The sequence below is a fragment of the Coenobita brevimanus genome, chromosome 71 (assembly GCF_032717465.1).
Source record: "Coenobita brevimanus isolate Jiangsu-jjx chromosome 71, ASM3271746v2, whole genome shotgun sequence".
Lineage (NCBI taxonomy): Eukaryota > Metazoa > Arthropoda > Malacostraca > Decapoda > Coenobitidae > Coenobita > Coenobita brevimanus.
The window spans coordinates 13,008,062-13,080,150 of NC_137024.1; positions in this window are offsets into that span (position 1 = coordinate 13,008,062).

A 72,089-nucleotide genomic window follows, 5' to 3' on the forward strand; every position below is an offset into this window, starting at 1 on the left:
CTACAAAGGAACAGAGTCAGAAGATTAAAACATAAATATAATAAAAAGGAATTACGAGAGCAAGTTAAAAAAAAAAAAATTGAGATATTCATTATCTTATTTTTTTTTCTATCTGTCTGACGTCCATCTCTCCACAGTTTATCTATCTGTGTTTCTTCCCCTACGCCCTCAAGCGACCCTTTAGAATCCCGCCAGGCTGTCCTTTCCTCTCCGGTGGCTCGGAGAGAGAGAGAGAGAGAGAGAGAGAGAGAGAGAGACAGAGAGAGAGAGAGAGAGAGAGAAAAAAAAATTTGTCCGTCCTGGTGCGTGTGAAGTCGCGAGAGGAGGATGACTTGGGGAGCTTAGTGGCATGATTAATATGTTAGTTGTGTTCGGCGATATTACTATGTCTGAGGCTGTTAACTAACAAATTACAAGAACCATTACCGAATCTAGAACTGTACAACTTGAACAGATCATAACAGCATTCAACCTAATACAGTGTTACCATGACAAAAGCTTGTTATTAGTAATGGTAGAACCGGCCAAGGAAATAACCTTAAGACACACGGTGGCATTCACTCTTCAGCTGGATGACAAATTTGTTAATACAGTATGTATATTCTAGCGATGCGGCTTCATTAAACTTAAAAATGATTTTCTGTAGTGAAGGGGCTATATCTAACCTCCTCAGGTGAAAAATCTCTTCTAAGTCGAATAGAGACCGTAGAGATAAATGGTCATTGGACAGTATTAGAAAAGGACACCGAGATGTAATACTTTTAATCCCAACTCTCACATTACAAATTATGTTTTTCCCTCCCTAATGTTGGTACCGTACTTCACTTACAGTTTTAGGCTCCATTCAGTTCCACAATGGAACAAATATCAGAACTTTCGTCATAGTTTTAAATAGTGTCTGTCTATTACAAAGCTTCTATAATGACGTTGTCTGGATGGTGTTATTATAATATAAATGAAATTCAGGTTGGACTCACAGAGGGAAATTGAGTGGAGAATAGGTAGGCTGGTTGCTGGGGGGGTTTATTGCCCTTCTCCGCACCGAAGGGGCTCGGGGACGGGTATTGTTTTCATTCGGTTTGTCTCTTTGTTTGTTTGTCTGTTTGTCTTTCCGTCTGTTTGTCTGTCTGTTAACAACTTTTCAGAAAAAACTACTTGTGCGATTTTGACTAAAATTACAGTGATAATGGGCTATGACCTTCTGATCACCTGATTAAATTTTTGGCCAAATTTGGCCAAGGCCCAGGCTGTAGGCCCCAAAAATGTACAAAAATGTTTTTTTTTTTTTTTCCGCCATAACTCCTTTCAAATTCGTCATAACGACATGAAGCCAAAACCTAAAGGTGCATCTTTCAACGCTGCATCCTACAACATGGCTCATTACATCAGGGAGGTCGCCCTCAGTTAGCGGTATGGGGGTCAGTGTCAGGTGGGTCGGGCCTAAAATTTCAAATGGGCATAAAATCGCCAATTTTCACCCAATTTACTCCAAATCTGAATGTGATATTTTTGACTGGATATCCTGTCGCGTTTATACGTCAGCACTAAAATGACTGTCGGGAACAGGTTTGCTGTGCCTTGGCACCGCTTTTTGTTGTTACTGATTCCTGCGATTTACTTAGTGTTTATTGTACTAGTAAAGGGATGAAAGAAGGTTATACCTGTCCCAATCGTCAAAAAATAATCTTTCGAGCAGATTAACTTCGACCAAAGGAAACAAGAAAATACATTGAACACTATTCCAATATCATTCTTATCACCAGCCTTACTGAAGGAAATAGCAATCCTTGTTATTACTTAAAAAGTAACCAGACGTCTTTACTTTACTCGTATCCTCTTAGCCATACCAACACCCACACCCACACCCACACCTACACCCAAATCCACATTCACCCTGTTTGTGCATTCTTTCACAAAAACTCATAATGATGATCCCATTTTATCCCTCTTAAGCTTTACCCTCCCCCTCTCCCTGTCCAGATTGCCTCCAGTGTGAGCCTTTATTACATTAACCTCCACTGCATTCTTACCACGCTACACATTTCATTTAATTACACTTCTTTTCATTAACAGCTGATGTATTTTACCCACACCAGACAACCTTCCTCCACAGTTATCTTGATGTGACGCTTGATTTGTGACTCTTACCCATCTCTGTTAATGTACTGTAGCTGCAAACTGTTAAATCTCTCTCTCTTTCTCTCTCTCTCTCTCTCTCTCTCTCAGCTAAACTGTCATTGTTTTATTCATATGTTACTGTACTGTATGGTTAGCCGCCAGACGGAACTGAGAATGGGTGAAGGGAACAGGGGGGGGAGGGAGGTTCTGCTTTGCTACTGTGTTCTTAAATTTCTTTATTACGAGTGAACGAGCGATGTTTACTCTCAGTTAAGTTTGGGAAATGAGCGACCCGGCTCGACCCGGCTGTCAGGCTAAGCAGAAGCTAATAACTTCACCCCTATGAACCAGAGTCGAAATTCTTTTTGCATGTGATACATTCATTCAATACATTTTGTTATCAACTGAAAACTCACCCATAAAGCCATAGAAACCCCACGGGATCTCGAGTTTTGTAAGTGCTAAGTACTTTCCTATTCAACACTTTCGGGCATGAGGTAGCCATTTTGATTTTCCTCTGTATCTAAAAATGAATATGTTGGATCTCAATATCAATTCCCAGGTGCACTAGTATATGTTGACCACTACATACTGGAACATTTGCAAACCAATCTATTCAGTAGTTATTGCTGCACAGGAGGGCAAAATTGAAAAAAAAAAATAAATAACAGACGGCGCTAGTGCTAGGATTGTGTGTGTGTGTGTGTGTGTGTGTGTGTGTGTGTGTGTGTGTGTGTGTGTGTGTGTGTGTGTGTGTGTGTGTGTGTGTGTGTGTGTGTGTGTGTGTGAGTTTGTGCCAAAAGAAACCTGCAACCAAGGTACATCACTTCTGAAAATTTCAAGGCTATCTCGAAAGGTCTTGGAATGCCAGCCTTTTAGATCTTCTTCCTCCCCCCCCCCCGAAAAACAAAAACAAATATTATCTACAGTATCAATAAGAACTCCACAGAATGTGGAGTTCTTTATAATACTAATTCTAATACTAATACTAACAATAATAGTAAGCGGTAGCTGGGGGCGCTCACCATCCACTCACTCGATGTAGTGCTGCTCTCGGGTGACTGCCCTTTCCTCTCATCTTTCTAACTTTTCATCCTTCCTCTTCTGTCTTTCTTCTCTTCTTTCTCTCCTCTTCCTTCTGTTTATGGGTGACTGTATATTGAGTGACAAATCAAATGGTTTCTTGTACACCAGGAAACCATTTATGCTGGGTGGTAACCATATAACCGAACTATGGCGTCTAGTGGTTTAGTGGGTAATTAAGGCGTTCCAGCCGGATTGAGCCTGTGTAGATTTATATCCAAGGGGTGGTTGGGTTTATTGCTCAAGTAACGCCACTTAGGGATGAGTGAAGCTGGTCACTCTCATCTTAAATATCAAGACCTTGTTGCATAGCCCCGGGCTCCTACGCTTCTCATGGGGCAACGCACTATTAGATGATGTATGTATGTATAATAATAATGAAAATAATAGCAATAATAAACGAAAAAATCTACAACAAGCAATCTCATACTAACCCCTGAGCAAGGTAAAGCCATAAGACTAAACTACCAGAGGCCAGGTTTTCTAATGGTTCGTGACCCATCTACAGTCTGGGTAGCACTGCATGATCCAGAAACTTCTTATTGCCTCTGACAGATCCAAATTGACAAGACCGACACTCTGGTTACTAAACTGACATGAAATAAAATCAATAAACAAACAAATACAAAAATAAACAGCAACAACAGCCAGTCCATGCTGCCTTCTTCAAAGTGCTGTGGTAAAATTGACTTGAGTCTCTCATCACCTCTAATGGCATGAAGCAGTTGATCTTCTTTCTGGCTTGTAATTTATGCCTAAAATAACATTGAGGCAGCAGCTCCCATAAACAGAGTGAACAAATATTTAAGTCAATTTCTTGTAACCCCTTTTCGAGTCATATGGGTCAAGAGCTAGAATGCCTTACACCAGAACATTAACCCTTTTGTGAGCAGGAGTTTCCCTCTGCTGAGTAAAGTCGTCCGGCGGTAACCAGGAGAAATACTAATGGATACTAACTCAATAAGATATGGGTAGGTGCCAACGTACGTCTCATGTAGCAATGCGTGACGTGAGAGAGAGAGAGAGAGAGAGAGAGAGAGGGAGACGTAGTAGTAGTTTCTGACCCATACAGCCAAGATAAGACATCACCCCGACTGGTGACAGACAGTAAGAAGACTTCTTAAAAATGTAATAAGAGCGAAATTGTATAGCGGTAGACTGCTGCACCAACTCACTACCTAGTATTCATTGACCTTGTTATGTTGGACACAATTCTGTGCGTGTGTGTGTGTGTGTGTGTGTGTGTGTGTGTGTGTGTGTGTGTGTGTGTGTGTTTGTTTGTGTGCGTGCGTGCGTGCGTGCGTGCGTGCTTGCGCGCGCGTTCTCATCAAATTCTAATGTACCAGGAAATAACACTCTTACATTCTTGCTCCACCTGGTTGCTTGTGTTGACTGTAATCTGTGAATAACTTTTGTGGGTATGAATTACTCGACCAGATCAGCTTCATATTAGGTGGGAAAACTGAGTTACATATGGCCATCTCAAATAAGGGTGAAACATGAACTGCGTAGGCCATGGGTTGAAGGAATGTCAGAAATATTTTCAAAGTTGGAAAAAAAATGATATGCAAAGTTTTAAATTTAATGAAGTGCTAAAAAAGTGAAACACCACGAAAGAAGTAGTGATAGACAATAATTGATAATGAAAAGAAAGTAAAAATAATAAAGACGAGGAGCGAACAAAGGTTGTAAAAATATTGAAAAAGAGATGTGACAGCGATAGGGGGAAAAAAAAACACTAAAAAAGAACTACAAGAGGCAAAGGCAAAAATGAATAAATAACGAGAAGAGCGAGAAGTAAAGACTGAAAGGAAATGAAGAAAATGAAGTACGAGAGTAAGGAATTAAAGAAATGAACATTATAAAGAATCTACTGTACAAAAGAGATTTGAAAAAAAAAAAAAAAAGCTTCGAGAGGCGAGGGATTATATAAAAAAAAAAGGAATAGTGAAAGTAAAACTAGAAGAAAAGTAAAAATAGGGAACACATAGCTTGAAAGACAATGAACAGGAATTGTGAAATCATAACTTGGAAAAAAAAAAATGTGCTGTAATATAAGTGAGAGAGTAAAAGTTAGAAAATATTGGAGAATACATGATGCTGTGTCAGAGGCAAAGGTTGGAAACAACACTACACAACAGCATTCAGAGTCAAAAGATTGAACAGTAAATTAAATAAAAGGGAGTTACGAGAGTGTAAAAAAAAAAATGCTAAAATGCTATTAAGACACCAGAATCCGAAAAAGGAAAAAAGGCTACAAAAGAAACAATTTTAAAAAGGGATTGATCGAGGCAGAGGATGATACACACTTAAAGGATAAAGTGATGAAAACAAAATGCTACAAACCAACTGGAAACAGTGGATCAAAACTTGGTAAAAATAACGTTCAAACGGGACTGTGAAAGGCAGTGGAACAAAAAATATTAAGACGAGACACATTGGAAACTGTGACAAAACTATTTTGGACGCTGAGAAGTTCAGCAAAAAAGGAAGATGGCTTCCCCCATCTAAGAACTGAGAAATAAAATAAGTATTTGCTTAATTAACATAGAAGAGTAGAGGAACTAAGCTATGATGCATTTGATGGTTGTGAATGAAAAGAGGAACAAGACTGGTCGTGAAAGAAGACGTCATATTTTTTTTTATTCATACTACTACGAAACGATGTTGTTCAACTTAAGAGTCTCCCTGATAATGGGTTTAGTGAAGGCTGCATCTGTTCCCTCCAGCGCTAAAAGTCATTCCTGTTCTAAATAAAATCATCTGGAAAGAGCTAGAATAAACCCGAAAAGATGTCATCGTTGTGAATGCTTAAGATAGGAAAAAACTGGAAATGAGATTAAAGAGGGAACAGAACTGGGATTTACAGGGGAAACCACACTGGAAATCAATGAAAGAAAAGAACTTAAAGTTTATGAAGGAACATAACTGATAATAAAAGGGAGAAATGAATCAGGAATTTAATGGAGATCAAAGCTGGGGAGGGGAAAATGGAAGTGACATAGGAAACAGTATTGGGACTTAAGGGAAAACAGAACTGGGAATTAAAGGGAGAGAAAAAAGTGGGAAGTGAAGAGTGAAAGAAAATGGAAGTTAAAGGAATAAAACGAGTTATTAATGGAAAAACAGAACTGGGAGCTACAGTATGAATGAAGCTGACCTAAGTGGTGTGAGGGTAAGAGACATAAGAAGGTGGGTTCCTGAGGTCATTACTCATGCATGCCATCGATCAGCACCTCATTTCCGCCTCCTCTCCACGTCATCCAACCCACCTGCCCCTTCCAAGCGTTATTTCCTACGTTACGATAGCCTAAAAGGTTTATTTATCCATGCCTGGTTGTAAATTTGAATGTAGAAGCTGTGTTTGAAACTGATATGTTCTCTTTGTCGTTAAGAATGTGTTCGAAAGTGACGAGTATAATAGGTATACTTGTTGCAAGAGCTTAATATTCTCCTGTGACACACACACACACACACACACACACACACACACACACACACACACACACACACACACACACACACACACACACACACACACACACACACACACACACACCTCTATCAACCCAATCACATCTCTGCAACCCCACGCCCCTCCAAAACCACACTCTCACAAACCCAAACCGCTACATTATCAGTGTCACATCTCCACCAAACATCCATCACATCATCCATTTGAATTACGTCTAAACCATCATTACAACACCACTACCAAAACACAGCAGTACCCACACAACACATCATCAAAACCGTCATACCACTTCATCACCTCTCTCATCTCACTACCGCCTCACCTTCGCAACACCACACCACAAGCATCACACCGCCGCATCACTACTGTCAAACCACCACAATACTTCCATGTAGCGTCACACTTCAGCACCACACCAGGTCTCTCTTACCACATTACCACAGTTGCTTCCTCTATAGCTCATTTATATCATCACACCCAAACCTTTTCACACCGCACCAAGTAATTACACCAGCACAAAACCACTGTTAATTCACCACCTTACCACAGCACCACATCACCACCACTCCACCCATCTCACCACCACATAACATTTACATTAATACTGCATCACCATCACTGCACCACTTTTGTATCGTCACCGCACTTCCACACCATCACCATTTACAGACCATAACACCATCACACTCATACTCTACTTGTATGCTGTAAAAAATTACAACATAATCGCTGTTACATCACCACCTCACCCACACACATCTCCCGCATCACCACACACCACCACACATTATGACACACACCTCATCCACACATTCAGAGCCAAACCACCCACGTCCATCACACCACTAGCACACACCACACCGCCACATACACAACCGCACACCAGTACCACACATCACTCGCACCGCACTTAACACACACCACCACACTATCTCACCAACACACCAGCACCGCACCTGTTGCTCTGTGGTGTGTTGTGTTGGTGAGCAAATATATCTTTCTACGCCAGCCTCCTCCTTAAGGCGATCTGCTGCTACTCTCATAAAGGTGTGAGGCCGAACACGGGATGGTGAAAGGACAAGGATTAAAAAAGAAAGAAAGAAAAAAAAAAACAGTTGGATGAAAGAGCATGAATAGAGTGATGGTGGTTGGGTGAATGCAGGGACTAGGGTGTCAGGGTGATGAAATTAGGATTAGAGTACCAGAGTAAGTGTTTGGGTGATTGATATGGATTTGGGTAAGAGTGATAGGGTGAAAGAGCAAGAATTAGGGTAAGTGTTGGAATAAAAGAGCAAGGATAATGGTGCTGTAGAGAAAATGCTAGGTAAAAGAGCAAGACCTGTGGTGAGTTTTAGGATACGGGTGAGGGTTGTTGTGGCCCCAGGCTCATCTGGGCGTGAACCTGGTGGACTGAAGGCTGAATTTACACTTCTGCAGTCTACCATCCTCTTTCCAAGGGACAAGGAGGGAGATTAGGGGGCTGCAGAAAAATGAGGATACGAGAATGAAACAGTAGAGTACGAGAGGTGACTGATCGTAAATCTCTATGTGCAGGAAAAACAATAGATACAGGAGTCTTTTACACTGCCCGTTCCTCTCCCTGTAGCAAAATGGAGCATTAGTTGCAAAAGGAATCGATTGTTAGTTTGTCTGTGAATAAGACTGTCCCTGATCATTTATTGAGGTATTGAGTGAAGGTTGCGAGATGGAAATTTGCCTAAGAAGAGGGATTTGTTGGGCTTTGTAATTTTTTTTTTCGTTAACATATATCCTCTTACTGCTTTCTTTTTTGCAGTTCATCCCAATCAACCCATTTCTAGGCCCCATTCTAACTACTGTATTATTGTCTCCCACAGGTGAGTGAGTGGATGCTTGTCGGTGAGGGACGACTCAATCCTGGGAGCCGTGTGCTGGAGGATGTGGGAGACATGAGGAAGGTGAGGAGAGACAAGTTAGTTGCTGAAGAGGAGAGAGGAGAGTATGGCACAGAAAAGGAAAATAAAGGAGAGAAAACAGGAGAGAGGAGAGTAATGTACAGACGAGGTAAAGTGGAAATGTGAGCATGATACAGAGCAACGGTTCGTGACCTGGGGGACGTGCCCTTCTGGTGAAGCATGTGTAATTTCCCTGGGGGAAGGGGAGGGCTCTGATCCAGAGAGGGAAAAAAGACCTAAACAGTTGCGTGTGAATATTATACCAAACCTTTGATTTGTTTTCGCCGTTTATTTATTTATTTATTTTTTCGGTGAGCCATCTTTCCGAGAACGATTGCACCCATGTGGTGGTGAGTAAGCTTCTTCCTATTTCTGTCGTTTGATATCGCAGGATGGATCACACCCAGGTTTTCAGAGCATGAACATAACAAAATTGGCGCTGTGGTCATGTCTGGTTTCAGGTTCCTAGTCTGTAACTAAGTCTGCCAGTCTGTTTTCACCCTTTACATAAATTTCAATATTGCTACAACTGCACCAGCCAGTCGTCCGCTACATCCGCCCGTGACAGTTCTTATCTTTTACGTTCACACATTTGTTTCTTCAGTCAAGATGTATATAATTAAATGAACCAGCTAATAATAATTATTTTCGTTATCTGAAAAAAATGCTGACGGATTGGTGTTTCCCACCAACAAGAAATCTGGCAAATAAAAATGGGATTGTAAACACGTATTTGATGTGCTTGATGCTTTTGACAGTGCATGTAACTGATTACTCTTTGGTGGTGGTGGAAAAAAATTATGATGAAAGTCATCGTACTGAAGGGGTTGAGCATTGGGTGGTAAGGTGGAAGTGTTAGATGGAGGAGACACGAAAACATATTAATATTTAAGATGAATACTTTGGAATCATTGAATCTGTTGTAGGAAAAGAGAATGCTGCAGGAAACGAAGGAAATCGAGGGCAAGAGACAGTAGTATGCTGGCATATACCTGCAACATGATGAGAGAGAGAGAGAGAGAGAGAGAGAGAGAGAGAGAGAGAGTGGGTTTAAAAGATATCGTATTATGGTAGCAAGAAAGAAAATGCCATAGCTGTCATCGTATTGAATGTCAAGGTAAGTCTCTCCACGGCAAGAGTGCCTTACCTACTCTAAATAAAATCGTCTGGTGATAGTAAGAACGAACAAGCTAAAATGGCATCTTAATAGTGGCGGGGTTAGAATTAATGTGTTTGTGCGTAAACATGATACAAGACTGTACACCGATACAAGACTGTACACCGTTTTGTGCTGAAATTGGCAAAGGGTTAACAACAGTTTTATATGCTAATCTGATTTTATGTTGCTTAATAAGGTAACGGGAGTGTGGACGAACGAAAGAGAATCGAGAACAAACTAAGCGAGCGAATAATGAAAGCTGAGGAGTGCTTATTATTAAAGTTTACTCAATATAAACTCCATGTATTCAGGCCTTTCATCATTATCGCCACACATACTAACACAAAAATAGACACGGCGAAAGATTAACCCTCAAAGTGCTGTTGGGAACTTTAGTAATATTACTCTGGCGAACTTCAGATGATTTCATTCAGTTAAGAAAGGTTGAAAGTTACCGTATCTCAGTGAGGCAACTAAATGATGTTGGGAACCTAATTAATATTAGTTTGGCTTACCAGACGACTTTATTCCGCTAAGGAAAACATTTATCTCTGAAGGAGTTAAAATCGATCTGGAATAATCATTGCTTTTGAGGGCTTGAATTTGTCCCTGTTCCTCCAGATAGTTATAATCTGCTAAGGAAAATCTGTAGCACGTAGAGGGTTAGTACAAGTAGCTATGTTAGTTTTGTAAAAAAAATCTGCTTTCTGCCACAGATCCGTCAGCCGGCATAAACGGTAAAAGAACGGCAGTCGAATTGGCGCGTTATTTTCCTGTGTGATGTAATTTATAGCAGTTAGTCCGGTCATCAGTTCAGGCCACTTCTGGTCGATTAAGCTTCATTTTATCCATCCATAATCAGTCAGGTAAACTCAGGTCGTTTCACAGGCATTCAGTTCCAACTGGATCCATTCACGCTGAAGTCCACCTCGCCGACGTGTGTGATGTCAGTGATGTCATGAGTTTGATGTCACCAATGTTGCCTGCTTAACCGCTTCACTTCGGTGACATACTCCCTACTTCTTTCTAGCCACCGTCAGACTGTTTTATTCCGCTTTGGAGAGACTTTTCGAACTGAATGAGTTACATGGTTGAATAAAATCATCTGGAGGAAGCTTGAATAAAATAATATGATCACTTACTGAACAGGTTAACCCCTTCACTGTGATGCAGTATTATTATTATTTTTTTATTATTGCAACCTCCTGACGATATTACTCAACTAAAAAAAAAGAACTTGTATTGGAGTAGTTAGTGAAGGCAGTATCTAAGCCATTGTGTGAAAAATCGTTCCTAAGTTGAAAAATATTATCTAGAGAGAGCTGGAATTATAATTTGTCTTGACAGTGAAGGGTGTCTTGGTTGAATTCCGGGTTGTCAGTAAGTTTCACCTCGCCATTTAGTTGGTGGTAGTGTTCTTATAACGTGAGTCTCTGGTCCGTATTCTCGTTGGTTAAGGAGGCTACCTAGCACCCTTACTTACCAGTTGATTTCTGTATCTAGTTTGTGAATATTCTCTTTTGTCATTTATAGGGTGCATTGGAAGGTGTGACAGGTGTTACAGGTGGGTTCTGGTGCAGGTGGCAAAGCAAACTCAAGGTTGGAGATACTTCACCTACTGAACCAAGTCATGCAGGTCTGGCGTGTATGAAGTCTGGGCTGCTAATGATGTCAGAGAGAGTGCAAAACAATCTGCTTAGCTTGCACAACCTTGACATAGCCACAACAGACATCCTAACAGTTATACAGTGCAGTCCTACTACTACAGCACACGACTCGCTATACGGTAAGCCATACGAATACATATTACGCGTGTTCATATAGAATTATGTAAAACAGTATACTAGAAAAAAGTTATAATAATAATGTGCTTGAAGCAATATACATTCTTACGGAAGAGGGGCTAGAAGATATTAGGTGAAGAGAAACTTGCCTTGAAGTAGAGCGATTGGCTATGTGGTTGAAGGGGCCTCTTGGTATGTAAAGAAAAAAAACGAAAACAGTATTACTCTGAGATATACAGTATATATACAGTACAGCTGCGATCAGTTACGAAACTGTCAAAACTAAATGAGTTTGTCCCATTGAATCAGTAAAATTCGAGTGGGGTGGGATTTTACCATGATAGTTTGAGATCTCTAATGTGTAAAGAAATGATTGCCCGCGATTGCAGTTGTACACAGTTTTACTACTTTTGTAAGATGACGCAGTTTTCCATTTATTTTTCCACAGTCAGGCGATTTTATTCACTTCAGAGGAAGCCCCGTAGTGAAAGGGTTAAGGCAAATTTTTTTTTTATCCTTCTTCAGCAGATGTCCTCCTAAATTTAGATAAATTTGGTTTTTAGTTGCCAAAATAAAATACAGGACGTCGTATAGAGGAATCCGATATGCATGGTATAGAGAATGTTCAGAAATGAGTGAGTAGGTAGATCAGTGTGTGATGGAGAGATTCGAGAATACAGAGTCAATGTTGATAACACTATATACTATTCCTGTGTGCAGGGAGAGACGCCCCCTCCATCCCCCACTCTCAATGGAAGTGTAAATTTATCTAAGTCAGCCCTGATAAAATGAGAAAACCGGATAATGCTCAGTGAATGCAAGATATATTATTACAGATACAAAATATTATCAATAATGGCTGACACTTAAAACACATAAATCACAAAAACCTCAACAGGCCCACGAACCAACACCTTATGCTATACAGTACAAGAAAAAATGTAATAACACTTATACTCAAATTACACAGCAGCTAGATGGTTGGAGACTTCCTGAGCACTCACAAAAATAATAACAACTGTACAGGGGAGGACAGAGATGTGAGCAAAATGAGGAGTAGATCTAAGTGGCAATTAATGCAGAGACTGAGCTCATTATATAGGGGCCGGCAGAGCTTGATACAACTTGTAAGAAGGACGCGCAAATGAAGCCATAGGGGACAAAGAGTTGACACTCCTGCTCTGAACAAAAGAAAGAACGACTTACTCCACTATAAGGGTAGAAAGGGGGAGTGAGGCAGAACACGCTCGTGATCAAACATGCAGCATACTGTAAGTTAGAATTACACAAAGGATGATGAAATCATAGGCTATGTAACAATTCCCCACAAAAAAAAAAAAAAGAAATTTACAAAGGAAATTTCTTATTACTCTAAAACAATCTGTCTAAAGTCCAGATAAGCAATCTGCAATAACATTTTCTTTCCCCTTGATATGTTGTATGTCTAATGAATACTCCTGAAGAAGTAGACTCCATCTTGTCAATCTCTGATTATCTTTAAACTTACTAAGGAGTTTCAGTGGGTTATGATCGGTATAAATGACTATGGGATCAAAACCAGAACACAAATATAATGAAAAATGCTGTAAACCCAAAATCAAGGCCAAAAGCTCTTTCTCAATAGTTGAGTAGTTCTTTTGAGGTGGAGTGAACTTCTTACTGTAATAAGATACAGGGTGTTCAATACCCTGATCATCCTCTTGCAGCAAAACAGCCCCAGCTCCTGTATCACTTGCATCAACAGCCATCTCAAAAGGCTTAGCAAAATTTGGAGTAGCGAGCACTGGCTGACTTAATAGGATAGCTTTAAGTTTGCTGAAAGAGGATTCACAGTTATCGGTCCAGACAAATTTAACTCCCTTTTTCAGTAGGTCTGTAAGTGGTGATACAAGAATTGAAAAGTTAAGAACAAATCTCCTGTAATAACCTACCATTCCCAAAAATCTTTGTAGCTCTTTCCCACTTTTAGGTCTGGGAAGATCACTTTTAACCTGAACCTTAGCTGCTGGTGGGGCAACATGTCCATCACCAGTTACGTACCCAAGGTACTGAACTTTAGCTTGACCAAACTCACACTCTGATAAATTAGCTACAAGATTAGCCTGAACCAAACGCTCAAGAAATTTACTGACATGGCATAGGTGATCTTTCCAGTTGTCACTGAAGATTAATACATCATCAATATAAACAATACACCCTGCCAAACCCTCTGTTACAATATTCATGAGCTTCTGAAAAGTGGCTGGTGCATTCTTCATACAATATGGCATTACAGAACATGCAAAAGTCTTTCCTAGTGTTACAAAACATGAGATCGCCCTAGCACGTTCAGTCATAGGTACTTACCAGTATCCCTTTAACAAATCAAACTTACTTATGTACCTAGCCTTTCCGATCTTGTCTATGCAATCTTCAACACGAGGGAGAGGGTAAGTGTCTGTTTTGGTTATCTGATTAACTCGTCTGTAGTCGATGCAAAGCCGCTGTGACCCACCTGGCTTAGGGACTAGAGTGACAGGAGAACTCCACTCGCTCTGACAGGGCTCAGTCATCTTGTGGTCCAACAGGTAGCCAAGCTCCTTCTGGATGAGAGGAACTTTCACTGGGTTCACATGGTAAGGAGGCAGTTTAATTGGCTTTGCGTCTCCAACATCGACATCATGCATCAACACAGTGGTTCTTCCTGGAGTGGCACGGAACACTTGCGGGTACTCCTGCAGTAATGCCAAAAACTCCTGCCTTTCCTCGGGAGGTAGATGAGAAAGCTTAGTCTGGAGATCTTTCATGATATCAGGATTCTTCCCCAAACTATCACTCAGGCTCATGCTGCATGGGAGAACTTCACTTGCAGACTCGGGTGGAACAGCTACAGTGCAGACTGGGTTATTTTCGTCCCGCCTGTGATATAACTTTATCATGTTGATGTGACAAAGTTGCTTGTTCATTCTACGATCTGGTGTGGCGATGACATAGTTGACATCACTGAGTTTCTTCTCCACGAAATAAGGACCACTAAACTTGGCTTGAAGAGGTTGCCCATGCACCGGTAGCAGAATCAAAACCTGATCTCCTGGCTGAAAGTGGCGTAACCTGGACTTCTTATCATACCAAGTCTTCATCTTCTCCTGAGCAGCTCCTAAATTCTCTCTCGCCAGCTGTAAAGCAGTGGACAGCCGTTCTTTGAACTTCATCACATACTCCAGCAGGTTGACGTCATCTTCCTCCGACAGCCAGCATTCCTTGAGTAGCTTAAGGGGTCCTCTTACTTCATGGCCAAACAGTAGCTCAAAGGGTGAGAAACCCAGTGATTCATTTGGAGATTCTCTTGCAGGAAATACAACGAATGGAAGACCTTTATCCCAGTCTTTCTGATGTTCCAAACAGTATTTCTTGAGCATCGATTTGAGTGTTTGATGATCTCTCTCCAACGCTCCTTGGGTCTGGGGATGGTAAGCTGAAGACGTGATCTGGGAGATGCCCAACTCTTTCAGAGACTGCTTGAAAACATTTGACATGAAATTATTTCCCCAGTCTGACTGTACCTCCTTGGGCAGACCAAACTTTGTGAAGAACCCTAGCATTTCCTTAACCACGTTCTTTGCTGAGATATTTCTAAGTGGAATGGCTTCAGGATAACGAGTAGCCATATCAATCAGGGTCAACACATAAGAAAATCCTGAAGAAGTCTTAGGAAGAGGGCCCACAATATCCACCAACACACGGGTGAATGGCGCCTCAAAAGGAGGAATGGGAACTAGAGGTGCAAACTTTTCGGTCTGATTACACTTCCCCACAACTTGACAGGTGTGACTAGACTTACAATACCAGGAAACAACCCTGAAGATACCTGGCCAGTAGAAGTGTTTCAAAATGCGTGCCACAGTCTTCCTCACTCCAAGGTGTCCTGCCAAACTGGAATCATGAGCCACTCTAATGATATCCTGCCTACAAACACGAGGGATGACAACTTGATGTACAACCTCCCATTCACAGTCGGCTGATGCTGTTGGGGGTCTCCACTTCCTCATAAGTACTCCTGACTTTATTTAATAACAAGTAGAAGCACCAGCTGACTCTTCCTCACTGCAAGCAGAGTTAGCTAGACCTTTCAACTCAGGGTCAGCAACCTGCAACTCAACCAACTCTTGACGAGACAAATTATCAACACTACGGGGTACTGCCTCATCTGGTGAGTGGTCCAAATTAGCAAGAAAAGTGTCAGCTAGGATAACATCATCATCATCATTATCCTCTAAGTCACCAGTAACTTTAGACTTAGCCCTAGTGACAGCACATGCAGAGAACACATCAGGGACATCACAATCATGGGTCGCAGCTACTGGCTCACTAGACAACTGAGGAGCTGGACACACTTGACTTCCAACAATATCATTTCCAAGTAAGAAAGTTACACCTGACATTGGGAGTGTCTCAACCAACCCAACCATAACGGAACCATTAACAAAACCAGACTCTAAATTCACTCTGCACAGAGGGACAGAGAAGTAATTATTCCCTACACCTTGTAAGATTACAGTTTCATCAGAGGAATTAACATTAGAGCCTAGAACACTGGTCAGCATAAGGGATTGGCAAGCACCTGTATCACGATATATTTTAACTGATTTCCTGTCATTACTGTCCAGAGGACTGACAAAACCATCAGACAGGAAATTAGCACATGAACTCTTGAGAGTGTCACCTACGTTACTGCTCAAAAGAGGAGCTCCATCATGAGAATTTAATTTACCCCTCAAAGCAGGTTCAGTTAACTCAGTTAAAGAATTCTGGGAACTCTCAAGGGTGGACACTAGACCAATTGACTAAATATTTAAAGACTCCTTTTTGTTCACATCACGCTGTCTCCTGGAACATTTCTCCGTAGTATGACCAAGCTTACTACAATAAGTACATTTACTTTTCTGAAATCTAGAGGTGAAGCTGGTATTTACTTCCTGAGAAACATCATCTTTATTCTCTTTCCTGTTACCTGTACTCTGAGTAGAGGCAACGTACTTACTCTCAGCTTTCCATTTTTCTTTAGAATATCTCTTGGGAGTGAGAACATATTCATCAGCTAAAACTGCAGCATCAGACAAATTATCTATTCTTTTCTCATCAAGATATAGGCTTACATCTTTATTAATACATCTTTTGAAGTCCTCCAGCATAATCATCTGCTTAAATTTGTCAAAATCAGAATCCACATTCTTAGAATTTAACCACTGCTCTAACAGATCTTCTTTGATTTTTGCATACTCAACATGGGATTGCTTATCTTGCTTATAAGTTGTCCTAAATTTTACTCTATAGGCTTCAGGAACAAGCTCATAGGCCATAAGAATCAAGCTCTTAACTACATCATAATTATCAGATTGATCCTGAGGCATAGATGCATAAGTTACTTGAGCTTTACCGGTGAGAACAGTTTTAAGGAGTACTGGCCAATACTTTTTGGGCCAATTAAAACCTGTAGCTACCCTCTCAAACAACTGAAAATAATTTGTTAAATCAGATTCATTAAAAGGAGGGACAAGTTTAACATTTTTAGCCACATCAAAATCATCAGAGCTAGATGATCCAGTTCCACCTTGTTTCATGCGATACTCATGGTCTGCCTGAATCCTAGCAAGTTCAGTTTGTGCCTCCTGAATACGAGCCTGAGACTCAGCCTCCTTAGCCTGAGACTCAGCCTCCTTAGCACGTGCTTGAAACTCAGCCTCCTTAACACGAGCCTCCTGCAGAGCTAGCTGTAACTTAGCTATTTCAATCTGCATTTGCTCATTTGGAGGAGTTACATTAAACAAGTTTTTATTAATCATGCCAACAATTTGATCTTTAGAATGATGAGAGTGAACTGCAATTCCCAATTGTTGAGCAACAAGCTTAAGTTCATTCTTTGTTCTGTTTTCTACATCACACACTGTTTGCACATTTGACAAATAATCTTTGGCTTCATCAAGTGTAGTAATAGTAGACATCATGAATAAATCACAGTCACAAAATATCAAGCAATATCCTCATGATAATATCCTGAATATCCTGATAAGAGGTCGCCAAATTAATGTTACGGAACAGAGAAAACTGTCCCGCAAAGTTCCAGGTTCAAAACAAAAGAGTTAGGTAAAATTATAAGTTAAAGTTTAATGCTCAAACTAACAACTAAACATTCAGGACTCATAATGATAATGTAATGGAAAAAACAGGTTATATATATGGTTAACTGCAATATCCTCTATTAACACGAAAGTAGGAAGTGTAAATTTATCTAAGTCAGCCCTGATAAAATGAGAAAACCGGATAATGCTCAGTGAATGCAAGATATATTATTACAGATACAAAATATTATTAATAATGGTTGACACTTAAAACACATAAATCACAAAAACCTCACCAGGCCCACGAACCAACACATTATGCTATACAGTACCAGAAAAAATGTAATAACACTTATACTCAAATTACACAGCAGCTAGATGGTTGGGGACTTCCTGAGCACTCACAAAAATAATAACAACTGTACAGGGGAGGACAGAGATGTGAGCAAAATGAGGAGTAGATCTAAGTGGCAATTAATGCAGAGACTGAGCTCATTATATAGGGGCCAGCAGAGCTTGATACAACTTGTAAGAAGGACGCGCAAATGAAGCCATAGGGTACAAAGAGTTGACACTCCTGCTCTGAACAACAGAAAGAACGACTTAGTCTACTATAAGGGTAGAAGGGGGGAGTGAGGCAGAACACGCTCGTGATCAAACATGCAGCATACTGTACGTTAGAATTACACAAAGGATGATGAAATCATAGGCTATGTAACAATATATATATATATATATATATATATATATATATATATATATATATATATATATATATATATATATATATATATATATATATATATATATATATATATATATATAGCCTGATGCCCTCATCCCGCAAAGGGTGGCCAGAGACAAAACGCCTCCAAGTCGCTCTGTCACCCACCATTTGACTACCCTCCGCCCAACTCAGGCCCCCGGCCTCATATACCTCTCAACTCCATCCCTCCACCTCATCCTCGGTCTACCTCTCCTTCTCCCTCCCTCCACCTCACCTACATACACCCTCTTAATCAGTCTTTCATTCTCCATTCTCTTCACATGTCCAAACCACCTCAGTATATTTCTCCTAATCTTCTCAACCACATCCACATCCACCCCACAGCGTTCCTTCACTTCATTCGTGAACCTGTCCCTCCACGTCGCTCCACATGCTCCTCTCAAGTAACTCATTTCCACTGCTCTCACTCTTGACTTGTTCCCCTCTTGCAAGGTCCATGCCTCGCTTCCATACGTCAGGGTAGGGATCACAATACTATCATGCAGTGACTTCTTAACTTCCATACTCACCTCCCTATTTCTCATTACTGCTTTCAGTGTACCAACAACCTTCCTTCCCTGTTGTACCCTTTCACGCACTTCATCCCCCAAAGTTCCATCCTTACTCATCACACTACCCAAGTACTTGAATGCACTCACATTCTCCATATCCTCACCATCCAACCTCACTGCACACTCTGTGACTTCATTCCTCTCAAACACCATAACTTTACTTTTGTTTACATTATAGCCATATGTCTTTTTATCACTTTATCTCTGAATCTGCGTGTTTATGCTTATCTCTCTGCACATACTGGCATATCATTTTGTGTCTCAGTCTAGTTGTCTGTATATATCTAGCCATATTTGTCACTCTATCACTTTATCTCTGAATCGGCTTCGTTATACTTATCACTGTACATACTTACATATCTCTTCGTCCTAGGGCAAATAGTGCCGTGCTAGAAATAGCCTCAGCGTAAAAACTTGCATCTTAATCACAGCCCTGCCAGACCCGCCCCTGTCTAAGCCCCGATTAAGCCCGCCCTGGCCAGAGTTAGCCTGTGTCATCCATTAGTCTTAATTGGACATTATGGAGGCGCAATAGAGTCATGATATCGAGGGAGAAAGCAGAGACGAAGGAGGTGAATGCGAAGGAGAAGTGGGTAGATTCAAGGAGGAAAGGCGGATGTAATGAAAGACGTCATTGTACTAATTCAATCCCGAAAGATAACGAATTAGAAAAATATATGTTTGTGTCGATCTGTATGTGCTTTGTTGGTATTGTTTGTGCATTTTTGTGAGGCTTAAGTTATGTTCAGTATGTATGTATTTTTGTATGTATGACAAAGTATACATGCGTACATGCACGTTTTGCCTGTGTGTGTATATATTTTATACTGTATCTATGTGTACTTTTGTTTATTTGTTTGCAGGAGTGCATATTTTCTTATGTGTACAGTATATGTATATATGTGTGCCTTTTGACAGCATACATATCAATAGGCGAGTGTCTGTGACGTATGTGTGTGTGTGTGTGTGTGTGTGTGTGTGTGTGTGTGTGTGTGTGTGTGTGTGTGTGTGTGTGATGAGGTCTGGCGCCAGAGCTGTGTGCTTGATTTACACTCCCGGAGTTTCCTCGTCCTCCCCCATAGCTTACACCACTGTCAGATCCTCCATTTACACCTTACATTATAGGCAATATTGTATTTGCGTTTTTGAAGAACTTAACCATTTTAGCACGTGTAAATCTTGATCTTTAAATGACTTCTGTCCAGGTAATTCGATCTTTTGCAACAATCCTGGTTTGTCACTTTAACCTGAAGTCTGAGAGTAGGACCACACTCCATGTCTTCTTAGATGTGCCGATACCCGCCCGACATTCATATTAATAACCCCCCTCACTAAATTAACTTCCTTCATTCTCACCACATGTGCAAACCATCTAGTCGTTCCGTTCTCATCGCATCAAGTCTCATGGCAAATCAATCAATCAGTCTATCTATCTATCTTTTTATCTATATTTATCAGCATATTTATCTGTGTATATACAGGGTGGCCCAGAAAAACTTCCCACATTTCAAAGGTAAATGAAAAAAAAACTGGTTAAAGATAATCAAAATATTATTTGAACACATGAAACTTCATTCAATACAGTTTTTATTCATCATGTTTTAAAGATGACATCCTCCAAATGGTTACCATCATTGTCTATACACACTTGGAGGGAATTTCTGAAGGCTGCCATAGCTCGACGGGTCATGTCGCATGGAACAGCAGCTATCTCCTGCTGAATAGCAACCTTATGGGCTTCAAGAGTTTGGGGTCGATGAGTATACACTCGTGATTTAAGGTAGCCCCACAGAAAAAAAATTACAAGGGGTAAGGTCAGGGGAACGGGCCAGCCACCCAACATCGCCACGCAACGAGATCACCCGATCCGGAAACATTTCTCTCGGCACTTGCAGTGATCTTCGAGCTGTGTGTGACGTAGCTCCATCTTGCTGAAACCACGCATTGTGTTCTTCAAGCTCAAGGTGTTCGAGTTGTGGCCTTAGACAGTTTTCAAGCATATCAGTGTAACGGTTAGAAGTTACGGTAACAATTACATCATCCTTTTCAAAGAAATAAGGACACATGATGCCAACATCGGCAACAGTGCACCACACAGTCGCTCAATCAGAGTGCAACAGTCTTTTGTGTATCATGCGAGGGTTGTCATCAGACCAATAGCGAAAATTTTGTTTGTTTACAGAGCCACTCAAATGGAAATGAGCTTCGTCATTGCACAAGAGAACAGCATCTTCTGGAACACGTTGCAGAATGTTCTCTCATAACTCCCTGCAGCTTATCCAGTCTCGCATTGAGTTCTTGGACAACCTTCATTTTGTATGGATGGAAGTGAAGGTCTTTGTGTAAGATTCTCCTTGCAGTTTCCCGGGATATCCCTACAGCTAAAGCACGCTTCCGCGCAGAACATCTCGGAGACTGCACAACAGATCGCCAAAATGCTTCAATATTCTCAGGTGTACGAGCGCTCCTAGGTCGACCAGGTGATTTTCTTATTACAGTTGAGCCTGTTGCCCTGAAATTCTCAAACCACTGCAATATGGTTTCCCGATCTGGAACGTTTTGGTTCCGTGGAATACTGAAACGTCTTCGAAAGGCCCTCTGTACGGCGATCACAGAACGGTTGTTTGTGAAGAACACTTTCACAGCGAACGCACGGTGTGCTCCCGACAATGCCATGTTGGCGACTGAGGACAGTTGGGGTTGGGCTACCAACATACCCTAGTCCCGCCCCTCCCGCCTCACTACTGCCAATGCTGCAGCCTTTTGAAATGTGGGAAATTTTTTTTGGGTCACCTGCATATATATATATATATATATATATATATATATATATATATGACAGGGAGAGCTGGAGCTCTTGTTTCATCAGCCCTTGGGACTAGTTCCTGACCATCCAGCTTTGCTGTACTTTTTCATTGTTTCAGTAACACAGAGTAGGCCAGCATACTCTCCAGTAAAAGTTTCTCTAACTGCCAACACCAAACTACTTGCAGATTACACACGACACTTCCTATTAAAAAAAAAAAGAATGGCGTCATTGAACGAAGCCTCGGAGTCCCCAGGGGGTGGGGGGGACCATTAATGCCTCCACCATCTGCCCCTCTCCCGGTGATGATTCAGCGAGTTTCCAGGAACAACTGTCTGACTCACTTCTTCATTTCTGCAACATTCGCAGCCTTTCCTGTAACATTCTTTCTGTTGAGCACCACCTCTCCTTCTCTAAACTTCACCTTCTCTACTTAACTTATACTCAGCTGTCTGAGGCAACTGATAGCAAACCCTTCTCTGTATCCTCCTACTTTCTCTGTACTCATTTCAAAGTCAAAGGTGGCTGTTGTGTATATATATGCAACGACATATCTTGCTTCCGTGTTCCTGAACTTGATTCATCTGAATTCTCTACTTTCATTCTCTTACTAAATATATGTGTGCTGTTTACTTATCCCCTAATTCTACTGACTGAAAAATTCTTTGGCTATCATACTTCTACGATGGAACGCATCCTATCCGTTTCTCCTTTCTCTGAAATCTCCATTCGAGGAGATTTCAATGTTCACAACCACCTTTGGCTCTCCTCTCCTTTCACTGATCCACCTGGTCAACAATCTTACATCTTTTCTATCCTTAATGACCTAGAGCAGCTTGTACAGCACCCTACACATATCCCTGACTGACTTGCAGAGAGTTCCAACATACTTGACCTCTTCCTGCCAACTAATACTTCTGCATACGCTGTTAATCTTTCCTCTCTGTTGGGCTCCTCCAATCACAACCGTATTACCTTAACCTGTCCTATCGCTCCTGTACGGGCTGTGGACCCTCCACAGAAACGTTGGTTGTGACACTTTGGAGGTGCTGACTGGGAGGTGCTCAGACAGTACTTTTTTTATTTTCCCTGGAATGATTATTGCTTCCATGGCTGGGAGCCATGTAAGTGTGCCTTGTCCATTACAGAGGTTATTCTCTCGGGCATACAAGCATCCTTTCCTTTCTCATATCCTTTGACTAATGCAAAAAAGCCTTGGTTTAATTACGATTGTTCTAATGCTGTCCACAACAAGGAGAGGGCCTATAAAAGGTACCAGAGCCAACCCACCCCTGAATCACATCTTGTTTATGTTTCTGCCCAGAATCGTGCTAAGTCTATTCTTTGCTCAGCTAAAAATAATTTCATCAATAATAAATGCACTCAACTCTACAACTCGAATTCTACCTGCTCCAAAACCTTTCTAACAACTTTACCTCATCATCCTTCCCTCCTCATTTCTATTCTGATGGCTCTGTAGCTATATCTTCTACCGGTACTAATAAAGCAGATCTCTTCACACAGACTTTCTCCTCCAATTCCACCTTAGACGATTCCGGTGCTGTTCGACTATCACTTCCCCCTCTGACTTCCTCATGGTTGACACTAAAATTTCTTCAGCTGTTGTATTTTCTACCATCACAGGCCGCAATACTTACAAGTCATAGGGGCCTGATGGGATCCCTCCTGTTGTCCTCAAGAACTGTGCCTCTGTGCTTACACCCTATCTAGGTAAACTCTTTCGTTTTTGTCTATCAGACTTGTAACTTTCCTTCTTGCTGGAAGTTTGCTCTCATTCAGCCAGTCCAAAAAGAGGGATGACTATTCCCAACCATCTAACTATCGCCCAATTGCTTTAACATCCTGTGTCTCAAAAGTTTTCGAGTCTATTCTTAACAGAAAAATTTTAGAGCATTTTTCGTATCACAAGGTTCTTTCTGATTGTCAGTATGGGATCTGTCAGGGACACTCCACTGGCGATCTTCTCACCTACCTTGCAAACTCCTCGTCATCCTCCTTTCAGGACTTTGGCGAAAGCTTTGCCATTGCACTTGACATCTCAAAAGCTTTCGATCGAGTCTGGCATAAGTCATTATCTTTCAAACTGTACTCTTACGGTTCTATCATTCTATCAGTCCCTTCATCTATAGCTTCCTTTCTGGTCGTTCTGTAGCTGCAGTTGTAGACGGCTACCGTTTTTCTCCTAAATCTGTCAATAGTGGTGTTCCTCAGGGCTCTGTCCTGTCTCCAACTCTCCTACTTTTATTCATCAATGACCTTCTAAGCTGTACATCTAACCCTATCCACTCATACACTGATGATTCCACCCTTTACTTTGCCATTCGGTTCCCACAACGTCCATCTCAGCAGTTACTTCAACAAACAAGGGATGAATCTACTGCACACCTAATGTTTGACTTGGCTCGTATCTCTGACTGGGGTACAAGTAATCTTGTTTTTAATGCATCAAAGACTTAGGTCTTACACCAATCAACCCGACAGAATCTTCCATAGGAATACTCACTAATGTTTAATAATATCCATCTCAATCCTGCATTATCCACATACTTGGGGTTTCATTCTCTCGGGACTTATCTTGGGAAGATCATATTACATCTCTTGTAAAATCTGTTTCTAAGAGATTAGGTGTACAATGCAGACTCCATACCTTCTTTACCCCCGCACAGTTGTTGATTTTATACACTGGTTTTATTAGCCCCTGTGTCGTATACAAGTCTTATGTGTGGGGAGGCTCCCCACATACAGCGCTTCTCAACAAGGTGGAGGCAAAGGCTTTTCGTCTCATTAACTCTCCTTCTCGCTTCCTTCAACCTCAGTCTCCTCGCTGCCCTGTTGCATCTTTATCTCTTTTCTATTGCTGCTTCAATGGTCACTGCTCCACTGAACTGTCTGCTTGCATCCCTCCACCTCTACAACAGGCGCATAGCACCCCTCTAGCAACAAACTCTCATCCCTTTTCTATCCAACTCTCTAATGCATGAGTTATCCGTTACTCCCAGTCCTTTATTTATGCAACAGGTCAACTCTGGAAGTGTCTCCCTCTTTCTGTTTTTCCTACTTCCTATGATCTCCAGTCGTTTGAACGCAGTGTGTCCAGGCATCTCGAAAGGAACGGATCTTGAATTTGGCTGTCTGTTGTATTGTTTTTTTTTTTTTTTCTTGGAAGGAACGGTTTGCGGGCTCCTGGCCTTTAGTTCATTCTTCTTAGCATAAAATGTATGTATGTATGTATGTATGTACTGTATGTACGTATATATATATATATATATATATATATATATATATATATATATATATATATATATATATATATATATATGTGTGTGTGTGTGTGTTAACAACTTTACGCAAAAAATACTGGTGTGATTTTCACTAAAATTACAGGGATGACGGGCTATGACCTGATCACCTGACTAAATTTTGGACCAAATTTGGCCAAGGCCTAGGCTGTTGGCTGAAAAAATAAAAGAGAACGAGGACGGGTAAAAATCGTTTTATCACCATAACTCCATTCAGATTCGTCATGTCGACATGAAACCAAAATCTAAATGTGCATCTATCAAAGCTGTAGTGTATAATGTGCCTCGTTCATCGGGGGGGGGGAGGGAGGGGGGGACCTCACAGTTAGCGGTAGTGGGGGCAATGTCAAATAGGTCGGACCTAAAATTTAAAATGGACAAAATTTCACCCGATTTACTCCTAATCTGATATGTGACATCTTTGACTAAATATCTTGCTGTGTTATTACGTCAGCACTAAAATGACTACCGGGGACGGGTTTGATGTTCCTTGGCACCACTCCTTGTTTATTTAGTTATTCATTTGTTCGTATGTATGTCGATAATGCATGTATGTTAATGTATGTCAGTACGTGTGGATGTTGACGTCCTTGAGTGTATATATATGGATGTATGAAACGTACGGTATGTGTGTGTGGTTGAGTATATATAAACTATTTATACAGTATAGGCCATATACAGTACATGTGCCTGTGTTGGAGGAGGGAGTGTACAGGCCACTTCACACTTGATGCGATGCTAGCCGCTCTGCGGACGCACGCCTGTGATGTTTAAGATGTGACTTTTCACACCCGGAAGCAACGTCAGGATGTTACGTCCTGGATGCTGCGATCAGTTGTGGAGTACTGCACATGAGATGAAGGAAGAGTACCCTGACAGATGAATATGGTCTGTCGTCATTATGTGGAGAGGGAGAGAGAGAGAGAGAGAAGGAGAGAGAGAGAGAGAGAGAGAGAGAGAGAGAGAGAATGAGCAAAATGAGATCGTTTCGTTTCATTTCGTTTCGTTTATTAAGGATCCAACATTCCTACATGCTTCTGCCTTGGTCATCTAATGCCGGCTCTCCATGCACCTAGATGATGGAATTATTTCGTTTCCCTGTGATTAATTTTTTATGTATGGAATATGCCAAAAAATTACATGATTTAAGTAATACAGAATGTGGAATATATTATTCTCTCCGACAGGGAGAATATTTTTCACCCCTGTTTGTTCTTTCCGACAAGGAGACTATGTTTTCACCCATGTTTGTTCTTTCCGACAAGGAGAGTATGTTTTCAGTCCTGTTTGTTCTTTCCGACAAGGAGAGTATGTTTTCACCTCTGTTTGTTTGTATGTGTGTCTGTTGACCGGTTACTCAAAAACTAAGAGAGAGATTTGGACCAAATTTGGTGGGTAGATAGCCCATGTCCCAGGGAACAATCGATTAACTCATGGCACCGATCCCTTGGTCAGTGGTTAGAATGCCCTGATCGGAGTTAAAACCTTGATTACGCGAATATTTTATCCCCGAGAGATGACTGGATATTATTCTCTCCGACAATAAGAGTATGTTTTCACCCCTGTTTGTGTGTTTATTTGTTTGTCTGTTAGCAGGATTACTAAAAGAGAGATTTAGACCAAATTTGGTGGGTCGATAGCCCATGTCCCAGGGAACAATCGATTTCGTTTTGGGACGGATCCGTATCGAATTACAGATTTTGGATCCGGAAAACATTTTTTGCGAAATTCTGATTAATAATTAGGAAACCTAACCCATTATGAAGAGTGGTTTGGAAATTACGTTGCCCTTGTTGGAGAGATGCGCTCCACTGAGTGCCCCACTAGTTGTTTTTAAAACAATGGCATCACAGGATTATGTGTTTGGTCAATCAATTTCTTATAATCTGTGTCAAACGTTTTCGTATTCTCTTCCTAACGGAAGCCCTTCCTTGATGGGACCCTATAAGCTTCGAAAGACATACCGGTATATATATATATATATATATATATATATATATATATATATATATATATATCTATCTATATATATATATATATATAGAGAGAGAGAGAGAGAGAGAGAGAGAGAGAGAGAGAGAGAGAGAGGAAGCCTCTGTGGTACAGTGGTAGAGTGTGCGTTTCGCACGCTGGTGAGTGCGGGTTCGCCTCCCGCCAGGGTTGTAAAAACTTTGGGAAGCGATCACCAAGCCACTTGCTACTTTGGCGAAAACAAGGGGTGCTGCGGTTGAACCAGTGTCGCATACTAGTATGCTTGCACCCAATTGGCTTAAAGCGGGCCGATTACACTTGGTTCACAGACTACAGACACATCCAAAGCCACTGCAATCACATTCACAAGCACTTCTCACCCTGCATACAATATCTACCAGACAGCCTAAGCCACTGGGTAGAGATACATTGGCTGTATCGTCCCTGCTTCGGTGGGGATAGGCCGGCCCTGCAGTGGACCTCAGCGGCTGATGATGATGAAAAATCTATCTATTTATCTATCTATCTTTATACCTAGGCTGCTTCCCCCAAGGAAAGGGAGGTAGCCGAGACAGGACGACACACTCCCCATTTACTCATCCATTCAAACACATTCATTCACATCTTAGCCCCAAAGGGGAGAACTGACAGATCCTCATCGCATCACACCGCACAAGGGTCAACTGCGCAATGCAATCAGTGACATCCACAGCAGGGCCCGACAGCAGAACTGGTTTACCCCTGCCATATCATAATGGACCCATCCCCTTACCCGCACCTGACCTGACTAGCTGATCAGACCAAATGTGGGAGAATATCCCCTCAGGGCTGCCTTATCACTTATTCATTCACAATTTCTCTCCATTTATTTCTGTCACGCACAGCCACTCTTCCTTGCTCAACAGACATCCCTCTCGCATCCAGCGCTCCCTTCACACTGTCCATCCATCCTATTCGTGGTCTTCCTCTCAGCCTTACACCTCTCACATCAGATCTAGTTATCTTTTTCACCAATCGCTCATTATCCATTCTCTCCATATGCTCAAACCATCGCAACACCCTCTGCTCAACTCTACCAGCCATCTCCCAAACAACTCCAGTTCTCCTTCGCACTTCATCATTTCGTACTCGATCCATACGCTTCACTCCACACATACTCCTCAGACACCTCATCTCCATTACATTCAAACTTTTCCTCTCTGCTACACCCATATTCCATGTTTCAGCCCCATATAACGCAGTCGGTACCACAACACCCTCATACAGCCTTCTCTTTACATCCATTCTAAGCGAACGACATCTAAACACTTTTTTCATTCCCCTCAGCACCTTACCTACTTCATTTATTTTAAACTTCACTTCTGCATCTATTCTTCCATCCACAGCAACATGTGACCCTAGATATTTAATACACTCTACTTCCTCAAGCAACTCGTCATTCAAAACTATATTCATCCCCCTACCATCTACCAACCTCGTACACTTCATCACTTTACTCTTATTCTCATTTACTTTCAATTTCCTCCTTTCACACACGCTTCCAACTCCTCTACCAACTGTCTCAATCTCTCCACTGAATCAGCCACCAGTGCAGTATCATCTGCAACCAGCAGCCGCTTCAGATTCCACTCTCCACCATCAACATTCACCAGACTCAGACCTCCACCTAAAACTCTTGCATTCACCTCCCTTACAACACCATCCATGTAAATATTAAACAACCAAGGCGATATCACACATCCCTGTCGCAGACCCACTCTCACGGGAAACCAATCACTCACAGCATTTCCCACTCTTATACACGCTCTACTATTTACATAAAAACTTTTCACCCCTTTTAGTAACCTACCATCAAGTCCATACAATCTTAAAACAGTCCACAAAGCCTCCCTATCAATTCTATCATACGCTTTCTCTAGGTCCATAAATGCCCAAAACACATCCTTGCCTTTCGCTAAATACTTTTCACACACTTGTCTCACAGCAAACACCTGATCCACGCATCCCCTCCCTCTCCTAAAGCCACACTGCTCATCACCAATCACTCCCTCTGTACCCTCTCTAACTCTCATAATTAACACTCTACCATACACCTTACCTACAACTCTCTACAGACTTATACCCCTAAAGCTAGTACATTCATACTTATCACCCTTGCCTATATACAAGGGGACCACACAAGCACTTGCCCAGTCAATTGGCACCATGCCTTTCACAAAGCACACATTCAACAATCTTACTAACCAGTCAACAATAGTCACTCCACCACCCTTCAGGCATTCCACAGCACACCCATCCATACCTGCAGCTTTCTCTGTTTTCATCTCCTTTACTGCCTTCTCCACTTCCTCCTTCGTGATCAAAGAATCATTCAACTCTCCCAACACATTTATTCCTTGCACCCTTCCCTCCGCCACAATCTCAGCCACCCTTTCCTCCTCTACATTTAACAATCTTTCAAAATACTCTGCCCATCTCTTCTTTACTGCATCCATCTCAATTAACATATATATATATATATATATATATATATATATATATATATATATATATATATATATATATATATATATATATATATATATATATATATATATATATATATATACTATCTCTCTCTCTCTCTCTCTCTCTCTCTATATGTAAATCCTGCTGCCATTACACGTGAATTATTTCAGATATATATATATATATATATATATATATATATATATATATATATATATATATATATATATATATATATATATATGGGGAGGCGTGGCTCAATCGGTAGAGAGGTGGCCTGCCGTTCTAACGGACCCAGGTTCAAATCCCCGCTGGGGCAGGGAATAGTTTAAGGATTTGAATTTCATTAATTCAGGCTTTACTGATCTACCAGAAGACCCGCCGACATATCGTAAAAATACCCCCGCTAATACCAATACACCAGTCCTGTATGAGACAGCCCTAGCATGTATTCAATATGGACGGTGGGTGTTAGCGCCGAAGTGGTGACATGTAGAGGTGTATGGTATGTAGGAGGACTGCTGGGACTTGATAGGAGACTGTGAAGCCTGTGCACAGACTAGAACACAATATATATATATATATATATATATATATATATATATATATATATATATATATATCCTGCCGACATTACACGTAGATTATTTCAGCTAAAGGAAGACACTATAAACGATTCATTATATATATATATATATATATATATATATATATATATATATATATTTATATATATATTTATATATATATATTTCATCATCATCAGCCGTTGAGGTCCACTGTAGGGCCGGCCTATCCCCACCGAAGCAGGGACGATACAGCCAATGTATCTCTACCCAGTGGCTTAGGCTGTCTGGTAGAGACTGTATGTAAGGTGAGAAGTGCTTGTGAGTGTGACTGCATTGGCTTTGGATGTGTGTGTAGTCTGTGAACCAATATAAATCCTGCTGCCATTACACGTAGATTATTTCAGCCAAAGGAAGACTTTTGTAAACTAAGTATTTATAAACGATTCATTAATGCGTTCACTACCATGGCGTCCTTTGCGATATATTCTTGCCACCACAAAACAATTTCACGCAGATTACGGAACACCTGCCGTTATGAAAGTGTAAACGAAAGGTTCCCGAGCGAAATATAATGGTGTGCTAGTTGTAAGGATGAAGATACCGCCATAGCTTGTAGTCACATGGTTAACACCCCCAGGTTCCTTTACTCATTATCACCTGAGCCAAGTAGCCTATGGTGGTGTTAGCAGGAGTAGATACTAGTGCTGTCTGCACCTTAACATAATAAATGGTAACAGTACTAACACTCCCAGGCTCTTTTACTTACTATCAGCGTGTAAAGTCGTCTGGCGTTAGCTGGAATGGATACTAGAGTTGTCTCGACCGTGGGAGGGTTAATGTAGGATACTCTTAACCTCGTTAGTTTGAGATTATTCCTAACATCACTGTAATCGTCTGGTGACAGAATTTTACAAAGGCGCCACTATACTGAAACATCTCGACGTCTGGCTGTTGATTTGGAAGTGTGTGTGTGTGTGTGTGTGTGTGTGTGTGTGTGTGTGTGTGTGTGTGTTTATGTATTTTTTTGTTAATAAGAGAACGGAGGAAGAAAAAACAAATGAATACAAAAAAAAAAAAAATCCATACACCAGATTACTGGTGTCCTCTGTTCATAAAATATCTGTAACAGTTAGACTTGAACAGCTGTGGGTTGAAATTTGGAGGAAAACAACTCTGGGGAAGCGAGTTCCAGAGAGATGCAGTTCGGGGAATGAAAGAACTTTGATAGGCAGAAGTTCTGCAATATGGCTGAGTGCCATTCCAGTCATGAGCGCTACCAGATGCCCGTGTAGCACGGGGCAAGGCATGGAGAGGTGGCAACTTCGTCTGAGCATTTGCCAAAAAAATATCTGTAAAATAATGCAAGGGAGGCAACATTCCTTCTTACTTGCAGGGGAGGTAGTTTATTTGTAATGGCAAGGTTGTTAATAATTCTAACAGCTTAGTTCTGAATTTTGTCTAGTTGTTTTAATGCAACCTCTCCACATCCATTCCACAAGGGTGAGCAATATTCAAGCTGAGAGCGCACATGACTTATAAATTACAGCCAACTGCTCACCAGTGAAGAAGTTACGGACTCTGTACAATAATCCAAGTTTTTTTGAGGCTGTTTTAGCAAGTGCTCTGACATGAGAGGTCCAGCTGAGGGCATTGTTAATTGAGACGCCAAGAATTTCAATTCTTTTGGAGATGAGAATATTAGTAGCACTGAAGGTAATGCACTAATTTGGCAATATCTGTCTATTGGTAAATTGAATATATTTAGTTTTACAAGCATTAAATGAGACAAGGTTGTTTTGTCCCCGTTCACTGATCGTAGATAGGTCTTGATTTATGGAGATGGCTGTACTGAGTTGAGAGGTAGAGATATTAGACTTAGTAAATGGGTGTCTGAGTGAGAATGAATTATGTAATGCTGAGTCATCTGCGTATGAGTGGATGGGATTGTGGGTGACAGATAAGAGATCATTAATATGATCCAGGAATAGGGTTGGCACCAGAACTGACCCCTGCGGTGCGCCGGCGTTAATTGACTGAAAATTGGAAAATACATCATTTACTTTTACTCTTATTTTCCTGTCACTAAGATATGAAGAAATCAAAGAAACAAAAGATCTTAGCCAATAGCAAGGGAGTTTGGACAGCAGGGAACGGTGCCATACTCTGTCGAAAGCTTTAGAAATACTAAGAGCTACTGCATGAGTTTCTCCATGTAGATCAGTTGATTGATGGATGGTATGAGTTAGGAGATTGAGTATGTCAATGGTGGATCTTTCATAGCGAAAACTATATTGTCTATCACTAATTAAGTTGCTGGATTCAAGATGTTTAACAATGTGCTTATTAATTAAAGTTTCAAATACCTTACCAAGAGAAGATGTAACAGCTATTAATCTGTAATCAGAGGGGTCAGAGGAATTTCCTATCTTCGGAATCGGGTGGATATTGGCTTCTTTCCATGAATTTGGGAATAAAGAAGTACGTATGCATAGTCTGAATAATTTAGCTAGAACAGAGGCAAGTTCAGGGGAACCCGGTGCACTTTGGGTTACAAAAGTATCGGTGCTCAATATGCGTGAAACATCTGGGACCACTGAACGGTCACTGAAATATTAGTGTCCAGCCTACCACACGTTGATAGCCCTGATGTCGGGAGGTGTCATATATCGCTAACTAGGAATATCCTCTTACAGACACATAGTAAATGTTATGTTTATATAAACAGACATTGTTCATATACAATGAGACGTTGGTAAATCTCAGCAGTTGATCGAATGTTTTCGGTGGGCATCGGACCCTCTGTGCACCGAAATTTTTTGTGACCCATAGTGCATAAATCACCACCCTGACCCGCCATAACACCGCTCTTTCGCCCAGGAACCGCCTCATTTATGCAGCCATTTTAACAGCATCACTTTTCATAGTGTTAAACAGTTCGCTGTGTTACATTTTAGCTCAAACCACCCTAGGAATCCCATTTTATTTGCTACCACCAAACTTATTAATGCTACCAAATGAAAAACGTGTATTGGATCCCTTTTAAAGACGATAAAACGCTTAATTTTTGCTGTCGCTGAACTATTATAAGTTTATTACGGTAAGACGATTTTTTTTTTTTTGCTTTGTAATGCCTTGTCGTTAAAAACACTAATTACTAAAAAGTCACCACTACTGTATCTCTCTAGCGACAACAGAAATCTTCTTCTTCTTCTTTATGCCATATGTTTATAATTGGCTGTAAGCAGTAGTTCCAGCACATGCAGAATACCATTGTAAATTCGAGTACTTTTGCTAACTTCTTTGCGAGTTTTCTTTCCTGAGCTGGTGGAGGCAAAGTTGTGAATATACAACGTCATGGAACTGAAGGGATAATTGGAAATCATTTCTAACCCCTTCACGTCAAAGGTCTCCCTGAGTTGAATGCAGTCTCTTGTTACCAGCAAAGAGTAAAATATAAAGATCCAGCTTCATGAGAGAGAGAGAGAGAGAGAGAGAGAGAGAGAGAGAGAGAGAGAGAGAGAGAGAGAGAGAGATTAAATAGGAATAGCAGCCCTGAGATGTAATGGGAGGAAGGGTTAGGAAGAGATCATGATGGCAGGATAACATTCATGTTTGTTGCAGTGACATGGAACAAAGTAATATCCAGTTGGCCTGGGTGGATATAGATGAGAGGTGCCAGAGCTGTACTGTATACTGTGGTGATACAGTTTAATGGTGATGCTGTGTATGATTATGTTTACCACATACTGGGCACTCTGTTTAAAGTTACCCTGTAGTTATTTTTGCTCCTATATTTGGATCCTACTCTCTTCACTTATTTGTGGGATACAGGGTTGTGATGATGATGATGATGATGATGGTGATGAGTTCATCATGTTATGTGTGGTGGAAGAGGATGATGAGCCAGCAAACCACCGCAGCGCAAACACTCGAGCTTCAAGTAGCTGATTATAACAAAACTCTAGTTACCTTCGCCAAGGAGGTTATGTTTTCACCCCTGTCCCTGTTTGTTGGTTAGTTGATTGATTTGTGAGCAACATTATACAAAAACTACAGGACGGATTTCCACGAAACTTGGTAGAAGAATGAGCCTTGGCCCAGAATAGACTTCATTAAATTTTGGTGCGGATCCGGATGAAGGTGCGGATCCAGGAATTTTCCTTCACTTTATTTAACAGTGCGAGATAGGGCATTTTTCTACATTTTCGTAAATTTTTCAGTGAATATTGCATGGATCTTGATGAAATAAATCAGGCATATTTAGGATATTGGTATTTACGAATGCGAACAGTTTGGCGCGGATACATACCGGTATAAAATTCCGGATCTAGCGGATTTAAATATGCTTTTATAGGGGGGTAGTCTTTTTCCAGCTGCCGTACTGTAACAAATAGGACTTGATTGAATTAAAAGGAACTGCATGTTGGGCCTTGGCGGAGGTATGCGCTCTACCGAGTGCCATTCTAGTTACATAATTATTACGCCGCGGTGTGTGCCTAGAGGAATAATTTACATGGCAAAAAGTTTCGTTCGGGTCATTAACGCACTTTTTTTTTTAGTCATTTATAATGCTACTTAATACTGTGGCACACAATACGCAATGAGGGGACGCAATTTTATCAGGTATGCAGAACTATTTTTGAAGAAAGAGAAGACATAAAAAAATCAAAATATCAATCAGTTGTTGATAATTACTTGTAATTCTTGCTGAATACTCTCAATATAGTATCAGTGTTTGAACACTGCCTCATAACTGTATCATTAATCCTTGAACACCAAAACTGTACCCTTAACACTTGACCATTGCTTCAGAGTTATTAATCATTTCATTCTAGTGACGTACTTTCCCATATTCCTTTGCTGATATGATTTATCTCGGGAGGAGCTTTTACAAGCATTATTCATCCTACAAACTTCCCTTCCTCATTCGTCCTTCTCCAGCATAGGGTGGGGGTTAATTTGGATATCGCTTTCCCTTCGAGAAACGCTGATCCCAATTAACACGTAGATGGATATACTACTTCATGCTGTTTATGTTAATTCTCTTAGCATAATTCCTTGCTTATTAGCTACCAGGAAATATAGCTGTACATATCACCCTTGACATCTTTCTGTTGAGGATAAGTTTATGATGATGATGATGATGATAACTACGTTACTCCAAGTAGGTGAAACTCGTTGTGGAGGTTTGAAGAAAGTAATGTTTGAGGAAAAGGATCAGAAATTTTTATAATATGAGAAACAAGGTTTTCAGTGTGCATGTTGGTGGAGGGGGGGGGGTGATGTCGGGCGCATCGTTCCCTTTTTGTGGCCGCTGAGGGGAAGGAAGCAGAGGAGGCGGAAAGAAAGACGGAGGGCGGGTAACACAAAGAAGTAGGGGAAGTCTGAGAGAAAGGAAAATAGGCAAGCAAATAAAGAAGAAGAAAGAAGGGAAAGATGTGACAAGGAAGGAGAAAGAGAAAGGAATTCTGAGAGAAAAGGAAAGCAGGCAAGCAAATAAAGTAGGAGAGAGAGAGAGAGAGAGAGAGAGAGAGAGCAAAACAAAACGGTAAAGGTGATGACGCGGTTGTGGGAGCGGCGGCAGCGATGCCTTTTAGCAGTTTAGTCTTACGATGTTGCTGCTCTTTGTAATTACCCGTCAAAATCCTGTTGTCAGCTTTGCCTGGCGGTACAGGTTACAGGGCTGAGTCCCTGGTAACACCCCAACACCCGATACACGCCGTTGTTGCCAGGGGAGGCCGCCGCCATCAATTTACCATAATTACGACAAAACTATATTTTACAGCGTCAGCCAAAGACCCCTCTAAGCCCACCACAAGACAGATGCCTTCACCCATCCTACCCTCCGGCCCACCCCCTCTCTCCAACGTTATATACGACCTCCTCCTCCTCTGCTGTAGCTATTTCATCCTTTCCTCTCTTGAATATAACTGTTTAACTCTTGCTTCTCTCCAGCATAAGGTTAACAGTTCTCCCTCATCCCGCCAGCCCTTCTCCTTCCCTCCTGCATAATTTTACCTCCCCTTCTCTTAGCAGTCTAGCACCTCCTACTCCCCCCCCCCCCGTTTTCTTTCTCATGCCTCTCTCTAGCATGACATTTCATCTCTAATGCCCCAACCTGTCTACATGATAATGTACATCCTTCCTTCCCCTTCTCTCTCCAGCATGACCCCCCCCCCCTCTGTTGCCACTGTAACATGTCATTCCTCCCTCTCCCTCCCTCCAGCATAACTTCTACCCTCTTCCTTTCCAGCATAACACTTCTTCCCTTCTCCACCCAACATAATATCTCCACCTGTCCCTCTTCCTCTCTAGCTTAACGACACCGTCCCTATCATTCTCTCGTACCATAACGTTTCCACCCACATTTACCCCCCTGCCCTTTCACAACAACATAACACATCCTCCCCCTCCCTTTCTCCAGATTAACATTTCTAACTCCTCCCTTTCTCCAGCATGACATTCCTACCCCCTCCCTTTCTCCAGCATAACATTCCTACCCCCTCCCTTTCTCCAGCATAACATTCCTACCTCCACCCTTTCGCCAACATAACATTCCTAGCTCCACCCTTTCTCCAGCATAACATTCCTACATCCTCCCTTTCTCCAGCATAACATTCCTACCTCCACCCTTTCGCGAACATAACATTCCTACCCCCTCCCTTTCTCCAGCATAACATTCCTACCCCCTCCCTTTCTTCAGCATAACATTCCTAACCCCCTTTCTCCCGCATAACATTCCTACCTTCTCCCTTTGTCCAGCATAGCATTCATACCCCCTCCCTTTGTCCAGCATAGCATTCATACCCCCTCCCTTTGTCCAGCATAACATTCCTACCCCCTCCTTTTCTCCAGCATAACATTCCTATCTCCTCCCTTTCTCAAGCACAACACAGTCCTTTCTTGCTTCCATTCCTGTCTCCAAAATAGCTTATTCACCTTCTCCTCCATCATGACACATCCTCCCTCCCCTCTCCCTCTCTCCATCTCGACACATCCCTCTCTCACACACCCTCTCTCAAGAATAACATTTTCACCCTCTCCATCACAACACATCCCCTCCTTTATCACCACGTCTCTCCACTATACCATTTCCACTCCCTCCACCTTTCCATCATCAACACATTTTCCCTTTTTCACTTCCTCTCTCCAATACAGCGCCCCCTCCCCCTTCACTTCTCCCCACCAGTCACGTCCTTCATAAATCTTGTGACAGTTTCGTCGTGTACGCTTCGAAAACTTGACTGTTAAGTAATACATAGTAATGAGATAAAGGTTAAGGTAATCATCATGGCCATGACCACCACTATCTAAATAATGATGATGATAATAATAATAATAATAATAATAATAATACAGTAATAATGGCATCCTTATATTAACTCAGTTTTCCATTGTTTCATAAGGATGAATTAGATCCAGAAATAGGAGAAAGCTAAACAAAAACATAAAACTATCAGCTGTATACCCTGTGGAATGGGCCAGACACATGTATCCATTACTGTGTTTACTGAATGGGGAAGGTGGAACGGAAGACGATTTGTATGTGCGTGTGTGTGTGTGTGAGAGAGAGAGAGAGAGAGAGAGGCCGGGGGGGGGGGAAGAAGAAAAGTAAGCTAGATTTAGAAAGTGGAGGGAGGAGAGGTTCTTAGGTAGAGCTAAGTGGACAAAAACCAGCCAGCTCTGGACACAGAGCACTCGATAAGTCAAAGAGGCAGGCAGGCAGGAAGGCAAGGGAAGGGTGGGTAGAGAGGAGTGGGGTTGAGATGGGTGCTAAGCGTAACATCACCCACTGCACAAAACCAACAACCACATTACCTGAAAAAATGGGACAGCTGGCCACCATAAGCAGGGTAATACGAGCCACCATAATGTCGTTATGTCCACCCCTGACCCTTTTTGCCCACCGTAGTTCACACGCGAGTAGGATATACTCGTACAGGCAATTTCATGCAGAAGGAGGGACTGCTGCCGGCTTCACCGTGGGTGGGAGGGTGGGAGGGGCTGTGGACGGGCGTGTGGGTTCGAGAGGGAACGGGGATGAGGGATAGACTGGAGGGGAGGTGTGAAATGGTGAAAGAGACTGGGGGATGGTATAGACTGGAGGGGATGAGAGGCATGAAGGATGAAGTGATGGGAAGCGCCAATAACTGGGGACAGAGTGGAGTCGGAGAAATGAAGCAGTAATGGGAGGAGTGGAAGCTGTGAGAGGTAATGGTTGGGGTGGGAGGAGAGGAAGCTGTACAGGGAGAGGGGGTTGTGGTTAGGGGTGGAGTGGAAGAGTAGGTGGAGTGGGCGACGGAGCGAGATGGGAAGTGGTATCGGTATCAGGCAGACTGATGGAAGAGGATGGAGTAGACTGAAGGAGGGATCGATGATGGGATGCGGAGTTCAAGAAGTGGACTGTGGTTGGGGCTAAGTTCGGGGACGGGGCGGTGATGAGGGCTGAGAGGGTGGAGGTGGCAGTGCTGGAGGCTGAGGGAAACCGGTGGTGAGGGAGATTGGTGGTGAGGGATCGAGTGGTGAGAGGAGGCCTGGTGGGTGGCAAACAGGGGGTGGGATGTGGGCTAGGGGTGGAATGATAGGATGGAGGGGGGAAGGGAGGTCGCTGTGTATGTGGTGAAATGGGCACTGGTAGTATGTGCACGTCCGGTTAACCCTATCACCCGCCTTGCACTGGGTTGTAATGCTATGATTATTACTTACATTTACCAAATTATATCCTTTACTGAGTGTAAAGGATATTGTTGTGGTGGTTATGGCTGTGAGGCAGTTGCAGGCCTTACCAACACCTAGTACGGTTACCACTTATGTATATTACTTTGCTGCTGTTCAGGGTGGGAAAAAAGCTTTGGTGAAAAATTTTTGGGAGTATTTGATTTTTTACAGTTTTTTGTTTTATCAAGTTGTCTTATTCGTACTGTAGTTATTTATGCACAGATGTAAAATTAAACAGTTTAAACTAACTTGTTGACACATGTTGGACCAGTCCCTTACTAACTTGTACATTCATGAAATGGACAGGAATCATTCTTGTTAATCTGTTTTGTTAGGCAGATCGGTTAAAACATGAATTTCAGAGTAAATTAGAATGAAGTATTATTTTTGGGATGTTATCTGGAGAAAACAGACATGTTTATAGATTGGGTCAGTCCCTTAATACCTTGCCGAGTGTCAAAAAAAAAAAAAAAAAATCGCACAGGAAAGGTCCACTGGTATCCGAAATGATCGATATACTGTAGTTTCCAAAGTCCCAAAAATATGTATCTAAAATCGTCTGGATATACTCACAATAAGAATAACAGAAAACAAACAGAAATGCAAGAATCAAGCAATATTATGACATTCTCACTGATGCAGGTTTACAAAATCATCAAGCATTTATCAATAGTCATCGTGCGAGGTGTCTGTTTCACTATAAATGTGCACCGATGTTTTTTTCCTTTTAATCGGCTTTACCAACTGACACATGAAATGGACATATTTATGTGTAATTCCTTCTTCTTGTATCAGGTACAGCTTAGCTGCTACTTAGTCAGACCTAGTCTTAGAGACACCTTTAATCAACGGAACAAAATGCTTGCAAAAAGTAGAAGAAGAAAACACTGAATGAGTGAAGTTATCGTTTTGAAAGAAAAAAAGAAAATCAGACTATGAAATTATTCGCTAAAAAGGAAATATCTGGTAAAAAATATAGACCGTAAAGAAATAAAAAAACACTTTAGTCCAGGTTTTCATTATTGTATTTTTGAACAGAGGTTTTGTTTTCCCTTTTTTATTGCCAGTGCTGCAACCATTACATGATTTTATTCAGTTTATGTGAGATTCTTCATGACGTTGCGGTTATAACCTCAACACTAAACAGACTAAGTCACGAAACGTCTTGAAAGATGAGAATAATAGTAGTGATTTCGATGACAATGATTTTGACCTTGGCGATGATGATGATAATGATGATGGTGGTGGTGGTGGAAATGTAGAAAGGCAGTAGCAACAGAAGAGGGATAGAAATTAAACAGAGACGAAGAAGATTAGGAATAAAGAATGTTGTTTATATAAAAGCAATAGGAATTTAGAAATTGTCATTTGAAGAATACAACATTTTCGGGGAGATTTTCGGGGTGACTTGGGCCACCTTTTGGTACCTGATGGTGGGTTAGTGGGGTAATTAAGCCTCGTAATTTTACAGAAGGGAAGAAATTTTAATTTAACATCTTCCCATGCCATGTTGTTGCTGTTTGTCTCCATTTTTGTTGTGTTGTTTTGTTGTACTTTGTTTTGTTTTTGTTGTTATTGTTGTTGCTGTTCTTGCTTCGCTTATACGGACAGAAATATGATGGACTGCAGACATCTGACCATTTAGCAGGACACTCCCATGAGTCTTCTGTTACTGTTGTGTTCAGTGTTTATTTGTGTTATTAGAGTGAGTCACGTAATGTTAAGCAATTGCATTTTGGTGTGAGGCACTGAATTACACTTCAGAAAATTGTTTATTGAGATTATGTTGAATGTTTATCTATGTTAGAGCGAGGCGCATGATATTATAGTACTTTTATCTTAACCTGGCCCAGATTTTTGGCATTTCGTAGTTTGTTTCACATCGTTCAGAGACAGAATAAGACATATTTCCGGCTCAACATCATTTCCAAAGCATTCCATAGCAGTTCTCTGCAACTAGCGTCATATTCTTGTGTTTATCTGTTGTTACACATTAGCACTGTGAACAGTGATGACAATTTTAGGTAGTTAGATAAGAAAAAAAGTGTGTGTAGGGAAGTGCGTTGTTGTGTGATGGTTGCGTTACACCCCGAAAGATATTTTGTTAAGGTTATTTCAAGGTTGTATTTTTTCATGTTAGAATGAGATGCTTAAGAAATATGAATTTTTTTATGCTTGGGTCTGCATACTGATAGGGTAGAGTGGATTGTTCGTGAGTTGTAATTTATATAGATAATGAGATTGGAAAGGCTGATGTCTGACCAGGTGCATTTGTGTGTCTGTGGAAAGGATAGTTTCTGTGAGATGAATGTCTGGTGAGGGTTGGTGGAGGATGCTGTTTGGCTTAAGGTTTTGGACGTCTGTGATGGTCATGTGTTGGTGTATGTTTGGAGTGTAGTGATGGGTGGTGTGTGAGTGGATGATTTAAAGGCACTCTACGTAGTAAATAATCGAGACAGGATTAGGGAAAGAGATGATGACGATGATGATAATGTTGGTGATGATGATGATGATGATGATGATAATGATGATGGTAATGGCATAGTATTGGGTAATGGAGGATTGCTGTTTTCGAGATATTGCAAGTGGTGAATAAGGAAAACAAAATAAAGATGGTGGAGGTGAAGACAAAACCACCTACTAAACCTCTACTACTGCTACTACTACTACTACTACTAGTAGTAATAATAATAATAACAATAATAAAGTAATAATAAAAACAGTAATAGTATTCATGTCAAATTAATGTACCCAGCTCAGTGGCCCGGCTTTAATCGTGAATATATAATTTCTGTTTACTGAAAAATATGGCATTTTATATGAAGGCTAATTGCTTAATGACCAATTTTTCAACTCTGTAAATTTTTGCGCAATAAAGATTAATAACGGCGCTTAAGATGAGGTGCCTGAAGGAAGGCTTGATGAAATAAGGTGGATGTTTTGTGTGTGTGTGTGTGTGTGTGTGTGTGTGTGTGTGTGTGTGTGTGTGAGAGAGAGAGAGAGAGAGAGAGAGAGAGAGAGAGAGAGGAAGTGTTGAGAATGAACGAAATATAAGAGAAAGAAGAATTTAAAATGTTCCTGGAAGAAGACGATTGGAAATGAGCTCTGGGAGACGCATGAGAGAAAGTGAACGAGTGTGAAATTGAGTCATGAGAATTGGTTACTTAAACTGAGAAACTGGGCCAGAGAGAAAATTAAGTGGTAAAGGAGGGACGGAGCTGCATAGTGAATGAAACTGAGTGGGTGATTGGTTAATGAGAGAGTGAGAAACTGAGCGGAGGTGTTAATGAGTGAATGAGAAATTTAGTGATGGAGTTGGTTAATGAGTGAGTGAGAAATTGAGTGATTCGTTAAGTGAATGTTTAATTGAGTAGGCTACGTGAATGAATTGCTGTAAAATTATGTGGTTGAGAAACTGTGCTGATGAAAAGAGGGAGTGAGAGTGAGGAAAAGTGTATGAATGAGTGAGAGAATGACCGAATTAGTGAGTGAAACTATGAGTGAATGAGTGAGGGTAGAAGTGTGTTCATGGGAGAGTGAAAAAGTGAGTAAAAGTGTGAATATGTGAACAACAATGAGTAAACGAGCGTTTTAATGACTGAATGAAAGTGAGCTAGTGAGAATGTGAATGTGTGAGTGAGCGAACCAACGAAAGCAAGTGAAAGTGTTTGCATATACCGGTGTGTGTGTGTGTGTGTGTATATATATATATATATATATATATATATATATATATATATATATATATATATATATATATATATATATATATATATATATATATATATATATATATATTATTGTCACGAGTCGGCTAGTGACATTGGCTTTTTTGGGAAACCTTGAACTCAAGTGGAATCCCAGTTTATCGTTCAGTTAACCGCTCATTCGGACGGAAGCTTTGTCAAATCAATTTTTCATTGTCATACGTGATCGTCTTTGTGTGAGACATTAGCGCTTCCGCTGAGCGATTTGTTTGGGCGCGTTTCGCTCACTCGACCGTTAAAAAAATGCGGCCTATCGTTCCCATTTCTTTCTCACGAGTTTACTCAGTCCAGTGTTTGTTGTGACGGAGAGAGGTTCTGTGCTCCAGAAGTGTGAGAGGAGAGGTCAGCTAGCACCCAAGCTCCACTAGTACAGTTGTCCAGTGCTCCCACCCTTGTTTGGGTGATACACCGCATTCATTGACTAGTATTTCTTATCGTTTTCCTAGACTTAAGAGTTTAATTAAGGTGTTTTTCCTAGGCGTAAGTATTTAGCTTTTGTGTGAGTGAGTGCAGTCTCATTAGTTTGATTTGAAATGTAACGTTAAATTTATTATGTAATCAATAAATTTAACAGTTCTTTTTCTTGAGCTTAATGTAATGTAAACTCTTGTTTCATTTCTCCGCAGTTAAGCTTATTTCTCTTATAGCTCCTAGCTTGCATAAACGTTTGCCATTCATAACTGGTACTTAGGCCAGTCTTGTGTATTAAGCTTAAAATCCGTTGTGCCTCCTAGGAGTTAAGCATCAGCAAGAACCTGATATTATTGTTAGTATTAGTTATTTATTGTCAGGGGTGAAGTAACTTTCTCCTGAGGCTAACAGTACTAGTAATCAGCATTTGTGAGTAATTAGTCTCTGCTGTGTACTGTTGAGAAAGTTTATAAATTCTCGTTCTGAGAAAATCGGGGAAGTAAGCCAGCGTAAATAATCATTGCTTGATGTAGCAAGACAATCATTGTCCCTGCTCTTCAATATTATTGAATATTATTATCAATTAAATAATATTTAGCATTTATTTTAAAAACCCCGTGATATATTAAAAACCCCGTGACAATTGGCGACCTCATTCCAGAATATTAACTCCTATCTCTAAAGCTATTCATGAGATAGTACTCACTCATTCATATTTAGGAATTTATCATTAAAGTTTATAGGCACAAGTTTAATGATGTTTACCGTTAATTTAGCAAGTGAATTTTTGCTTTATTAATCCATAGAGTACTTAACTCTATTTAGTACTTTATTTTTGGTAATGCCAGACGATTTTATTCGCTCCTGGGTAGCCGCCGTACCCATTGTGTTAATTATTGAGTCTTCCCAGTCATTTGCATTTTTGCTTTATTTTTGCCAGTTAACTAGATAAGACTGGTCACCACTAGCTTGTGTCTGTATTCTTTATTTGTGTTATTAGCATTCGTTTACGAAGCAGTCAGTACTCAGTTTCGGTTTGCTTAGTAAATTAGCGTCATGGCTACCACTTTATTTTTACAGGAAGCCAAAGAAATGGGTCTTTCCTACCCAACCGAAATTAAAGAGTATATACTCTCACAGCATAATCAGGAGCAGCAGCACGAGAATGATGCCCGTGAAGAGCATAAGATTCAGCGCGAATACGAGTGAGAACAGCGCGAATACGAGTGAGAACAGCGTGAGGAACGCGAAAAGAAGCACGAACACGAGCAGAAACAACGCGAGCTCGAGTTAGAAAAAGAGCGACAACAGCGCAAACACGAGCAAAAACAGCGCGAACTCGACTTGGAACATGAGCGAGAACAGCGTGTGGAACGAGAGAGAGAACGAGAACACGAACGTGCCGAGCGAGAAGGACGCGAAAAACACGAATATGAAATGCTGAAGCTCAAGCGAGATTCCTTGGCTTCAGATACATCTGGTGCAGTTGGTCAAAGCTCCACGAGCGTTCTCCCTGCACATGTCCTGGCGACCCCACGCATCAAGCTTCCTTCATACAAGGAAAGCGAGCGAATCGAGCCGTACATAGGTCGTTTTGAGGACATGGCAGACATGTATCAACTGGATGAGGCAGCTAAGCGGATCCAATTTCTTAGTTTATTTGAGGGCCCTGCCCTCGATATTCTCCACAGAATTCATGGAGACAATCTCACATATGAGATGATGAAAGCTGCACTCATTAAGGCAGCATTATGGTCTCACAGTAGACGACGCCAAAGTTCAGTTCATGCGAGCTCATCTCCAAGACAAGGAGACAGCTGTTCAGTTCCTCGACCGTCTCACTGCTTACTTAGGTGAGTGGATGGAGAAAGATGAAACTCCTTCCACGCGTGAGGGGATAATTGACCTTATGCTGCATACACAGCTGGAGAGGTCGTGGCCTGCTGAGCTCATAGCACAGCTTAAGATCTGCCAGGTGAAAGATGCCAGCCAAATGGCAGAGAAGGCTGACGCATATTTTACTGCATACGGGTACCAAACTCGTAAGCAAAACACCTGGAACAGAAAACCTGATAAATCTGGGAAATCGTCTCAGACTGAACCCCAGCAACAAGGCCATTCTCAGAATAATGGCCAAGGTCCAAAACCACAGTGGAAGGACCAGGGGCAAAACACTCAGAAACCTGAGTGGAAGAGGTACAACAAGTACCCAAACCAGCAGCAGTATCAGCCACGCAACTGACCGTCGGGACAAACTTTTTCACCACCAGCTCAAAAGAGGCAGGAAACGAATGCAGCCTTCATTCCTCAGCAGCAGCACGGTGGTCACGTCCCTACCAGTATGGGTACTTCCCCACAGTTCACTAGTCCCACAGTGACAGTGAACCCCCCTCCACAGATGGCCAATGTTCCATCTTCCCATGCAGTGAGTACAACCCCTCAAGTATATAGTTCTCAAGGCAAAATGTTTGCCGCATCAATTCAGCAGCCTCATGAGTGGCTAGCTGCTTCCTCCACAGGCCCCCCCCACAGGTGAAAGTACCTTCCTTGTTCAGCCAGGGTTTGTGGGAGGCATTCCTGTGAAGGTCCTGAGAGATAATGGTTCCTCAGGTTGCTCTGTCAAGCAGAGTCTAATTCGGCCTGAGCAGTATACAGGTCGACAGATCCATGCAAGCATTATTGATGGATCAGTGAGATTGTTCCCTGCGGCATGTATCCAGGTGGCATCTCCATTTTATACTGGTATGACACTTGCAGTTGTCATGCCAGAACCTTTATTTGACCTTATCATAGGCAACATTTATGGTGTCAAGGATAGTTGCACCAAAAATGACGCTACTCAGACTTCGGCTGCGGTAACACGAGCCATGGCTGAGGCTCCAGACTGTGTCACCCCAGTGATCATTGAATCACCGCAAGATCTGATGTGTAGTCAACTTGTTGTACAAGAACAACATTCTGACCCGACACTTGCTGCCGTGCGGAACAAACAAAAGGGTCGAGTGATTAAGTATTCACGGGGAGGTCGAGCTAAGTTCCTTCGTAAACAAGGACGGCTCTACCGTGAGACACGAACACCCGAGGGCGAGGTTTGACTGCAGTTTGTCGTTCCTGCCAAGTACCGCCAAGCAGTGTTAGAATGGGGTCATTGTTCAGCCTCAGGTCACATGGGCAAAAGGAAGACCCAGGGCCGTATCCGAGCTGACTTTTTCTGGCCAGGGATGGGACGAGACATAGATAGTTTTGTCCGTTCCTGCAGTGTGTGTCAAAGTAACACCACTAATCAGGGACATGCCCTTCCGGTGCCGTTCATAACCACACCTGTAATCTCTGAGTCAGTTGAGAGACAGGGTAGTGGTGAAATGGGTGCAGACCTGACGTCTCGCCCATTGGCCACACAGGACACAGTATGTCCAGGGCCTGTACATACATATTAAGTACTGTAGGTTAAGGGGGAAGTTCGAGAGAGAACTCCGCAGAGGCAACTCGAGGCTATGGAAGACCCGAGCTTGCACAAGGATTCTCAGCTCCCCGATACTAATATAAGTACTGTAGGTTAAGGGGGAAGTTCGAGAGAGAACTCCGCAGAGGTGACTCGAGGATATGGAAGACCCGAGTTTGCACAAGGATTCTCAGCTCCCCGATATTAATATAAGTACTGTAAGTAAAGGGGGAAGTGAGAACTCCGCAGAAGCGACTCGAAGCTATGGAAGACCCGAGTTTGCACAAGGATTCTCAGCTCCTCGATATTAATAAGTACTGTAGGTTTAGGGGGAAGTGAGAACTCAGCAGAGGCGACTCGAGGCTATGGAAGACCCGAGTTTGCACAAGGATTCTCAGCCCCGATATTAATATAAGTACTGTAGGTTAAGGCACAGGTTGAGGACCCGTGTGTAGTTCGAGGCTATGGAAGACCCGAGTTTGCGCAAGGTTTCTCAACTTGCCGACACTAATCGTGTGCTATAATTAATGGCGACCTCGAATGTACGAAGCTTAGGCTGTCACTTGTATTTTTCAGCTAAAGCGTACTTTTCGTAGCATGTACTGATTGCTAGGCAGAGAGAGTAATTGTAACGTAATAAGAATTTTGTCTCATTGACACTTTTGATGCTCCACCTTAATTGGTTTTGCAGCTACAGCAATGGGTGTAGCAGTTTTGCTGTGCAGGCCAGCTGATCGTCTGCCGCATGCTGCCGCCTCTTCTCCTCTGCCTTCGTCGTCGCCATGTTATTATTTACTATGTCATTTTACACGTAGGTACAGTTACACTACAACTGTCAATCCTACACCGTGTATTACATACACCATGCTACACAACAATTAGTTGTCAGTGTAAATGTAGCGACTTTTCGCTCAGTTTGACCTGAGTACAGGATTATCACCGTCGTCACGAGTTTTCCCCTCAAGCTTGCTTCTATTAATGTAAATACGAGGTTTTTTTGCTCACTGGCGACTGTGACTTTCTCCTGTAGCAGGATAGCACACACACCACAGTGTGAATCTTGTGTGACTGAGCTAGGATTTATATCTATATATATTGAAATCTTTCTTCTGAAGGAAGAAAGATTTAATTTTCATGGGGCGTAATGTCACGAGTCGGCTAGTGGCATTGGCTTTTTTGGGAAACCGCGTACTCAAGTGGAATCCCAGTTTATCATTCAGTTAACCGCTCATTCGGACGGAAGCTCTGTCAAATCAATTTTTCATTGTCATACGTGATCGTCTTTGTGTGAGACATTAGCGCTTCTGCTGAGCGATTTGTTTGGGCACGTTTCGTTCACTCGACCATTAAAAAAATGCGGCCTATCGTTCCCATTTCTTTCTCACGAGTTTACTCAGTCCAGTGTATGTTGTGACGGAGAGAGGTTCTGTGCTCCAGAAGTGTGAGAGGAGAGGTCAGCTAGCACCCAAGCTCCACTAGTACAGTTGTCCAGTGCTCCCACCCTTGTTTGGGTGATACACCACATTCATTGACTAATATTTCTTTTCGTTTTCCTAGACTTAAGAGTTTAATTAAGGTGTTTTTCCTGGGCGTAAGTATTTAGCTTTTGTGTGAGTGAGTGAGTGTGATCTCATTAATTTGATTTGAAATGTAACGTTAAATTTATTTTGTAATCAATAAATTTAACAGTTCTTTTTCTTGAGCTTAATGTAAACTCTTGTTTCATTTCTCCGCAGTTAAGCTTATTTCTCTTATAGCTCCTAGCTTGCATAAACGTTTGCCATTCATAACTGGTACTTAGGCCAGTCTTGTGTATTAAGCTTAAAATCCGTTGTGCCTCCTAGGAGTTAAGCATCAGCAAGAACCTGATATTATTATTAGTATTAGTTATTTATTGTCAGGGGTGAAGTAACTTTCTCCAGAGGCTAACAGTACTAGAAATCAGCATTTCTGAGTAATTAGTCTTTGCTGTGTACTGTTGAGAAAGTTTATAAATTCTCGTTCTGAGAAAATCGGCGAAGTACAAGCCAGCGTAAATAATCATTGCTTGATGTAGCAAGACAATCATTGTCCCTGCTCTTCAATATTATTGAATATTATTATCAATTAAATAATATTTAGCATTTATTTTAAAAAACCCGTGATATATTAAAAACCCCGTGACATTTTAGAAATAAATATATATATATATATATATAATATATATATATATATATATATATATATATATATATATATATATATACTATATATATATATATATATATATCAATATATATATATATTCAATATATATATATATATATATATATATGTATATATATATATATATATATATATATATATATATATATATATATATATATATATATATAATATATATATATATATATATATATATATATATATATATATATATATATATATATATATATATATATATATATATATATATATATATATGTGTGTGTGTGTGTGTGAAAATAAGCGTGTAAATAATTGTGGCTGAGGGAATGTAAGCAAGTGAGAGAATTAAATGCGTAAACGAGTGAGTGTAAAAGTGAATTAAGGTGTGTGTCTGTGGAAGGCAGGAGACAGTGTGGAAGGTCAAACTGATAGATGGTTATGATAAATGAATGTGTAAATAAGCAAAGCTTAAAGAGAACTGCAGTGATAAATAAGTTATCTGGACAGACAAAATTTGTATGCAGATGTATTTGAAAAAAAATAAAGAATAAAACCCACCTTTTTAACTTGGCAGTCAACAGAATGATCTCTGTCCCACAACCATTATGAAGCGCAACGTTTTCGTTGTGAGGAACTTTAGGCCTGGGAGGTGGGGCCGAGAATTTCGAAACCTGAATAATGCATGGACGGGTGTATGGCCTGTTTCACTGGGCATTCTGTTGGCGTCTTTCCTACTTACTTGTGTTTCTCTTCCTCTTTTTTTCTCTTTCTTTTTTTTATCCCTCCCACCCCACATTAGTGAGAGATGGAGATGGGAAGACAGATGGATAATTTCCATATGTAAATCGGGTACAGCAATATTAGCAACATTCTGTTAAAGTTACAGCGACTGAGGGCAGGGACACAGGGCGTGAGATGGGAGCTATCACTTACTGAGAAAGACGAGGTACGTAGACTGCAAAGTATTTTCAAATAATCCGAGACTTACTAATGTTACTACTCATGAGTTAGTCGTAACGGATCACAAGCCAATTAGATGTATACCATATTCCATACCACGAAGTATACAAAATGCTGTAGCTGAGCGGATAGACCAGATGGAGAAAGATGGGATCATAAGCGAGGTCGGGCTCTCCATAAAGATGTCCAATTGCTGTAGCCAAAAATAATGATAGTGATGTCATAAAATGTTGGGAATTTAGAAATCTAAATAAGATACTGAACTCATGTTTTCACAAGATATTATGATGGTTAAATTATCTTCTTCCCGGTAGTTTTCAAAGATGGATTTATCTAATGGTTCTGGCAGATACCTCTTCACAATTTACAATCATACGGTACAATTCGGCGTTTGCAAAACCCCTGAAATGTTTTAGTAAAAACGTTAACTCTTAGCTGAAAAACAGTTTGGTGGAAACGAGGATAAAACAGACAACGCGTCACCGGACAATTATGAAAAAAAACAAATCCTTCAAGAAAAAGTACAAGATGATGTACCAGTACTAGAATTTGTCGAATACATACAGTTAAGCATTCACGGTCTGGTTTATGACAATGAAACCAAGGCATTTGATTTGCGATGCTATTTCTTTTTTCAAAGAAACGCGATGAAGTAGAGGGCGAAATTCACTGACCTTTCTTCCTCCCCAACTTATTCTCAACTTTACACTTCCATTGTCTGCCCAACTTCTCCTCCTCCTCCTCTGTCTGTCTGTCTGTCTGTCTGTCTCTCTCTATAATGACACTGATCCACTATTCTTTTTGTCATATTTTTCTTTTAGACCATCGTGTTACCTGCATCATCTCACTTCCGAGCCTCACCATCTTTATTCTTGTCTCACGTTCCAACCCCAAGCTCTCCTTCAATTCAATTCTCCACTGTTTCCTATTGCATGAATTTATTATTATTATTATTATTATTATTATTATTATTATTATTATTATTGCTTTCTTCCTTATCTTCCTCTCAGATGTCTTCCCTCTTCACTCACAAGCATATTCTTTCCTATTGCCACACGTATGTGCACTATGTTTCTCTTTTTCTCTCCAATACACTCACTCTTTTTCTCACACGCAAACTCACTCCCAACCACATTATCATCATCATCAACTTCATTATTCCAATACACTACCTGTTTCTCATTCTCTCATTAACAGGTATTTTACCCTGCATTTCTCACTCACAGTTGCTCTGGCAAACACTGATCCTTCCCTGTTTTCTAATCCAACAAACGCTGTCTCATTTTCAGACCTCCATGAATTTTCCCTCACAGGCAGACTCTCTCTTTCTTGCAAGCAGTCACACTCATCTTTCACATGCACTCTTCTGGTCTCTGTCTCTCTCTCTCTCTCTCTGCTTGATGTTTTTGTTGTTGTTTGGAAGAAGTTATGAATTAAATAATCGGCACGCCCATGTTGACCAACTTACAATGCCCATCTTCACATGATGTATTACCCAAGCCCCACCATGCACCACTATCCCAACCTCACCCTCCCACCCCACAATTTTTCTTTTTAACCACTAACCTCCATCCCACATCCAGGTTCTAAGGCAGATGTGTTGCCAGCATCAGTGCTGCCCTGATCAAACATTCCATCTCACCATAACCACTTTTTATGTTGTTCTAAGTATCACCAAACGATATTGCTGAGTTTCGTTGAGACCTTTTTAATTAAAAGGGTTAGGATCAGTCTCTATGACCCATTCACTAATAAATGTGTGCCCTAAACCTGAGCACTGTAGAAGTGTAATATGAAGACGTCACTCTCAACACACACGGTAAGAGGAATGACGAGAACTCAACATCAATGTGGAGAAGGATGATTCGGTAAATTGCTGCATCAGGAAACATTTGCAGAAACTGATATGATTTGACAACAGACATATTCTTCATGATTTATTCTCAGCCATTATTTGCAGTGAGTTTGACCTATGTGGGGTATATAAAAATGGTGTGAACTGAAAGTGGACTCATACGAGACATGCCGGTACATCAGACTGGCGGTTTTATTTATCTCAATAAATTATATCTCTTAACCGATAGTATGAACGATGGAATATAACTTTTGGAGGGAAAGATTTTTATGTAAAACGAAAAAGAAGAAAATAAAACATTAAAGTTATGCATAAAGAACATGAAATAACGTTGACATAATATACTTACTGACCAGTCTGGTATACCAGCATGGAAACAGGTAGGTAATGGATTTGGTCGCGTCTGGAGTTTGAGCTTGATTATATGTATGTTAGTAGCGGTTGACGAAATACAGGTCGGATTCAGATATAAAAATCATGGATCAAAGGTCACCTTTATCTGAAATGAAAAAAATAAAAACATACTGTTTATACTATAACTCCTTCAATTCAATGACGTTTTTATATCAATATGCTTGCTGTCAACAGGCGGTGTTATTGAGTATTTTTTTTTTTTTTTAGGTTCGGTATAATTTTTACTTAGCTACCCCTTCAGTATCAGGAGTCTCTTGTAAGTTGAATGAAATCGTCTGGACGTCGAAAGAATAAACTAAATAAGACGTAAACTGATCCAAGGGGTTGAGAGTGAGGTTTTTTCCCGTCATGCTGTAATAACTATGGATAGATATTGCATGAACATATAAAAATAACATGTTACTCTTGAAGTTCCATTTTTTAATTATGTTATCTTAATTTAGAAATTCGCTCATATATATCGTAGATGGTGACTTAAGAACGGTAGAAGTATGGGGCTGGAATCCAGTCTCCTGTACTGGCTTATGCTACTATTCCACACAGGCCACGAATCCGACGAATCGCCACGAATTGATAAATTTTAGAAATCGTGAGGAATCGTGGATTTTTGCAAATTTATGGTCGAAATCTTGACGCTGTACGATTCAGTAACGAATATGTTAAGATAGACTTAGGAATATTCGTGAGATTCTGCTCGAATCGGCGGGAACAGCACGAATATTGTCAAGAAATAACTACGATTTGCAAGAATCGCTTAAGAATACTTCAGGAATGTTAGGATTCAGTTAAGAATAAGCTACGAATCTGCCGAATGCACCTACGATTCTGGTACGACTATAATTTAAATCGTGACTATTCTTGAAAATTCGTGGAATTTTCCCTCAAGACAGGTATAAAAAGCCCCTCACCCCTGCTTGGGCATCAATTCCAAAATGGATTGCCAACGTAGAGCAACTGTGGTACTGGCCCTGGAACTGGAGTATGAACACCAGCTGCTGATAAACAGAAGAAGACTGGTTCGAAGAAGAAGGAGAAAGGCCCCCAGGTGGTGGGTTAGACCATGGTTGACACCAGCTAGAAGACTAGAGTATGGGCACTACAACAGACTGATGCAGGAGCTGAGAGTGGAAGATGAGAATGCCTTTGCCAACTATGTGAGAATGCCACCCCACCTGTTTGATGAGCTACCCAACAGGATTGGCCCATTCATCCAGAGGAGGGATACCCACATGAGACCAGCCCTAGATGCCGGAATGAAGCTGGCCATGACCCTGAGACATCTGGCTACAGGAGACCGGTACCATACCCTCCAGTATGACTTCAGATGTGGCTACAGCACAGTGGTATGCAGTGTGCAGGAAGTCTTTCAGGCCATCATACAGGAGCTGAAGGATGAAGTCATGCCACTGCCAAGGACCCAGGAGGACTGGAAAGTCATTGCCTAGCAGTTCCAAGACCGGTGGAATGTTCCTCATGCCCTGGGGGCCTTGAATGGCAAGCACATTGCCCTCAGGAAGCCACACAACTCAGGCAGTGTCTTCTACAATTACAAAGGCTTCTTCTCCGTGGTCCTCCTTGCCCTAGTGGATGCAGACTACAAGTTCATCTGGATAGACACTGGTGGAGAAGGTCATCAATCCGACGGACAGCTGTTTGGTGCTTCAGAACTGATGGAGAGCATTGAGGATAACACCATAAACTTTCCTGACAGTGATCCTATGCCCTACGATGACAGAGACACACCCTACTTCATCCTGGGAGATGATGCTTTCCCCCTCAGAACTTTCCTCATGAAACCCTATGGCAGGAGGGGTCTGGACAATGAGATGATGGTGGCCAACTACATAATTTCCAGGGGCAGACGTGTGGTGGAGAATGGTTTCGGAATATCGGCCAACAGATTCAGATGCTTCCTGGGCACCCTGGAACAAGGCAGTCCTGGTAGTCCTTGCAGCTGTGCAGCTCCTCATCCAGGGTTTCTCAGCCTCCCTCGCTTCAGCCTCTCCTGCTGCTGGACGCCGTCACATTCGAGCTCACAGTGGAGCGTGTGGTGGAGGGTATGATGGAGGGTGTGGTGGTCTCTGGAAGCTGGGGCTCCTCTTCCTGGGAAGGCTCCTCAACCTGGCTGGTGGTGGCGCCACCCTGGAAGCTCTGCGCTGTGCGGCGGGTGACTTGTCCAATGTGGGGCAGCAGGAATTGGAACCTCTCCCAGATCCATTGTTGGCGCTCAGTCATTTCAACAGTTTCCTGGCCACTCTTCTTCCTTCTCAGCTTCCCTATCTGGGTCCTGATTCTCTCAAAGAAGGTGGTTATTGCCCTGACATCCTTCTTCATCTCCCGGGCCAGGTCTTCCCACGCCTTAATTTTCTTGGTAGGAAAGGTGTGGTCGGTCTTCCTTTTATTATAAATAAAATCATTCCTCTTGAGGAAGAGGGCCACCTCCTCCTGCTCATTCTCTGTCAGGTTGGATAATACCCTGGCCTTCTTCGACTTTGCCTGGGAACTTGGTGCTTCATCATCAGCATCACCCACAGAGTCAGCAGCCACTGACTCTGCTGCTGAGTCTGCCACCTCCTCCTCCTGCACTTCTGGAACTGGTGCTTCTGCAGGTGGAGGGGTAGGTACTCTGGTAGGGCTGCTGCCTTCTTCTCTGCCTTTTTCTCCCTCTTCCCTGGTTCTCTTGGTAACCTTCCCTCGCCCCTTGCTCTTCCCTCTGGCTGCAGGTCTTGGCATATTGCTTGATTCGTGATCTGTCACGGTTGAATCGTCAGGAACAAATGACCAGAAGCCAATAGTGAATCCATTATATACCCAAGTCGCCCGGATTCGGATCTGATTCGTGAATGGTTCGTGGGAATCGTTGCGAATTCGTACCTGATTCTTACCCTATCCTGAATTCGTAGATAGTTCTTAATTGTTTCGTTGTTGCTTCGGCGTGTATTCGTGGCATTCTTGACAGATTCGTAGCCGATTCGTGGTCAAGACACTGCTTCACGATTCCCAGAATGAGTTAAGAATACATAAGAATGCCTACGAATCGATTAGGAATCGGTTACGATACCTAAGAATGCACTACGAATTTGTTAAGAATTAACTAAGATTTTTTGGATTCGGGAGTTCTGGACCAAAATTTTTAACAGCTCAAAAATTTTGCCCCGAATTCCAGGTGGCTCAAGAATTGCAAGAACTGACTAAGAATAAATATGAATCAGTTACGAACTTCAGGAACTTATTACGATTCAACTATGAATCCCGGAATTTATCAATTCGTGGCCATTCGTGGAATTCGTAGCCTGTGTGGAATAGTGCTATTAAAGGGAGAAAGAGAACGATATGGCCAGTATGGTGGGGAGCTGGAGGTGGCGAAGAAGCGGAGGGAAAGTTGTAAAAGAGTGGAAGAAAGTGTTGTTTGAAGAAGGGCAGGGATGGTTATATCAGGTAACGTGTAGGGGTGGATGGTCGTCAAGGAGAGAGGGGAAAGATAATATGGGGAAGTAACCTCTTCATTAAAAGGCTTCTCTCTTAAGCCAGTAAAAAGAATCATCCGAGGGGTATAAATATTTGAATGAAGACACCCAACATACGAGAGAGAGAGAGAGAGAGAGAGAGAGAGAGAGAGAGAGAGAGAGAGAGACTACTTAATCGTCTCGAAGGAGGTTGGGAATGGTTGTGGATAGGAGGATGGGGGTGGGGGGTAGGGAAGAGAGGTATGTGGGTATGTGGATAGGGGACAGCGATTGAAGATTTAGGGGCAGTGTCGAGTTATTGACAGGCGAGGAACTGAGGCAAGATGATGGTGGAAGGGGCGGGGGCTGATGTGGAGAGGCAGAGGGAGAGGTAAGACAGGATGTACAAGCAAAGCGGAAGAGAGGAATGTGTGGTGGGAGGCAGGAGTTATGGGAAAAATTAGGAAGGAGAAAGGGTGAGGCAGGGAGATGCAAGGGGATGATGCAGAAAACTAGGAGGAAGCAGAAGGTAAGGTGAGGCAAGGAGGGAAGCTAGCAAAGTCATGGGAAGAGACAGGGGAAGGAGAGAGGGAAGGTAGGCGGAGCAGAAGGAGCGAGGAAGGAGTAGGACTAGGAAAGGTAGGAAGAAGAAAGAGGGGAGGGAAGAGGAAAGGAGGGCTAGGATGAGACGGGAGTAGGGAAAAGGAAAGCTGTGAGAATGACCGGAGGCGGTACTGTTAAGCAGAAGGCAAGAACGGGAAGGAAGAGAGAGTCAGGGAAAAGGACATTAGGGGTAGAGAGGACGCAGAGGGAGGGAAAACAAAGGAGTTCAAAGGAAAGCAGTCAGTAACATATCTACTGGTTCTTTGAAGTCTATTTGGTATGCGGAAGATTATATTTAGCCTTAGAAATAAAATTATGAATAATAAAGGATGAAGGCTTCCTCACCCACCAGTCTCTCCAGTAGAAGCCGATAAGAAAAAGTGGAAAAAACGTGAGAAGGATTTCATATGCAATCATAATTGCCAGAATCATATTGATTCATATGATTTTTGACTTAATAACTTTGGTGAGCACTTGTGTTTGCTGAAAAATAATTCATATTATCACTCTCCCACCAAAAAGGCTTAATATTTTTGCAGATCGTCTTTTACGCATTGGGAATCACGTATCAGCAGATTTTTTTTATGCATCACTAATATCTGATGTCTGAGTTGTTGGACTCCAGCAGTGCATATGATCAGAGGGAGATGGAGCGAGGTTAGTGGGTGGCAAGAAGGAGAGAAGGTAGAGTTAAGGACAAGAGAGAAGTAAAGGAAGGGGAAGGTAGGCAGGAAGGAGAAAGGGGGAAAATAAGATAGACCGGATGAAAAGAGAGACAGAGGGTAAATGAAAATAAAAGTAAGTGAATGAGAAGCAGGCGATGAATAAAGCAATAGAGAAGAGTTGGGGGATGGCTTAGAGGGTAGCATTATCGTTTCATGTGACATTATCTTTCTCCTGCAGGTACTGGCACACTGAGTGATGAATGGGGGACATTGTTCTAGGCCGCATAGACCTTCTCTGCGAATGAGGAATACAATTCTCTCCCACTGAATATTAAGGTACCGTAACATTTTATTGCTTCGCTACGGTAACGCCAATTGCTCTGGCCGGACGAATTCTTTTAGCCTAGGAGATAATTTACATGGATGAAATTCAGGGAGATAAAGTAAATTGTTATCTCTCTTTGTGAGGTTGTTGCTGATATGAAGATTGCTTTGATGTATCCAGAATAAAACGAAAAATATAGACGTCGCAGGACGGTAGAAATAAAGAAGTTTTCTTAAATAAAGCCTAGCTCACCCTTTTCTTTTGAGTGAAGGAGTGAGTTGAAGTAGTGCTTGGCTGGACTGTACTATCATCGTTCGCTGGGCTGTTTGCCACCATGTGCCCATACACAAGTACCACATGACAGCAGTTCAGATTTATTTTTTTCATATACAAACAGACTTTTACCCTATCACCACAAAACTTGATGGTACCATCGGCAAGTGTTTTTGGCAAAATAATATTTAGAATATTGTCATAATTTGGAAATTGGAAGTAACAGTTTTGCAGGCGGCAACATTGTCCCCCTCAAAAGTATTCTTGCATCTGTTGTCCCTTTCGTTTCGTCCCTGTGGGTAACAATGGAAGGTAACCTGTTGGCCGTAATTATATATTTTGCATATCTCACCTTCTTGGTCATATATACATGTTATTTATACCTTTTTCAATAGTGATTTGATTGCATAAATAACAAGAAAAGACAAAGCTGAAGTGTAGTGTTAAAAAATATAAACGTTCGGTAAAGGAGAGTTAGTGGACCTCCTAAGCTGACGAGAGAACGGCCCTCAGTGTCAACCTGGGAGTTGGAGTCGGAGTATGGACGTAGGAGGCAAGTGATGATGATGATGATGATGATGATCACTCCCGAGGGCAGGATAAGATCCAGGGAAGTTAGAAAAGGCAGTATCATCATAGTCGTTATTTACAAGCAGTGCATTTATCAAAATGTACCTCCCTTCAATACGGGGGAAGCGCTGGCTCAATCGTGGTAGATAGGTTGCCTAAAGTCCTACCGGACCGAAGTTGAAATCCCCGCTGGGGCAGGAAACAGTTTAAGGATTTGAATTTCATAAAAATCAGACTCCTACTGATCTACCAGAAGACTGACCAATATGTCGTAAAAAATACCCTGCTACTACTAAGACACCAGTCCTGTATGAGACAGCTCCTTAGCATGTATTTAATATGGGCGGTGGATGTTGGGGCGCCGGTAGTGGTGACATGTTGAGGTGTACGGCGTATGTAGTGGAGGACTATTTCAAGCCTTGGAAGCAGGCTGTGACGCCTGTGGCCAGAGTCGAACAAGTAAAAAAAAAAACATGTATTTAATATGGACGTTGGGTGTTAGCGCCGAAGTGGTGACATGTTGAGGCGTATGTTATGTAGGAGGACTACTGGTCCTTGGAAGCAGGCTGCGAAGCCTGTGGCCAGAGTCGAACAAGCAAAAAAAAAAAAAAAACAGAGGAGATTTTGTTTTATTTTTTCCTTCTCCCCTGTTCTCCCCAAATCTACTATTATAGTGTCCTTTCACTTCTCTTGCCTCCTATTCCCCCTCCCCTTCATGATGATAATAATAATAATAATAATAATAATAATAATAATAATAATAATAATAATAATGATATTATTATTATTATTATTATTATTGTTATTATTATCATCATCAAGAATGTTATTATTTCTGAAAGAAAAGGGATCTGTTCTTTGTTTTTGTTGATTTGGAGAATGCCTTTGAGAGAGTCCCTAGGGAGGAGGTGACGTGGGCAATGAGAAAGCTTGGGATTGAGGAGTGGCTGGTTTGAGTGGTTATGGCTGTGTACGTGGGTGCTTGCACCCAGGTGAGAGTGAATGGAGGTATGAGTGAAGAGTTTTCCGTGAATGTTGGTGTGCATCAGGGGTCAATATTGAGCCCCTTATTGTTTATCATGGTGCTTTAATCCCTCTCACGGGGCTTTTGAAATGGACTCCCGTGGGATATGTTTTGTGCCGATTATTTGGTGTTGATGAAGGAGAATGAAAAGGATGTGGATGAAAGATTAAGGATGTGAAGAGATGGTATGGGGCACAAGGGCTTGAGATTATATACAGATTAAACGAAGGTGATGGCATCTAGGTTTGGTGGAGGTATTTTCAAAGCAGAGGGAGAGTGGCCATGTGCGGTTTGCAACAAGGGTATGGGAAGTAATTTCGTATTGTTCAGTGTTTGTGATTAGTAGGCATGAGAGATTTAGTGGTATTAGAAGTAGACGACAAGATAATGCTGATTTCATGTGTGCATTGTGTAGAGGAGAGCATGTGGAGATTATCAGGCGTGAAAGGATTGATGTTGCTGGTGAGTCTCTCGAGTGTGTGGAAGAGTTTTGTATCTTGGGAGACATGCTATGTACTGGAGGTTGGACTGGAGCTAGCTCTGTGGCTAGAGTGAGGAGTGGTTGGAAGAAGTTCAGGGAGCTGTTGCCTCTCCTGACATTGAGAAGGTTCTCCCTCCGTGCTATGGGATCTTTGTATGCGGCGTTTGTTAGAAGTGTAATGCTGTATGGTAGTGAGACCTGGGCAGTAAATGACGAGGATATTTGCAGGCTTAAACGTACAGAAATGGCAATGATTAGGTGGATGTGCAGTGCGCCCTTGAATGCAAGGCCTGGGAGTGCTAAGTTTACGATGATAAAGTTATGAGGAAGGACTGGACTGGAGTGTACTGTTGTTGTAGATTGAGATGATTTAGGCATGAAGACAGAATGAGGAATGACAGCTAGATGCAGAAAATGAGAAATGTTAACGTTAGGGGTACGATTGCGAGAAGCAGACCGAGAAAGACCTGGGATGAAGTCATAGAGTGTGATCTCAGGGTTAAGGGACTGAATAGGGAGGCTGCAAGAGATCGAGCAACATAGGGAGCCGTCATTAGGTGACCAAGACCGACGCATGCAAGCATGTTGGAGCTTTTATATACGAGAGGAAATGAACTATTGTTGTTGCTGTTACAGTACAATAATATATGCGATAAGTTGAATGACATTCATGTTGGTTGTATGTAATTAGGCTTCTGTATTTACAATGTGTGCGTTGTTTGGGTGCGGGTGTCACCGTTTCAGCTAGAGACTGGCAGGGACTGGTGTAGCTCTGCGTGTTTGTGCATGATGCACCGTGTGGTGAAGGTCACTCTCCCCCTCCTCCCCTCCCTCCTGTCTCACACATCATTCCGCCTTCTACTCAAAAGCTTCTTCTGAGCCTCTTTCTCTCAAGCTGCCGCTTCACCTCCATCACGCCGCCTTCCTCCCTTCCCAGCCCCCCAAACCTCCATTGCTGGTAATCCATCACCTTCTTACCTCCCCCTTCCCAACTCCCATGCCAGTTGCTGGGAAATCATCTCCTCCTACCCTCCTTCCTCAACCCCCTCCCCAAGTCTGTTGCTGAGACTCCGTCACCTCCTACTCCCCCTCCCCCAACCCGCCCAAGCTTGATGTTGGTAATCAATTACCTCCTTCCCCCTTCCCTCACTCAACCCCTCCAAGCCTGTTGCTGGGAATCCATCACCTTCCCCCCCCCCCCCCTCCCCCAGCTCCCCAAGATACTGTTCCTGGGGAATCCTCCTCACCCCCTTTCCTGTTGCTTATAAATAAATAAATAAATAAATAAATAACTTTATTTCCACTAAGCAGTGGTTATTAATAAAGATGCTGGCACATGTTCCGATATATAGTAAGTACAGTACAAATGAAAAACATGAAAAATCAGTAAATATGAAGACAAATTTAGAGCAAAATAAAATCTCATTTGGGATTTTTATCTTGCAAATGCATCCAAGGTATTTCAAGTCATAAAACATTTTTCTCTCCCATAGCACAAGAAAACACAGCAGCCTAGATTTGAATACTGGTAGGCTACTGGCATTGGTTATTGGGGAAGCAGGCAATTCATTCCAGAGCTTCGGGCCCTGTACAGCGAGTGACCTGGCACCAGTGCTAGTGTGGACTCTTGGTACATATAGGCTATTTTGTTGTCTATTACACTTCCAGTCACGTTATGCACAGTAAAGCTAAAGGACATAAACCATTCAGGGGTACACACCACGCTTGTGTATCTTATACATAGTACAGTACATATCAAATGCATGCTTTTGTTAAATATTTAGCCATCTTAACTCTTTCAGGACTGGAGAAACATGATCGTATTTCCTCATTCCACCTACAGCAACTTTAGCAGCAAAGTTCAATAGTTTCTGGGCACTGTGTATAAGAATTCCGTTGGTTGTAAATTCCCCATATCCTAATACAATAATTAATCAAGCTTCCAGCACAAGAGCTTGAATTATGATTATACGAGTCTGTTTCGGGAAATTGTCACTTAAACGATTTATATACATCAATGTCCCCATGACTTTTTTATTTAACTCATTAATATGCACATCAAAGCTCATATACTTATCAATATAAAGACCTAAATTTTTAACATGTGGAGTGGATATGGAAGTTGTGTAGATTGGCTTGGGAAGAGGGAAGGGGTTCCAGAGGACTCAAATCAGGTATAATTGTTCCTCTGGTACAAAGGAAAAGGGGAGAGAGAAGTATGTGGTAACCATAGGGGTATTTGCCTTCTCAGTGTGACTGGTAAAATATATGGTAGAATACTCATTGATAGGGTTAGGCATATGACAGAGGAGCTGGTTGGAGAAGAACAAGGGGGATTTAGGAAGGGAAAAGGGTGTGTAGATCAGATATTTGTTCTTTGAAAAGATGTTTAGTGGAGAAGTATCTAGAGAAGGGAAGGGAAAGTGTATGCTGCGCTTCATGGACTTGGAGAAAGCTTATGACAGAATAGATAGGCAAGGTATGTGGAAGGTATTAAGAATATATGGAGTGGAGTGGGAAATTGTTGAGTGCTGTGAAGAGTATGTACGAGGGAGCTTTAGGGCTACGGTGCGAGTGGATGGTGAGCTGGAGTGAGTTCTTTGATCTCAATGTGGGACTGAAACAGGGGTGTGTAATGTCTCCATGGCTGTTTAATATATATATGGATGGGGTTGTAAAGGAGGTGCAAGGTAGGGCAGTGGATGTGGGGGTGGCCCTAATGAATGAGGGTGAGATTTGGGAAGCTTCCGGTGTTGCTGTTTGCTGATGATACAGTATTGTTGAGTGGGAAGATGAATGGGAGTTGCAAGGTTTGGTGAATGAATTTGGGACAGTGTGTAGGAGGAGGAAACTGAAAGTTAATGTAAACAAAAAGTAAAGTTATGGTGTTTGAGAGGAATAGAAGTCACAGAGTGTGCAGAGTGAGGTATGGATGTGGTGAGGATATGGAGAATGTGAGTGCATTCAAGTACTTGGGTAGTGTGGATGAGTAAGGATGGAACTTTGGGGGATGAAGTACGTGAAAGGGTACAGCAGGGGAAGAAAGGTTGTTGGTACACTGAAAGCAGTGATGAGAAATAGGGAGGTGAGTATGGAAGTGCTAAGAAGTCACTGCATTGATGGTATTGTGATCCCTACCCTGACGTATGGAAGTTGGAGGCGTGGACATTGCAAGAGGGGAACAAGTCAAGAGTGAGAGCAGTGGAAATGAGTTACTTGAGAGGAGCATGTGGAGTGACGTGGAAGGACAGGTTGACGAATGTGAAGAAGTGAAGGAACGTTGTGGAGTAGATGTGGATGTGGTTGAAAAGATTAGGAGAAATAGACACCTGAGGTGGTTTTGGACATGTGGAGAGAATGGAGAATGAAAGAGACTGACTGAAGAGGGTGTATGTAGGTGAGGGTGGGAGAGGAGGGAGAGGGAGGGGTGCAGACCGAGGATGGAGGTGGGAGGGATGAGTTGAGAGGTATATAAGGGTAGGGGGGTGAGTTGGGGGGAGGGGAGTCAAATGGTGGGTGACAGAGTGACTTGGAGGCGTTTTGTCTGCGGCCACCCTTTGCGTGGGATTAGGGCGTCGGGCTATAGATAGATAGATAGATAGACTACTAGGAGTGATGTTATTGCCATCAAACTTTACAGTTGCATTAGCAGGTATACGTAGATAAGAGTTGTCGATTTCCAATAAAAATACATTGGAGTTTTATTTGGGTTAATCATGAGACCATTCCTAAGAAAATACTGATTAGCTTTGACAAGGGTTTCTTCAGTCTTAGGTGATAAGATCCTCCAGATTATTTATAGTACCTGTATGAAGGAATTGTGTGATCATCAACATAGTGTATTAATATACAGTCATTTAAATAAGTTGATATGTCATTTACGTAGATATTGAATAAAAAGTGGACCTAGAATTGAATCTTGTGGGACCCCCGTAGTTACATCTCTGCTTTGTAGATACAACATCATTTAATCGAACAGACTGAATTCTGTTAACATTAATGTAACTATTAATCCAAAAACGAATCAATTTTTACTCTTGGCACATTTATCTATGAGGATGTCAAGTGGCTAACACTATCAAAAGCTTTAGAGAGGTCACACAAGGTTAACAGAGTGATATTTTCTTTTGGTCCATATTGTCTATAAATTTCATCAGTTATAACAGTACAGAGCAGTCCGCCAGTAGAAAAGCTTTGATCGGAAACCATGCTGAGTGTTAGATAAAAGTCTCTTTGTTTTTAGAAAAGCTTTAATTAGTTGATTAGCAACTACCTTTTCTAATATTTTAGAAACAGTAGGTGTAATAGTGAGATGGGCCTCATAATTATTAAATATTGATTGTTGATATCACCTGTTTTGAAGACGAGGACAAATCCAATGCGTGTTTCCATAAGGCGTCATAGGGAATATACCAAGTTGTGATAGAGGTGTTAATGATACAAGTCAAGTAAAACGCTGATGACGTAAAGTGCGTCTCTTTGATGAAGCTGCATGGATATGCTGTATCAGAGCCATATGAACTACTTTCCTTGGAGAGAGACTTTTAACTGTAAGTGACTATCGTATTGGTGTCCACAGGCTGAGGTCTAAAGTATTCATCTTCTGTAAGGCTTGTTAGGAAGGTATGTCAAATTGATTGTCATAGGGCAAGGTTTTGTTGCATCTTATCATATAGGTATATCGGCCTGGCCAGAGTTTTCATTGCCTCAGTTTGGTTCTATTCGTTCGTATGATTAATTTGAACCAAGTCGAGCTAAGGGAGACATGGCTGTGGGTGTAACCTACAAAGAGATGATTAGAAGGATACGGTCATATTCTAGTTGGCTTACCAGGCTCCCTTACCTCCTCACTCTCTGTGATTTAAATTATTTATTTAATTTCATTTATTTACGGTATGCTGCACTTCAGTATTTTATTTCTTCTTACTCCCTGCATGGCCGAGAGACTCCAGGTATACACGAGCAGCAAATGAGTCTCTGCTTGCTGTTGTTGTTTGTTTGGAGAAAGGTATGAATAACAATCGCCACACCCATATTGACTAGCTAACAATGCAGGCTGATCTTCACGTGATATAACCCTGGCACCCTGACCCACCACACACCACCATCCCACCTTTTCCCCATCCCCACCCACCCCCACCCCTTTTTTATACCACAAACCTTCACCCACATCCAGGTATTAAGACAGATATATTGCCAGCATCAACGCCGTCCTGATACAATGCACTCTCACACCATAACCACTTATTAATGTTATTCTAAGTATCACCAGAAGATATTACTGAACCTTGATGAGACTTTTCTACTAAAAAGAGAAATGATCTTCATGACTCATTCACTAATAGATGTCTTGCCCTGGAAGGCTAAGCACAGTAGAAGTGCTTGATGTTATCAAGATTATGAGCAACGAAGGCGTCATCGTGCTGGAGTTAAATCACATGGTATTAGGAATGAGAAAACTCAAGCTATGATCTGGAAAAGGTTAGTTCGGTAAATTGCTGCAACAGGAAATATTCACAGAAACTGATACAATTTTGATAACAGGATATATTATTTATGATTAAGACCCACCCAACTATTTGCAGTAAATTTGACGTCTGTGGGGTAAATGGAAATTGGCGTGCATTGAAAGTGGACAGATACGAGACATGCCGGTACATCCAACTGGCAGTTTTACTGGATTTTTTTACTTCCTCACCTGGGACTGAGTCCAGCTAGGTATTATTTTTGGTCGCTTTGTTTTTGTTTTAATCTTTGTTAGCAACGTAACGGAAAAACGGCTGGAAAGATAGTACATAAAACTTTCAGGGATAATGTGGGCTCTGGTCTTAAAAGGGAGTGAATAATATTTGGAGATAATCAAGTAACCTTGAAAGGTCAGGAATCAAGGTCAAATCGGTTATCCAGAGGGGGTATAACTTGAAAACGGTTGAAGATAAAGATAATTACTATTATCAGAATACGGGAACTCCCATATGGGTTTTTTGCCATGTAGCACCAAGACTCTTTGATCATGAGTGACCTTGAAAGGTCAAAACTTAAGGTCATGGATATTCAGGAGGCTATAACTCCTGACGCTGGTTGCAGATAGATGGTTAGTGTTATCAACATGTATGAAGTCCCATGTGAGCTTTTAATTAGTACCTTGACCTTTGACCTTAAGTAACCGTGAAAGGTCAAACTCAAGCTGTCACGGATATTCCAGGGCGGCTATAACTCGGAAACTGAAGTTGGAACTATTTACTGTTATCAGGATATACGAAGTCTCATTTATGCTTTCATTTGGCTCCATGACCTTTGACCTTGGAGTGGTCGGAAGGAGGTTTATTGTGCCTGACACTACTTGCATAGAATGAAAGACGAGCATTCGGGAACCGGGAATGCTAATCGCCTGCCAGAATATAAAGCCGTTGGCCAAGTCCAAGATTTTGGCCATATCTTGATACTCCTGAATGTTTCCATGCGATAGTTCAAACCGTGCTTGAGATATAATGGTGCTAAAGGCGGTTGATAAAAACTAGTTGACATTTGGCAGCGATTTTGGTGACCTTGGCCTTGACCCCGAGTGCCCAGTTTCGAACTCGACCAGGATTTTGGCCATATCTTGATGCTCTGAAGGTTTCACGTCGATAGCTCAAGCCGTTTATGTGATATAATGGTACTTAATGCGGGCGATAAAAACCAGTTGACTTTTTGTAGTCATGTTGGTGACCCTTGACCCCCAGTGCCCATTCTCAATCTTTGCCAAGATTTTGACCGTGTCTTGGTACCCTGAAGGTTTCAAGTTGATAGCTCAAGTCGTTCATGAGATATAATGGGAAAAAACACACACACACACACACACACACACACACACACACACACACACACACACACACACACACACACACACACACACACACAGAGGCGGGCAAAAACATTATCGCTCCGCCTTGTAAAGGCGGGCGATAATTATGTCGGTTAATGGACACATGAACGATGAAATACTGTATAATTTTTTCACCGAGAAAAATTATATTTCACCAGAAAAATAAAACAGTCAAGCTGTACATAAAAATCTAGGTACCTCGGAATGACGTTGGACGTAGTATACTCTAGTACCCAGTCTGGTATACGTACTGTATATCACCATGGTATCAGGTAGGTAAAGATTGTGGTCGCGTCTCTGCCTGATTGAACCCATTTTCACGTATGTTAGTAGTAGCTGATCAAAACCAGACCAGATATAGGTTCTCTGGAATGAAAAGAAATACACCTTATGCATTATACCTCCTTCAGTTCAGTATGTTTATATTAATTTGCAGGCTCTCTCCAGGCAGCGTTATTCTGTGAGGGGGATTTTTGTTTTTATTGTTAAGACTTTCACTTCTTTCAGTATCATGAGTCTTTCCTAAGTTTGATGAAATCGTCTGGACGTATTAAAAGGAATCTAGATAAGACGTCAGACAGTCCAAGGGGTTAAGGGAGTGATTTTTCCATCATGCAGTGATCACCATGGATATTGCATAAACATATAAAACGTTAAAGTGCCTTGTAATAACATGTTACTTTTGAGATTCTCTTTTTAATGACATTTCCTTATTTTAAACATGAATTCTGCTACATATCGTTGAAGGTGACGAAGAACGTCTGAAATATGGGGTCTGGAATCCAGTCCTCCTTGCATAGGTGTAGGAATCGACCGACTCTGCCATCTAATGCTGCAGCCCACCCAGGACATACGGTTTTACTAGACTGGGAAGTTACTAATAAAATTAAAAGAACAAACGAAAATACACATGTCGGTTTGATTAGCTTTAACCACGTAAGTTACAATTGACGAAAAGAAATGCCTATATAAACTGAAGATAACATAGACACAAGTTATTGTTCAGATTATATTTTTTTTACTCATTGTCTATAAAGGGAGATGAAGATCAAAAGAAAATACAGTTCTAGATGAAAAAGCCTTATCTGGCGCTGGAACTGTGCAAGCATTTTTTTTTTTTTTTTTTAATAAGTCAACATTTACACCTTCAGTGCAATGACAGCTTACATGTTTTATTTTGCCACCGACCGACGGTTTTCCTGAACATACCCACCGTAGAATTAGAGGAAAGTAATGTATACACGGATATTATGCAAATCCAGCAGGAAATAGTGTAATTTTTCTTTTTACTTATTTTTTGGTGGGGTGAAGGTAAGATCGTATTGCCAATATAAATGAATAACAACAATACAGATTCAATGACTTTAGGAATTGGTCATGAATGTCAGTAAAGTTGTGAGCGAGATTTCTCGGTGGTCACAACAACATTATGGAAAAGTTTGATGCCGTGATGGGAGCAGTGGCGAAGGGACTGAGCTATCAAGCACTTAATTTTGCTGACAGGCATCAACGCACTATGGATACAAAAACATTGTTGTAAATGATGATGTTATAAATGATGGTGGTACGATGAAGGAGTACCGTTACCGCAACTGAACATTACCACTACTATGCATCCTAACGCTACTATACATCCCTCCCACAACCTCCATACATCCCCCAGCACTACCATACATTCGACCACCGCTACTACCATACATCTCCCACGACTTCCACCTTCCCACCTTTGCTATATCTTTACTCCAGGTCTCTTTTAAGATGCACTTGCTTAGATTTAAGTCTATGTAGGATTGGAAATCTGTTAATCATTTCTCCAGTAGTATTACCACTTGTCACAAATCCACATCCACACAATGGTCAGAATGATAATTTAACAGCCATGTCACCACACCACACCTTCCACTTGACATCCACACCTTAATCACTATAAAACTGTGCCACCACAACACAACTGCCACTCCACACCCACACTTTCATCACTAATCCATAAACCATACTACCACACCACACATCATTTCTCAACGACACCGTCATCACCACTCTTATCAGCATTACCTCTATCATCTCTCTCACTACGTTATCGCAGTATCTTCAATAGTAATACACCATCACCATCAGTACAAGTAAATCCGTAGTTCCTTGTCTCCACTCTGCAACCACACCAATTTCTACCGCTGCCTTTGCACCCCACTACGAACACATAATTTGCCATCTAAGAATTCCCACTCAGTCCCCTTCCCCCATCTTTGTGCTTCCATTTCCACCAGTTTGCGTTCAGTCCCATGCTTATGATCCTCTGTTTCCACCCTCCCTTATAATAGCCATTTCCTTCCTACCGCCTACAGGCCACTCACCCCTCTCTCTTCATTTTACATTTCTTCACTGATATATGTATCTCTCTCTTCCCCTTCCCTCCCAAACCCTCCAAGTGCCCTCTTCATCTAAGCCTCTGTCTACACCTTCCCTTCTGCATATTTACTCTTTCCCTTCAAACTTCCTCACTGTGATACTCAATTATTTCCTCTGGTCCACTTTTTCTCCTTGTAATTCTGCTTGCCCAGACTCCCCTCTTTCTCTTACTTATTCCTTTCCATGTCGTAATTTCTCCATACCTTCCCCCTGCCCACCTCACCCCACCTTCCTTGTGGATAAGACCGTAACACCATCAAGGGCTACCACCTCTGCTTCGCCCCCACGGATCCAATGTATTTCCCTATTTAGCTCATCAGACCCTCACCCCGGCCCTGTCCTACCCATGTATTTATGCACTCACTGTACTGTTCTTCTTGTCTCGTATTCCTTCATGTTGCTGTTTTCTTGTTTCCCTTTCTGCTTTTGCAGGGACACATTTCCATTTCCGACGACTTTATTCTTTCTTCTTTCCTTCTTTTCTATTCCTCGCCGTTCCTGGGCTTTATCTGATTTACTGTATCTCTTCTCTCTTTTTCGGCTCAACTGAACTATTCTGTCTGTCTGTCTGTCTGTTCCTGTCTCTGTCTCTCCTTCTCTCTCTCTCTCTCTCTCTCTCATTACAGGTCGTTGTGGCCACTCTCATTAGCAAATATATTTTCTCAGTGCCTGTTCACATCTTGCATCGTTAATGAGTAGTCTGACCCGTGCAACCATCAGTGTATTAGTGCAACATGGGTTGTGGTGTATAGGGTATTGCTGGTGGTGGTACTAAGCGTACTGCCCGTCGCTCATCGCCTCATAGTCAGAAACTGATACCGTAGGAATTGCAATTACCCATGACTTCCTTTATTCTCTCCGATAATAAAGATGGTTTTCAGCCAATTCTAAGTTTGTTTGTTTGTTAGTTTGATTACCTGTTAGTAGGATTACGATAAACAGTTAGAGAGATTTGCACCAAATCTGGTGGGTAGATAAACCTGCATGTCCCAGGGAATAATCGATTGGAATTTCTGGGACCTATCCGGATCGTATTATATATTTTGGATCCGGAAAACACTTTTTGCAAAACTCTAATCAGTGATGAGTAAATCAAAATCGTCATGAAGAGTGGCTTGTGTAAATTATTTCGTTCTTGTTGGAGATATTACGCTCGCACTTAGTGCCCTTCTTGTTAATCTTTGTAAATGTCAGGTTCCGTTCAGTATCCTGGATGCTGGACGCAATTGGGTTACTCATAGCCATCGTTTTTACTATTATCATGTTTAAATTATCACTCACAGCTATTTCTTTTCAGCTCTTTTCCAGACATTTTTTTCCCCTCTTTTGATCATCCTCTTTCTTCCGGTCATTTTCTAATTCCAGTTACCTCTTGTGACAGACTAAAGGTTCAACTGATTTAAGCTACCGTAACTGGTTCAATTGCATACATAACGAATTGATGAACTTAATGACCGACCGCGACGGACCGACTAACTAAGCGATAAACATTAGAAATATCTCAACCAACCCTTTAACAAAGCGTATAACAGACTCCCTGCTCACTTCAAGGTAGCATGGATAGCTGTTTGACTTCCTGCCTGCTTGCTGCCTGCGTACCTACTTTGCCTGCGTGGCTGGCTGCCTGCGCTCGCTCGCCTGCCTTCGTCGCTTCGCCTGCTCGCTCACTTGCTCTGCTTGCCTCGCTCGCTCGCCTGCTCGCTTTGTCTGCTTCGCCTCCTTGCGTCCTTGTTTGCTTGCTCGCTCGCAAGCCTGTGGAAAGAGGAAACAAACTGTCATGAGCATATATTACTGGATTGCAGGGGGAGGCTGAAAAGTTCATATGGGTCAGGGAACTGAACAGTGCGGAAATCTCATTAACTGGTCGTTGTTTCATTATCGCGTTAATGAGAACTGTGCTTTGCACACCTGATTGTTTATGTAACACCAGCCTGGACAATTGCCCCTAGATCAGTATTATCAGTGTAAGGCGTAGGCAGTGCTAGCCTGATTTCCTTCAGAAACTTGCTGTGGTCCCTTGTTAGCACGGCTTTCATTTTTTTCTATTTAATTCTTTATTAGCTTAATAACCATTTTCTTTAACTTCCAGTGAATAGAGAGGTGTTTAATTTCTTTGAAGTTTTAACGGCTGGTTTATTAAGTCATTTTATGGATTGTTATTGTTGCTGTTGTTATATGTTATTATTATGATTGTTATTGATATGATATTATTGATAAATATTATTATTATTATTATTATTTTCATCATCATCACCATCATTATTATCATTATTATTACTATTATTATTATGATTATTACTACGATTGTTAAGTGTTGTCAAGGTCTGTTATTCATTTCCATCGGCTTATCTGTTCGCCTATGTTCATTCTGTCGTTCTAATATTCTGTGTATATTCAACCATATTCACCTCTTTTTCACATTATATCTGTGAATCTAATTGTTTTAGCTTATCTCCCTGCAAACACGTACCAGCATATCGCTCTTGTGTGTGTGTCTGTCTGGTTGTCTGTATATATTTTGCCACATTCATCTCTCTATCAGTTTATCTCTGAATCAGCTTCTCTACTTGAGTCTGTATCATATATATATCAATATACCCTATCAGTAAAGGGGCAAAGAGTGTCATGCCAGAAGAATTTCAGTGGGGAATGAACTTGCATCGTAATTGTGTTCCTGCCAGATTCCACTCAAGTCTAAGCCCTGATTAAAACCGCCCTGGTTCACAGAAAGTGGCCTTGAGCTGGGCCTACTGTCTTTTTTGGATACATGGAGGCACAGCAGAGTCATGGTATCGTGGGGAGAAGCAGAGACGAAGAAGCTCAAGGAGTATAAGTGGGTAGAATCAAAGTGGCTGGAAGGTGTAAGAAAGTAGTCATTGTATTAATTGAATACTTGAAAGACAGTGAATTGGAAAAGACGTAGGTTTCGATCTAAAGTGCACTTTGTATGTACTATTGTACATTTGTGTGAGGCTTTAGTTCGTTGAACGTTCTTCTTAGATAAGGTCAGTACATATGTATGCATGTATACCGAAGTTTATATGCATACACATATGTTTGCCTCAAAGTATATATTTTCGCTGGCTGCAATCATATGTAGGATCCTTTTGTTTTTTAAAAAGAGTGCATATTTTCTTATGCATGTGTGCGATGCGCATCAATGTCTGTGGACTGCATGTATATATCAGTAGGCGATTGTCAATGACGTGTGTGGTGCTTAATTTCATAAGCTTGAGAGTGCACCCGTAATATACACCCTGGCCCAATTTGGCGACCTCCTACCAGGATAGGCTCTGTGATAAGTAATATTGGCAACCTTGGCCACATACTCAGTGCTTTTGTCTTTGCTACATAATTATACTCAGTAATCATGTCCCTAATGATGGAGAAAAGACGTGAAAGCATTTTTGGATTCTAAGCTATCCTCAAACAGAGTGAAAACACTCATAAAACACGAGCTCATATTACTTGTCCATATTTTACAGAAATGAGATTTCCTGCCTCAGTC